General features: G+C 51.1%; 2 protein-coding genes across 2 annotated transcripts; one reads left to right on the forward strand and one right to left on the reverse strand.

Annotated features, from left to right (window-relative positions):
- Positions 1 to 21617: 21617 nt before the first annotated feature.
- On the forward strand, positions 21618 to 29960 carry TENT5B (terminal nucleotidyltransferase 5B). The gene is made up of 2 exons (XM_072827612.1): positions 21618 to 23003; positions 28054 to 29960. The coding sequence occupies exons 1-2, from the start codon at positions 22740 to 22742 to the stop codon at positions 29071 to 29073; spliced, it is 1284 nt and encodes a 427-aa protein (XP_072683713.1). The 5' UTR covers positions 21618 to 22739; the 3' UTR covers positions 29074 to 29960.
- Positions 29961 to 33317: 3357 nt separating this feature from the next.
- On the reverse strand, positions 33318 to 39741 carry TRNP1 (TMF1 regulated nuclear protein 1). The gene is made up of 2 exons (XM_072827613.1): positions 38806 to 39741; positions 33318 to 34093 (listed from the first exon to the last, which is right to left on the reverse strand). Exon 1 carries the CDS (start codon positions 39611 to 39613, stop codon positions 38948 to 38950), a length of 666 nt encoding a protein of 221 aa, XP_072683714.1. The 5' UTR covers positions 39614 to 39741; the 3' UTR covers positions 33318 to 34093; positions 38806 to 38947.
- Positions 39742 to 61219: the final 21478 nt, after the last annotated feature.

The raw sequence follows: 61219 nt of genomic DNA on the forward strand, positions 1-61219 counted from the left end.
CCTTCTTGAGCGTCCAGCTCCCACCTAGACTGTGGGGGAGGGAGAGCAGGGACCTATAGTCTGTTCTCTTAGCTGCTGCGTCTCCAGAGCTCAGATTTGATCTCAGAACATAGAATAGGTGCTCCATAAACCTTTGTGAACAACCTAACAGATCAGTGAATGAATACAAGATTTATTTAAAAAAAAAAAAACAGGGACGCCTAGGTGATTCAGGCATTGAGCGTCTGGTTGGGTTTCTGCCTTCGGCTCAGGTTGCGATCCCTGGTCCTGGGATCAAGTCTCGCATCAGGCTCCCCACAGGGAGCCTGCTTCTCCCTCTGCTTATGTCTTGGCCTCTGAGTCTCCCATGAATAAATAAATAAATAATCTTTAAAAAATTAACTAAAACAAAAGAAAACCCACAAACTAGCCTCCTACTCTCAAGGCACCGACAGTCTAGTGAGGAAGGCAGATTGATAAAGGGCAGATGTGGTTCCTAAACTGCTTCCCTCACACACACCTGCCTTCCCTCAAGGCTTTCCCAGAGGGAAGCACAGAGTTTCCAGATCGCAGAGGAGGCTCCTCACCTTGCCCTGCCTTGAGGCCCTAAAGCAACCACGCAGAGATGAGACCCATAAGGGCAGGAAGGGGAAAATGTGGAGGCCACCTCAGGAGCAAGGTCCGGGATGGGAGAAGCTGCATGGCCTTCATCGCAGACTCAGCCTCCAGCAGGAATGTCAAGGGAAGAGGAGAGGTCTGCCGGGAATTCATCCAGGGAGCCACTGCAAACAAATCCCTCCTTTGACTCCACCACAAAATGGGAATGAGATGGGCCACCTGGGTGGCTCAGTGGTTGAGTGTCTTTGGCTCAGGGTGTAATCCCGGGGTCCTGGGATCAAGTCCTGTATCGGGCTCCCCATGGGGAGCCTGCTTCTCCCTCTGCTTCTGTCTCTGCCTCTCTCTGTGTCTCATGAATAAATAAATAAAATCTTTTTTAAAAATGAGAATGAGATGAGGGTAAAATGAGACACAGGGTCTGGCACATGGAAATTAACCTTAGGCATCCCCAGATGGTTGCCCCATCACCCCAGATGCACTTCAGGGGCATGGCCTCGGGGAGCTAGTCGCTGGCCGCACCCCCTCTCCTGGAGGCCACCAAGGAAGTAGCCTGAGACTCCCAACTGGAGGGGGCCCGGCACCACCTGGTTTAAATCAGCACCTCAGAGGGACATCTGGCTGGCTCAGCGGTTAGGCGTCTGTCTTTGGCTCAGGTTGTGATTCTGGGGTCCTGGGATCGAGTCCTGAATCAGGCTCCCCCTACTTTTCCCTCTGCCTATGTCTCTGCCTCTCTCTGTGTGTCTCTCATGAATAAGTAAATAAAAATCTTTAAAAAAAAAAAATCAGTGCCTCAGAGATAGCAGCACCAGGAGATCCCTGGGTCCGAGCAGCCAACCCCACAAGACAGCAGATCCACCCTATAATGAGTGCATGGGCACCGGATTAGGGACCAGGGTGGACACCAGTTGAGGGACTGCCCTCGCAGAGAAGGCACTAGAGAGAGATCCTTGGTGGAACCAATAATTCATTCTTATTTACTAAGTACCTTCTATGTGCCAGCTGGTGGAAGCCGTGGTGGTGCAGCGAACAGTAAGCCAATGTGTGCGTGTGGCATGGAAAATTTCTTGGAGGGAGAAAAACAAAGACAGGAACAGCGACTGTGGGAATGGCTTGCAATTTTAAATAGGGTGGTGCAGGAGAGCCTCCAGGGAAGAGACGTTCAAATAGAGACCAAAGGGATGTCTGAGTGGCTCAGTTGTTGAGCGTCTGCTTTTAGCTCAGGGTGTGATCCTGGAGTCCCGGGATCGAGTCCCACATGCTCCCTGCATGGAGCCTGCTTCTCCCTCTGCCTGTGTCTCTGCCTCTGTGTGTGTGTGTGTGTCTCTCATGAGTAAATAAGTAAAATATTTTTAAAAAAATAGAGACCAGAAGATGTGCTGTGAGAGTAAGCCACAAGGAATAGGGAATAGGGCCCCGGGCAGAGGGCAAAGCAAGTGCAAATGCCCTGGGGCAACCTTGGGCCTGCTGCGGTTCAAGGAGCAGTAAAGAAGCCAGAGAGGGGGCTGAGTGGGGAGAGGTGGGGCCGACAGAGTAGGGCCTTATAAGCCACTGAGATGCCCAAAGGAGGATGTAACATGTAGCGACGGAGGTACACCATGGGAGAGAAGCACAGAGCCGCTCATTAGGCAACTCTAAACTTGTGTCTCATTACCCAGCCACACCTCCCGCAGTGCGCTATGAATTAATATTTTCTATAAATCCTGTAATTATCCTGTGAATAGCACAATTATATTGCATTGTATTTTGTGTGTTAAAAGCATTCATTTGTTAAATGTAAACATTTAAAATATACCATGTATTATGCAGCTCTTTTTACTTTTTTTATTTAATCAACTGGAAGCCTTAAATTAGAAGCAGAGGGGGCTTTTCTTGACCTCCAAGAGCTCCCAGGAGGCAGGCCTAGTGCCACACTCACCCACACCCTCACCTACACACTCATACTCACTCGCCCGCCGTGCGCAGCCACAGAGCTGGGAGAGGGCCCTGCTCATCGGCCCCTCTTGGTGGCCTCGGACGGGACCCTGCAGTGGCTTCCACTCCCTCGGTGCCAGCTCGCCCAGCCCTTGTCTGACAGAAAGAGTCCCCATCCTCACGGACCTTCACTACAAAACAGGCAGGGGTTAGTGTGTCCATTTTACAGATGGATAAACAGAGGCCTGAGAGGCGCCTGAGGACAGAGCAGAGTCTGGAGGAGGCCAGATGTGGATGGGGGAGGCTGAGAAGTTTAAAGGTGAGGAGAGGAGCAGAAGGGTGCCATGGCTAACCCTCTGGTGGACCTGACCTCAGACAGACCTGGGTTTGAATCCCAGCCCCACCATTTATTTACCTTGGATAAATTCCTTAAACTCCCTGAGCCTCGGTTTCCAAATCTTCACAATGGGACTAACGGTAGTCCTCACCTCGTGATTTTGTTGCACAGACTCAGGGATGGATGGAAAGGCTGTTATTACTGTTATTTAAGTGCTGGGGTGTAGAAGTGGGGGGGGTGGGGGGAGGCCACTCAGCTTACACTGACCCCCACCCCAGCCACAGCCATGGGCTGGTGGCCTCCTGCTGTGTTGCCCCCTCGGCCTGTGGACAGAACAGTTACTGTTCCACCCTCATGACCCAAACTTTCCCATCACTCCTGCTCTCTAGCTTGCTAAGCGCTTTCAGCCATTCATTCAACATTTACTGGGTGCCTCCTGCGAAAACCAGCCCAGGCTGGGGGCTGGGTATCTCCTGGTGAAGGCGCTTCCTGGCACCCAGAGAGCTGACACCAGGTAGTTCATCACACAAATGAATGTCTAGGTAGCAAGTGGATTAAGGGCTTGGGGAGAACAATACAGGGGTCAGGAGAGAGAATCACAAAGGATTCGGTCTCCACAAAGCCGCCCAGCAGTGGCCAAGGATGACTCTTACTCCCAGGGCCTCGGTGGAGACCCCAAATCTCAGGACAGGGCAGGCAGCTGCCCTAGGGCACCAATGAGGTGGGGTGAAGGAACCGGGGGGGCAGTGCATCCCGCTGACCCCTTCTCCCACCCAAGCTGGCCCAGGGGAAGGAGAGGTCTCCCAGAGGAGCCTCCCTGGGGCGAGGCCTGGGGGAGCGAGCCTGTGGGGAGGCCTACGTTCTCTTCACATCTGCTCCACATCTCCTGAAGGGGGTGGGGGGCTGGCTTAGGCCCCTGGGGTCCGAAGAGCAGAGTATACCGGCCCCTCCCCTGGGCATCAGCCTGGGCACCTGTGTACTCTTTGGGCAGAGCTGCTCCGAGCGTGGGCTCCAGGGGCTGTGAGTAGGGGCAGGATTGCTCCCCAGGGGAGGCTGGCCAGGCTGGCTTAGTGGGGTGCCCACCCTGCAGGCAGCACAGGCTGTAGCCTGTGCTGGGCTCTGAGGCGAGTCTGTTGAGCTACTGTTTGGTAAATGGCCCCAGAGCCACCAGCTTGTGGGCTCTGTTTTGCCACTTGCAACCCCCTTGCGCAACTCCTATCTCTTTGATCCTCATCAAAACCCTGGTGGGAGAGAAAAGGCGCTGGTCACGGAGCCGAAAGATCAGGGTTCAAGTCCTAGCAAATGCCATATCTCCATCATTCAGTCATTCAACAAACACTCACGAAGCATCTACAGTGTACTGGAGTCTAGGCTAAGTGCAGTGAGCAAAACAGAGCAGACAAAGTCCCTGCTCTCTTGGACGAAAAAGATAGAAAGTAACCAAGTAGTCACATAAAAACCAGGGGTTCAAAGCGCAGGTGTCATCCTGTGATGTCTCCGTCATGTCAGGCAACCCGCAGGGGCATCCGTCAGCTCTCCGCCTGCTCCATCCCGTGTCCACCCCTGTCGCCCGGCCCCGCCGGGCCAGCACCATCCCCGCTCAGGACAGCGGCCCTCTCCTGCGAACAAGGCCTCCGGCTTCCCCTCTGCAGAAAGTTCTCCACCAGCCGGGCAGTGCCGACAGCCTCCTAACCGCCGCCCCTGAGCCTCCCATCAGCTTCCCACTCGGAATAAAATCCAAACTCTTTCCTCGGCCTCACAAGCCCCGCGTGACCAGCATCCTCTCACCTCTGCTGCCTTGTCGCCTGTCACTCTGGCCCTTGTTCTTTCCATTCTGAGTCTACTGGCTTCCTTGTCCCTCAAATTCTTTGGCCTCAGGGCCCCTTGCACTTGCTGTTCCCCCTGTCTGGAATGTTCCACACCCAGACTTTTCTGTGGCTTCTTCTCACCTCATACAGCTCTCAGAACAGATGGCATCTTCCCTCCTTCTACCCTTTGTCCTTCACTTTCTTCCAGAGCACCGCCTCGTATTATGTGTGTCATGTATGTGCTATGGCCCGTCTCCTCATTTAGCGCAGGCCTGGTACGTAGGAGGTACTGGACAAAAGAGTGAAGACAGTTACAAAATGGAATAAGGGCTTGGAATGAAAAGTATGAGGGACTAGGAGGCCTCACCTAATTGGTGGCAGGGTGTCAGAAATGGCCCCCCGGGGAGCTGGGGCAGCCCTTCAGGGTTAATCCAAACTGAGGCAGGGAGGGCAGGCCTTTGAACCTCCCTGTTGACCAGTCACGGGCTATCCCTGGAGAAAGCACCTTGTCCCAGGGTCCTGAGCAGAAATCTGAAGTGCAGAACAGAGCACTCAGGGCAGAGGGAAGAGTTTGTGTGAAAGCCAAGAGGCCAAGGTCCCAGTCCCAGCCATGGCGGTGGCTGGCAGGAGAGTGAGGGGAGCCGGTGGGAGGTGAGTCTGGCCACTGGCATCAGGAGCCTTTTGTCCTAGAAACAGGTAGCCTGGGGGAGCTTGATGCCACGGAGTTTCCTGGAGACTCTCCGGCTGCCCTGCATAGGAGAGGCAGGAAAGGAGAGGGAACCAACTGGGAATCTTTGGTGATTCTGACTCGAACGGACACCAGGCCTCAGGTGGTGGCTCCGGAGATGGAGAGAAGGAGGCAGGAAGTCCAGCCCGTGGGGAGCCTCACCCATGGCTGGATGTCTGTCTCGGGGGCCACCTCATCTGGGTTCAGGATCCTTGAAGTAGACACGGAGACAAGGTGTTTATGCGGGAGGCCTACTGAGGGCTGCTTGCAGGAGCGACTCCTGTAAAAAAGTGAGGAGAACAGCAGGTGGTGGCCTCTGTGCAGCCACAACAGAGGCCCCAGCCTGTCCCAAGAGGAACTTGGGAGCTGGGAGGGCCCTTCAGAGCTGGCCCAGACTGAGAGAAAGAAGCCAGGCCTTGAGCCTCCCCAGTGACCTGAGTACAGGCTGCCCCCAGGGAGGGGACGTAACCTTGTATCAGGCAGCTTCTGGGGGAATGAGTGCATCAGTCCCGAAGGGGGTCTGGGTGGTGCCCCTGGCCTCCATGAGCAGCTCTTCATACGACCCCCCAGAGGGGCTCTCCTGACCCCAGCTTAACTGTGGAAAATTTAGACCTCTTACAAAACTCTTCCCTGTTCCCCATATTTGTGGGAACTTCAGGGGTGGTTCGTATATGTCCAGAACCCACCTCACCCAGCCCCAACTGTGGGTGCTACTCAGCCCGGTATGCAGTAAGCACTCATTAAGTGATAGACCACCAGACCATTATGTGGAGGGAGGAGAAAGGGGCAAGTCTAGGGGGACTCCCAACTTTCTTTCTGGTTTGGGCCCCTGGCCGACCGGAGGCCAAACTGGGGAGAGAAGGTGTGGTAGGTTTGGGACATGACAAGGCCGTAACATGACTGGGACGCCCAAGCCCTGGGGTCCAGTGCCAGCTCCCCGGGGAGCCCCACCAACACAGGTAAGAGGGAGAGGAGACCAGGCAGTCATAGGCGGTAGGGGAGCCGGGACAGGATGGAGTCTCAGAACCCAGGGGTCTGTGATGCTGTCAGGTACAGAGAGGACAGAGAAGGGTGGCTCGTCGTCAGGAACACAGCTGGCCTGGGTGAGGCCTGTGAGAGCCTGGGAGGGGGGCTTGGTCAGGGGCCTGGAGCTCAGTGAGGCATAAGACATCCCTGGTGCACTTAGGGGAAGAGGTGGGGGAAACAAGGCCCTATGGAGAGCCGCTAACAAGGAGGCCTGCCCCAGGGCTCTGTCCCCTCTCAAGCACCCAGAAGCTCCCAATTCCACTCTCTCAGTGGCCAAGGTCAATACCCCTCCCTCCTCTATCACCTCTTCTGAGGCCCCCCTGACAAGCATCCCAGCTAAAGACGTTTCCCCCAAGGAACTGTTGCCTCAACCCAAACTCAAGTCAGACAAACAGGAAGGACTTCCTGGCTGGGAGGGATGGGAGGTCCTGGACAAGGTGAATGGAGGCATTTGTCCCAGGATGAGGCTTCGGATGCAGTGACTTCTGGAGGCCCCTTTCTAATTGCTCGACAAAAAAAGCAGAGGGTTCTCCAACCTGGACTAGAAGGGGAGGAGGAAAGGCAACTTTTCAGAACAAAGAGCAACAGCTTCAAGAGCTCAGACTTGAGCAGGACTCCTTGTGTAAAATCCCAGCTAGTCGCCAACCAGCTGTGTAACCTTGGGTAAGCCACTCAACCTGTCTCTCTGTGCCTTGGTTTCATCTGTAAAATGGGAGCAAAAGTAGTACCTATCTCTTAGGGCTTCTTTTAAAGGTTTTATTTGTTTATTTTAAAGATTTTATTTATTTATTCATGAAAGATGCAGAGAGAGAGAGAGAGAGTGTCAGAGACACAGGCAGAGGAAGAAGACATGGGACTCGATCCGGGGTCTCCGGGATCACATCCTCGGCTGAAGGCAGCGCTAAACCACCAAGTCACCAGGGCTGCCCAGGTTTTATTTATTTATTTAAGAGAGAGAGCACAAGCAGGGGGAGAGGGAGAAGGAGACTCCCCTCTGAGCAGGAGCCCACATGGGGCTCAATCCCAGGACCCTGGGATCATGACCTGAGCCGAAGGCAGCCACTTAACTGAGCCACCCAGGACCCCCTCTCTTAGGGCTCTTATGAAGTTTGAATTAATAAACTGGAAGGGCACCTGGCTGGCTCAGTTGGTAGATCATGAGACTGGATCTCAGGGTTGTGAGTTCGAACCCCACACTGGGCATGAAGCCTACTTAAAAAATAAATAAATAAGCTGAAATTTGTAAGGTGCTCAGAACAGTGCCTGGAACAAAGTGAGCACTGTATAAATATTTTACAAATGAAAGATATTGGCGACTTCCATTTCTGAGCCTCCTGGGCGCTGGGCACTCTACCAGTTTCTTTATTTATATTACCTCTACTCCCCATATTCTTCTATAGGATAGTCCTTTTTTTTTTTTTTTTTTTTAGATTATTTATTTGAGAGAGAAAGAGAAAGAGAGAGCATAGTGGAGGGGGGAGGCAGAGGAAGAGGGAGAAGCAGACTCCCGGCTGAGCAGAGAGCCCACATGGGGCTTGATCCCAAGACCCCAGGATCATGACCTGAGCTGAAGGCAGACCCTTAACTGACTGAGCCACCCAGGCACCCCTCTATAAGATAATTCTTATAATTCCCATTTCACAGCTGAAGACACTGAGCCCCAGAAAGGTGAAATCACTCGCTTAAGTTGACCTAGGCTGATTCTACTCTTTTTTTTTTTTTTTTTTTAAGATTTTTAGCAACCTGGGATCCCTGGGTGGCGCAGCGGTTTGGCACCTGTCTTTGGCCCAGGGCGTGATCCTGGAGACCCGGGATCGAATCCCACGTGGGGCTCCCAGTGCATGGAGCCTGCTTCTCCCTCTGCCTGTGTCTCTGCCTCTCACTCTCTCTCTGTGTGTTACTATCATAAATAAATAAAAATTAAAAAAAAAAAAAAAGATTTTTAGCAACCTCTCCACCCAACACGGGGCTCGAATCCACAACCCTGAGGTCAAGAGTCACAAGCTCCACTGACTGAGCCAGCCCGGCCCCCCTCTAGCAGCACTCTTAGCTACTGCACTGTCGCTTTTCTCTACCGCACAGGCAGGGGAATGGAGGAAATGGTCCCCCGGAGGCCTGTCCCGGACGCTCCCAGCCGCAGATCCCTCCAGTTATAAACCAACCTCAGCCTCCTCAGAGCCCAAGAGGATTTCCTAGTTCTGCAGGGTAACTACTGGCTCAGAGCAGCCATGAGCTAATCTCATTAGGCAATTACGTCTGTGAACACCAAGGCCAGGAAGTGACCTCACTGGTCACCCAACGACACCGCCCTGCCGCTGGGGAGGGAGGTAATGAGGGTAATCGCCGCAGTGGTGACAGTGACACTAATGGTGACGTTGTCAAGTGATGGAAAAGCCGATGGCTATGTCAGATCTTGATGTTGGTGGAGGGGGCGAGGAGGCCGGTAATTGACTTGATGGCGTTTAAGGTGGTGCCTAATGGTGGTGGCGGATCCTAGCGTGGATTCGGAACGTTAAGAGAGGCACGATCCTGTGTTTTCTCATTTGTAAAAGAGGAACAATAATAGAACAGTGCGTGGCACATGACAAGTGCTATGGAAGAGTTAGCTGTCATTGTTGGTGTTTGAGGGTGGAGGTGGCGGCGGGGGGGCGGGGGGTGTTGTTTGTATGTGGTTTTTATTTCCTGCCACTTCTAGGCTGTTCCTGCGGGCCGGCGATATCACAGTAACACGAGGGTTTTCTGCAGCAATATTCTGCTGCTGGGTCTCCAGCATTCCAGAATGGACACAAAGCCCGAGAGCTGGGTCAGATGAAGGGCAGGGAGCAAGGAAGTGATTGTATTGGACAGACCGGGCCCCACTGCAAGACACTCGGATATGATGGTCACCATCAGACACCACATTGACCACTGCCACCAAAGGCTGCCTTCTGAGCAAATTCTCAGCCCTCCTGGCTTTGCATCAGCTGACATTCAAAGTTCTGGGCTGGAGCATCCATGTGGCTGAGCCCAGGTTATGTGCCCCTATCCTACCTGCCTGGGGTGCAGGGAGGGGTCTGCGGTCCCCCTCAGCTTCAGTAGTGGGTGAGGGGGTCTCACACAGTGGGGCCTTCCCCCTAATGGCAACGGGGTGCGGAGGCAGGGCAGCCAAAAAACAATGAACATCCACTCGGTGAGGAGGCCTGGTGGTTATGATGGGATAAAGAAGCTGAGAGGAGACACTGTCCTCTTTATTAAAAACGAACCGAAAAAGAAGGTGACTAGACCTTTCGACCCTGGCCAGACCCAAAGCCCCTTGAGATCACCCACCAACTTCTACTGCCACCACCACAGGTGCTTCTGTGGGACACTGGTCCATCTTTTATACTCTGGCCAAGTGCAGATGGGACACTTTGCCCCTTCCTTTTACAGTCCGGTTTAGAGCAGAAACCAGGCGTAGACATCCAAACAAGATGTTACCAATGACCCAAGGAGAACAGAAAGGAAAGAAACATGGTCATCTATTCATTGATTCCACATCCATGTATTTGGCACCAACCAGGTACCCATACAGCAGAGAATGAAGTCCCTACTCTAAGGGGCTTACAATCTAGGGGGGGGAAGACAGTCAAAGTAGTAACACTTAAGTAGACGAGGCCACTGTGGGGCCTGAAACACAAGAAGGATGAAACAGAGAAAAACCAGGGAGCCGTTCAGAGGGAGAGGCGAGGGGAGGCCTCCTCAAGCTGCGGCTGGACAGATGAGCACCAGATGTGCAGAGATCTGGGGCAGTTGTGAGCTCCAACACCCTGAGGCAGGAACAAGCTTCCAGAACAGAATCGGGGCCAGTGTAGCTGAAGTGTATAAGAAGCCAGATAGGGGGATCCCTGGGTGGCTCAGCGGTTTGGTGCCTGCCTTTGGCCCAGGGCACGATCCTGGAGTCCCGGGATCGAGTCCCGCATCGGACTCCTGGCATGGGGCCTGCTTCTCCCTCTGCCTCTTTCTCTCTCTCTCTCTCTCTCTCTCTCTCTGTGTCTATCATAAATAAATAAATAAATAAATAAATAAATAAATAAATAAATAAATAAATAAATAAATAAATAAAAAAGAAGAAGAAGCCAGATAGGAGGAGGAAATGAGGTAAAGGTCAGCTGGATAAAGAGCTGGCATTTATTCCAGTCAATGGGAAGCCACTGAGAGCTGGTTTTGTTTTTTAAGGTTTATTTATTTATTTTGGGGGTGGGCAGAGGGAGAAAATCTTCAAGCAGACTCCCCACAGAGTGCAGAGCCACGGTCGATATCACAGCCTGTGAGATCATGACCTGAGCCGAAACCAAGGATTGGACACTTAACTGACTGAGCCACCCAGGTGCTCCAGAGCTGTTCGTTCTTTCTTTCTTTTCTTTCTTTCTCTTTCTTTTTTCTTTCTTTCTTTCTTTCTTTCTTTCTTTCTTTCTTTCTTTCTTTCTTCTTCTTCTTTCTTTCTTTTTTCTCTTTCTTTTTTCTTTCTTTCTTTTTTCTTTCTTTCTTTCTTTCTTTCTTCTTCTTTCTTTCTTTTTTCTCTTTCTTTCTTTTTTCTTTCTTTCTTTCTTTTTCTTTCTTTCTTTCTTTCTTCTTTCTTTTCATTTCTTTCTCCCTTTCCTCCTTCCTTCCTTCCTTTCTTTCTTCTTTCTTTCTTTCTTTCTTTCTTTCTTTCTTTCTTTCTTCCTTTCCTCAAGCATGAATCAGGAAGAAATTATTTGTCTTCAAGCATGAATCAGGAAGAAAGAGCAGATGGGCACAGTCCAGGTAGGTATATAGATTTAGTAGTGGTAAGGTGAGGGCTTCCCCCTTATGCTGGGCTCCTGTTTCCTCAGTGACATAGATGCTAGGTCATCACTGTGTAGGAGGAGGAGGACAGTGGCAAGACATGTGTCCATTAGGCCATGTCAAGTTTCCAGGGTCCCGGGTAGAGTCAATATCCAGCCTTTAAGGAAGCCAGGGTCTAGTCAGCCCTCGAGCTCCCCAGGCATCTCTTAGCGGCTTCCCCAGGGAGATGATGGAGGCACTTCCTCGGTTGGCCCTTCCCCTGTCACTGAGAAGAGGCCACTGGTAGCAACTGAAGTCTCAATCATCACAAGCACAATGTCAACAACAGCCGCTGTCACCTTCACAAGGACAGGATAGGGACCCCTGACCCTGTGAGTTAACAGGACCCTGTAAGTCACCTCCTGGGACCTGTGAAAGGCACAGGCCTGGGACAGAGCCAGAGGTAAACTAGAACTGGCTCCTACTGGCTCGTGAGAGCCAATTCTTCCCAATTCTGCATGTAGTATCATCACATGGGTGCTGAAATCAAGCACAGAGGAGGACTTTTTTTTTAATATATTTTTTTAATTTTTATTTATTTATGATAGTCACACACACAGAGAGAGAGAGAGGCAGAGACACAGGCAGAGGGAGAAGCAGGCTCCATGCACCGGGAGCCCGATATGGGATTGGATCCCGGGTCTCCAGGGTCGCGCCCTGGGCCAAAGGCAGGCGCCAAACCGCTGCGCCACCCAGGGATCCCCAGAGGAGGACTTTTAACAGCCAGTTCACCAGCATACCTCTGGACAGAGCCTGGAGGTTAGTGAGAGACACTGACCCTACCACTTGCCATGTAAACTCCAGATTCTGGAGCAGAATCAGTGGGAGGAGGCAGCCAACCATGTCCATAGAGTCTAGAGGGAGCCTGTTTGGTGGGGGGATTTGGGTGGAGATGGGAGGTCACCTGCCCCCAAGATACATCTGAGAGGGGACCAGAGAGACCCTGGGCATTAGCTCTGGGACAGCACCTTCACCAGAGCCTCTGCTCGGGCCCAGGAGCCTAAAAGCCTATGGGCTCCCAGCTAGGCTACTTGACTCACTGTCCTAGAGTTGGGATCCTAGGCTGGGTCTGTCCCTGAAAGGCTGCTTCTCCCTGTTCCCTGATCTCAGGATGAGCCCCGACGCTGGTCACAAACTGGGCCTGAGCCCGGTGACAAAGATCCCCACCCAGGCCCGGACAGAGCCCCACCCTGGTTCTAGGTTGGGCTCTGATGGGCCGCAGAAAACAACTCTCACCTCCATCTGCACACAGGCCTAGAATCATGGGCCCTGAGCCCAAAGAGGAGTAGACCTGATGAGGGGGTGGCTCAGCACCGTTCACCTCTGCAGTCCTCTGCTTGGGGAAGCAACCTGTGAAAAACAAAACAAAATTAAAACTCACCACCAGCTCCTCCTTGCTTTAGTGACACATCTTTGTCTTAGGAAATAAGGCCTGAAGGCAAAACACATTTTCTAAGGCCTAACCCTTCCCCACCTGCCAGGTTCCCTCTGATTTAGAGGATTCTTGCCTTAAACTGTCCCTCCCCACTGTCCCCAGAACAAAGGGTTCTCTGTTGCCAGCTGTGAAAGTCCCAGGAACTTCATCCAAGAGCCTAGGGGGTGGAGGCCAGGATCCTATCTGGCTTATGGACTCCAGCAAGATTCTTTCCCTCCCCAGATCTGTTTTCCCATCTGCACAGTGAGAGATTTCGCCCGCTAGCTCTAATACGCAAAGTTAGTCAACTTGACAGAAATTTAGGGCCCCATGTTCAAACATTTGAAGGGTTGTAATTTCTGGATAATTCAGACCCAGGAGACTCAGGAGACCCAGGAGACCCAGGAAACCTTTCCTAAAACGTGTACGGGATACTGGGTCCAAGTCCTGGCAAATCCTTTTAACTCTGGTACCTCATGCTAGTGACTTGGCTTCCCTGGGCCTCAGTTTTCTCATCTGTCAACTGGCAATAATACCAAGTTTGTGAGGATCAAATGAGAGGGTGGCAAGAAAAGTGCTTTGTAAATTGTAGAGTATGGTGCTCCCAGGAGAGAGGAGCATTTATTATTGTTGTTCGTACAGGTTAATGTTTTGCCTTCCAGCAGAGCCCAGAAAGTGGATCAATCTGGCCTAGCTCTCAGGTGGGAGACCTCCTCAAAGTCTCTCCAGGACCTACTACTTCACCCCTGCCCAGAACCAGCTTGAGCCCAGCAGAAGCCTTCTACCTGGCCTTCCCACCTCAGGATTGGACAAATCTTCCTCACTGGCCCCCACGGATCGTAGGCTTTAGAGCTGGACCAGCCTTGGGGATCCTCAGATCCCATTGCTTTATAGCAGCCCAGATAGAAGAGAGGCTGCCCAGGAGGCCCACAGCATGCTAGTGGCAAAGTGGGGCTCAAACCCAGGCCTCTCCTTCCTACAAGACCCTTTCCTCTGATCCTGGCCCCCCCAAAAAAACAGTGTCCCCTGGAATCTTTTTTTTAAATTTTTTTTAAATTTTTATTTATTTATGATAGTCACAGAGAGAGAGAGGCACAGAGACACAGGCAGAGGGAGAAGCAGGCTCCATGCACCCGGAGCCTGACTTGTGTCCCCTGGAATCTTGACGGCAGCAATGGTCCTGCAGGTGTCCCAAGTCAGCAGGCAAGGGAGTCTGAGAGACGGCCTGTCCAGAGCATCCCTCCAGAGCCTTCGCACTCTGCTGGTCTCCTGCCTCCTCCAGAAAGCCCTCCGTGACTGGCACCCAGAAAGCTGAAAGAGTTTCCTCCCACCCCGTTCCTTTGACAGAAAACTGGGCTTCAAGAGGAACAGAGCCTGCCTGCCTGCCAGCCCCTACGTGGAGTTTCCTCCGGGTAGGAAACAGCTAGATGCGTCTGGGCTCCCCAGGGCAGGCGCCTCCCCAAACTGAGGGCGAAGGGAGTAGGAGAAGAGGAGAAGCAAGGGATCAGCGCCCTGGGATTTGGGGATCCCAGCTGCGGCAGGGAAGGGGGCGGGACTGGCAGGACGGGGGACACGGAAGCTCCGCCCCCTCGAAAGTCAATTCCCGGGGCCCCCTCCCTCCCCGCGGCCCATTCCCCGGGCGGGCTCCTCCCGTGGGAACTGCTGTCTCGGCAGCGGGCGCCGGGCCACGGGGCTGCCGGGAATGAGGCTGGGCAGGGGCGGGGCGGCCCGGACGCGGCTGCCCCCCCGCTCGGCCCGGAGGGGGCGGCTCGGGGCGGAGGCCCGCAGGGAGGGCAGCTGCGTGGGATCCTTCTGGGTCCCTCTCGTGCCCGGGAGCAGCGGCCCGGACGCCACCTGGGAGCTGGTTGGCGACGCAGACTCTCAGGGCCTCCCCCAGACCTGCTGATTCAGAATCTGCATTCTAATAAGATCGCCAGGTGACTCCCAGGCACATTCCAATTTGAGAAGTCCTGTTCTAACAGGAGTCTGGCTGCAGATGTACAGGCTAAAGAAAAGACACCTGCAAACTTCTAGTTATAAAATAAATAGGTCACATAAGGGAGGTAATGTGCAGCATGGTGGCTGGAATTAAGAATATTGTATCTTTAAGCGTTGCTGAGCGTAGATCTTAAAAATTCTCAGAAGAAAAAATAAGTGTGACTCTGTTTGGTGAGGTTAACTAAACTTGCTGTGGCGATCATTTTGCAATGAAACACAAATATCGAATCGTTATGTTGTACACCTGATGTTTATATGTTACATGTTGATTATATCTCAATTTTAAAAATTAAATCATGAGGGGTCCCTGGGTGGCTCAGTCTGCCTTCAGCTCAAGTTATGACCCTGGAGTCCTGGGATGGACCCCAGGTTGGGTTCCCTGCTCCGTGGGGAGCCTGCTTCTCCCTCTACCACCCACCCTGCTCCTTTTTTCTGTCTCTCTCAAATAAATAAAGTCTTTTAAAAAATTAAAGCTTGGGGAAAAAAAGACAGAGATTGCCTTCCTTTTATTTCTTTTTATGTTTCAGAGAGGGCATTATCTTGGGTTTTTTTTTTTTCCATATTAGAATGTGTATGTAGGATATATCACCTATGAATTGTATTCCATTACAGGAAAGAGGTACTGCAGAATAGTTGTTATAAAAAGGAGCATGGGGTCTGCTGGGGCTGGGAACCCACTGATGAGAACTCATTCCTGTTTGTCAGCAACATCAGTCCTGACAAGACAGAAATGGGAACAAGGAGCCCTTGAACCTGAGAAGCTCCTCCTCTAGCAGAGGAGATGAGACAGACTCATATCACTCTTTTCCTGAGTCTGTTTCCTTACCCATGAAATGGGCATAATTAATCATCAGTCATTGTCACTACTCAGACTCCAATGAACTTGGGGACAGGGAGGGACTCTGTGAGCAGCCTGGAACCTGAGGGAAGAGAAGTCCCAGGGTGCCGTGCTCGCACCTCTGCCTTCTGGTGCCTCTTCCTGTCCTTCAGGATCCAGCCCCCAGTCTTCCTGGTTCTCCTCTAGAGCCTCGTCCTCATCTATGGTCTCACCCTTCTTCCTTTCTCCTTGACACCCCCCCCCCCAAAAAAACACCTGTCCCAACCTTGCTCCCATTTAGCAAATTAGCACTGTTTCTGGGAGGAGCAATCATTCATTGAGTGCTGACTACATGCCAGCCACCACTCACACACCGTTTTTTTTTTCACGCTGGGTCTTTTATGCCCAAGTTACAATTCAAGTTTTTGGCTCCCATTAGAGCAGGCTTCCTTGGCTGGAAAACGGGAACCAACTTTCAGTGACCTTGGGGAGGACCCACAGCTCTGGCTGTGGCCATGATGCACCACGCCCTGCAAGATCTGCTTCTAGAAGAGTGCTCCTTCCTTCTTTCCTCAAGCACCCCTTCACTCATTCCATGAAGATTTATTGAGTGCTGAATAACTCGCAACACAGTTCCAGGAGCTGAAGTAAACAGAAAACTAAACAAGCAAACTCTCTGCCCTCCTGGAGCTTCTGTTCCAACAGGGAAAAGAGTAATAAACAAACAAACAAATAAACAAATAAAATAAGTAAAAATGCAGCGTGATGTGCAGATGGTGTTGGGGGCAGTGGAAACCCTAAAGCAGAGAAGAGGACAGCTGGGGTGGGAGGTGGCCATGCTCATTGGTTAGTGAGCGAGGCTGCAGTGAGGAAAGGAACCTGGAGAAACAGGGGAGAAGCCAGGTGGCTCTCCAGAGTGAGTCTGCACAGGTGCTAGAGCAATCAGAAAGGCCCTGAGGTGGGACAGGAACATTCAGGAGCCCGGTGCACCCACAACAGAGGAATGAGGGGAGAGGAGGAGACGAAGTTGAGGGTGTCCTGTAGAGCGTTGTGATTGGAGGGACTTTGGCTTTCTTCCAAGTGAGATGGAGGCATTAAAATGGCATGCTCTGGGGCTCATGGGAAGCTCAGTCAGTTAAGCATCTGACTCACAATTTCAGCTCAAGTCCTAATCTCAAGGTCATGGGGTCCGACCCCACATGGCACTCCATTCTGGAGTCTGCTTCTCCCTCTCCCTCTGCTCCTACCGCCACCCCTCTGCCCCCCGCCCCTCGTGCTCACATGTTCTCTCTCTCTAAAATAAATAAGTGGGTTAGACCTTTGGGGAAAATTTTTTTAAAAATAAAAGGATCACTCAGGCTGCGGGGTTGAAAACAGACTGTGGGAGACCAGTGCAATAGTAGAGGGGCGTAGGGAGGCTAACCCAGCAGAAGGGCGATGGCCATGAGGACGCGGAAAGTTGCGGCCAGAGTGAGATGGGCTGGAATTCTGTCTGTATTCTGAAGGTGAAGCCAACTGGACTTCCTGACACACTTGATGTGGGATGTGAGAGAAAAAAGGAGTAAAAAAAAAAAAAGGGGGGGGGGGTTTCAGGGCAGCTCAGGTGGTTCAGCAGTTTAGCGCCGCCTTCAGCCCAGGGCTTGATCCTGGAGACCCGGGATCCAGTCCCACATCGGGCTCCCTGCATGGAGCCTGCTTCTCCCTCTGCCTGTGTCTCTGCCTCTCTCTCTCTCTCTGTGTCTCTCATGAATAAATAAATAAAATATTTTTAACAAAAGGGGGGGTGGTGTTTCAGATTTTCAGCCCAAGAACTGGAAATCGCCATGTGCTGCAAGAGGAGCAGTTCAGCTCAAGAATTTATCTCTGGATGTGTGAAGTTTGAAAAGATGATAAACATACAAGTACAGACGGTAAAGGGTACAGGGTTTCTTTTAGGAGTAATTAAAATGTTCTAAAATTGAGTGGTACTGGTTGAACAACTGTGAGTGCACAAAAATCCACTAAGTTGTATACTTTATATGGGTGAAGTGTTTGCTATGCAAATTGTATCTCAATGAAGCTATTACTAAAAGACATTGATGATTGGACTTAGCGATGTGATTTTTGTTTCTTGGGCTTTGGTTTTTGTTTTATGTTTTTTAGATGCAAGGAATTATGTTTTAATAGGAATGATCCAGTAGAGAAGGGGAAGTCGCCAGAGTGAAGTCCTTAAGCAGGTGAAAGGCAGGTGGTCTGGTATAGAAGCAGAGGAGTAGCTGCAGGGAGGAACAAGCAGGGTTCCCCCTGAGGCAGCAGGAGGGAAGCTAAAAATGAGGCACAGACCCAGTGATTGGGTAGGCATTGAGAGTCTCTGGAAATTCTCCTTTGATTGCTTCTATTTTCTCAGGAAAATGTAGGAAGCAAAGTCCTCCACTGAGAGGGAGTGAGGGAGGAGCTGTCCACGATGGAGGTGAGGAGGAGAGGCATGGAACTGTCTCTAGGGAGAAGGAGAGGTATGGAATTGTTTCTAGGACCGCAGGGGAACGAAAACACCAGGTCACACGGTAGGCCTGCCAGCTGGTGCTAAGGGACCCTAGAGAGGATGAAGGCCGTGACCAGATGAGTGAGACCTGTCAGCAGGGCCGTGTGTCTTTCTCCAGCTTCAGTCAACTGTAGGGTACAAACCCACAGCTGGATTAACCAGGGTGTGGTTTTGCCAGATGAGTGCAGTTTAACGTGAGAGGAGCAAGGGGGGTGAGGGTGTGTGCGAGGAAGTAATTATAATGATGGTCCATGGGATCAAAGCTGGTTAAGGAGGCAAGAAACAGTGGGGGGAAAGGTGGGAGGATCAATGGATTGAAGGGTCTGGGGAGTCAGGACCCAGTGCAGCCAGGGTTCTAGAGGTAGTGAGCAAGAAAGACAGGAGGTGGTGTTAGGAGGATGAGACACTTGCTATTGAAAGTTTACGGGGCACTGGCAAGGTCGAGAAAAGTACCTCGGCCGTGAGAGGCTGAGGCACGGTGGAGGACAAGAACCGTAGATGAGAGGACAGGTGATTCTCCAGAGGGGAGGACCATCTCTGTGCAACCGAACAAACCAAGCCATCCTCAGAGCAGGGCCCTGGGTAGGGCATGGGCCTTGGGCTCAGCCAGACCTGGGTGTGAAGCCTGTCCTTCCAGCTGTGGGGCCCTGCACAAATTAACTGGTTTCTCTGAGCCTTAATTTCCTCTCACATAAAGTGAGAGAGCACTCCTCTGTCAAAATTTGTGTGTTCTGGGAGTGCCTGTGTGGCTCAGCCGGTTAAGCATCTAACCCTTGATATCAGCTCAAATCATGATCTCAGGGTTGTGAGATCAAGCCCCAGGTCAGCTCTGTGCTCAGCATGGGAGTCTGCTGGAGATTCTCTCTCTCCTCTGACCCTCCCCCTGCCCACACTCGCTCTCTCTCTAAAGAAAGAAATAAAATCTTAAAAAGTAAAAAAGATTGTATTCTGAAAATTGAATAGGAAACTATGGAAGTTGCCTCGTGTGGTTCCAGGCACAGAGTGCTCAGTCATGTGGGCAGATCCCAGAATGCTCTTGTCTGCGGTCCCAGAGCAGAGGAGGGACCAGTGTGGAGGCCAGCACTCCCCGCAGGACCCCTTCTCCTTCCCATCACTTCAAATCACAGGTGAGTGGAAAAACCTGACTCCTACTTTGCTGCCATTTTACAGAATAGGAAACTGAGGCCCAGAAAGGGAAAGTGACTTACCTATGTCACTACAACTCAGTTATCACAGAGAGTACATTTCCCCCCTAAAATCAGAGTCAGGATTGGGATGGGAAGTATGTATGGGAGGGAAAAGGCTCATATATAACATTTGAAAGCCAGATGAACTCTTCGGAAGGTACCCCAGTCATTGATTCCCTCCATTCACGAGGACAATTTTTTGACAGAGCACAAACAGGGGGAGTGGCAGAGGGAGAGGGAGAAGCAGGCTCCTTGTGGAGCAGAGAGCCCAACGTGGGGCTCGATCCCAGGACCCTGGGATCATAACCTGAGCCAAAGGCAGATGCTTAACCGACTGAGCCACCCAGGTGCTCTCACTAGGACAATTATAAGTTGGTCTTGGTGAAGGTGAAAACCCTCCGGAGTATACCCCTGCTCTCTCGCCTTCCCTCTCCTTCTTCCTACATTCCCAGATCACCCACACTCTCAGGGCAGTGATGTTCAGGTACTATGATCCAGCAAAGATTGGACCGATTAGCTTTGGAATAGAAGTGTCAACAGAAGGGTGATTCACAGCGCATGAATTTGCTAATTGCTCTTCCTAGCCCAGGCAGCAGGAAGGTGACAGGAAAAGAGATCTCTAAGTTTCCTTTCTTAGAGAACTTGATTCAAGCCTGCGGAGTGGGCACAGCACCAGGCCCCGCCCCCAGGGCGCCTACCCCTGTGTAGTTCCAGCCCTAGCCAGTCTCCCTGGGCAAATTCCCTCTGGCTTCCTGTACCCCAGTTTACTCATATATAAAGTGGGAAGAGAGTGAACAAAAGGATTGTCAAAAACCCCCTCCTCATTCCCCCCAGCTCAGGGCTTCAGGGTTGTAGGAATGTGTGGCTGGCACCTTCTCTGCTGCCCTGGCTATCTGGGGACAAGCACAAGGAGATAGGTAGAAGCAGATTCAGCAGTTGCAGTAGAAATGTAACCTCCTTGGGCAGGATCTGTGATCACACCAACAAAGGACATCAGTCTCTTCAGTTCTCTCTCTCTCCCATACCCTGTTTTATTTTCTTCTTAGCACTCTCTAAAATGTCTTATTTATTTCTTTACTTAAGTATTGTCTTTCTATACCAGAATGTCAGTTCTAGGGCAGGGACCTTGCCTATCACATCTCAGGGCCTAGCCCAGCACCTACTGGGTGCTTAGTATATATGTGTTGGTTGATGAATGAATGAATGGATACATCTTGAGGGTGGTACCAAGGCTGTGCCAAGCACAATACTGTGATCCGTGCCAACTCTTCCACGAGGAGCAATTGGAAAATAGGGCTCTGGAGTCAGGAGATTTGGATTCAAGTCCCACCCTGCCAATTAGTGGTTGTATGACCACGTCACTTGACCTAAGCATTGGTTTCTTCATCTGTAAATTGAGGATAATGATCCCACATCTTGAGGCGTATTTTTAGAAATTAGAGGTCGTGTATGTAAAGTGACTTGGTACCTAGTAGGTCCTCGGTAAATGTTAGTTTCCTTTCTTTTACTTCCCCTGCTGGGGCATGGGGGTGGTAGGGCAAGGGTTTGGAGACTCTTGGCTCAGCAAAAGAGGTTTCTCATGTACGTTTTCTCTTTCAAAAGAACGTAAAACAAAATAGCAAGCAACTTCAGTGAGAACAGCACCTGAGACTTGCCCATAGTCACACAGCCGAGCTGGGGAGCAAGCAGCAGTTCCCCTTCCCGGGGGGCCAAAGGAAGCCCCTGATCCCAGACGGAATGGAGGGAGGGGCCATAGGCAGGATCTTGCTGGGGCTGGCCTTCAGAAAGAGGACGTGATCGCTCTAGTCTGAGGGTCAGGGTTCTACGTCCAGATCTGTCGGAGACAAGCTGGTGACCCTGGAATGTAGTTTACCGTGTGTAGGTCCCGGTTTCCTCTTCTATACATCGGGAATCTCACTCCTCACTCCGCCTGCCTTACAGAACCGGACAGTGTTAGAAGAATGATATTTAATCTAAAATAGGGGATCCCTGGGTGGCTCAGTGGTTTAGCGCCTGCCTTTGGCCCAGGGCGTGATCCTGGAGTCCCGGGATCGAGTCCCACGTCGGGATCCTTGCATGGAGCCTGCTTCTCCCTCTGCCTGTGTCTCTGCCTCTCTCTCTGTGTGTATCTCTTGTGAATAAATAAGTAAAATCTTTAAAAATAATAAAAAATTAAAAATAAAGATGGGTAAAAATAATAATAATAATAATCATCATCATCTAAAAGAAAATATTGTAGTGATACATCAAGCAGACTCAATTTCTGAAATTCTGCCCCAGGTACACATATTGAAAATCAGAAGAAAAAGTGAATTCAAAAGTAACACTGAGCCGCATCCCTCTAGACTCTGTAAAGTGGGAAAGAAAAACATGTAAGCATATCATTTCAATAGAACATTGGAAAACGTTTTCGCCGACTATGAATAATCAAATCAAAAATTTTAAAATATTTATTGAACATCTTCTCTGGGACAGAAAAGGAAACTGGCTCAGAGCGGTGAGTGACTTGCCTGGGGGCACACAGGACCTGCTAAGGCTGAGAAAAAGCTGGCAGGAAAGACTTCCACCAGCTGCTCAGGAAACCCCCACCAGAAGGGGTTGCCGAGGAGCCCAGGACGCTGGGTCAGGAAAACCAGCTCCCTACTTCCAGCTGCCCTCTATCCTCCAGCCCTTTAAAGGCCCTGCGTCTGCACAAATGTAACGGAAAGAGCATGCGCCGCAGATTCTAGAGCCCAGGTTCAGCACCCGGGCCCCGACTCGTCTGCTGTGTAACCTGAGGGAGTCACGCCCCCTCTCTGAACAGGTCTGCCCTCCCCTCAGTAGGAACTTAGACGCAGGTCAGGCTGTGGGCCAATCAGGAGCGCGTTAAATAGCCTCGACCTCGGTAGACAGTTTGTCACCTTTCCGCCACACTGAAAGCGGGAGGAGCGCCGTGTGGAGCTGAACGAGCAGCACGGTCTCTCTGGGCTTCTGGAAAGAACAGGTGACCAGGACCAGGCCAGGCGATTTCTAAATTCCTTCCAGCGCCAGAAAGAACCCTGGAACTTCTTCGTGGTCCAACTCCGCTCCGAACTCCCCAGGTCACCTCCCTCCCTCCTGCCCCTGGAGGGCGCCGTCCCTTTAAGTCTAGGTCGGCCGCAGCCCGGGCCAATCACGCAGAACCGAAGTTCTTTAAGGACCAAAGGAGGGAATTCAGCCGGAGCAGGAGGGCGGGGCAGGGGCGTGCCATCCAGCCAATCGGAATCTCCCTGGCGACTAGTGACTCACGTGTAAAGCTCCGCTGACCAATGGCAGGGCCGCCGGGAGGCGGGGCGCTCCCGCTGTGTGACAGCTGTCTGGACCAATGGGCATGTCGCCCGCGGCCTATAAGAGTCCGCTGGGCCCCTGGCTACGGGCTCTAGGGTCGGTTGGTCGTCGCCGTCGGAGGTGTGCCCCGAGTTTGCCTCGCCGTCGCTGCCACCCGGTCCCTGCAGCCGCGCCCCTCGCCTTGGCCCAGGCGCTCTCCCCGCCCGTCTCCCCTTGGTCACCCCCCACCCCCCGGTTTCTGCCGTCGGGGCCCCGGGGCTGGGCTAATGATGCCGTCGGAGAGTGGAGCTGAGAGCCGGGACCAGGCAGCCGCGCAGGTGGGGACGGCTGCGGCCTCGGCGGTGGCCACGGCCGCCCCGGCAGGCGGCGGCCCCGACCCGGAGGCCTCCTCGGCCTCCCTCGGACGGCACCTGAGTGGGCTGGGCTGGCCACAGGTGAAGCGACTGGACGCGCTCCTGAGCGAACCCATTCCCATTCACGGGCGCGGCAACTTCCCCACTCTGAGCGTGCAGCCCCGGCAGATTGTGCAGGTGAGAGGGCCCTGGGCGCGGGGTATCCTATCTCCGACCTGAGGCTGTCGTGCCGGGAGGCACCCAGAGTCTGTCCTGTTCTCTGGACTGCTAGGGAAAATGAGGCTTAGAGAGGGACAGGGATTGTAACGATCTCCCCGAGCATGGATAGCAGACCATGCGCCCTCCCCACTTAGCTTTCCCTTCCCCCGCCTCTGGAGAGCCCGATTCCTCTGGAACCATTCACCCTGGCCCTAGCTAGGAAATGGGAGGAGAGTGGGGAGGGACTTGGCTGTGCTGGGGGTGGGGGTGGGGGTAGCGGCGGCGGCGAGAGAACAGCCCTGGCTGCTAAGAAATAAGATACCAGGGAGCCCTGGATGGGTAGGTGTGCATGCTTGGGTTAAAATAGTTGTTGGGTGTTTTTTTTTTTTCATCTCCAAATCTTCATAGTTGGGCTTCACCCACCCACACACACACACCCATTCCCTCTCTCAAGGTCCTAGGGGCAGACTTTGTCCTGTTCTCCCACAGCCCTTGGCTCAAGAGCTCCGTAGCTAAGTGGAAAAGCCAAGAAATTCCTTTTTTTTTTTTTTTTTTTTTTTTTTTTTAGATTTTATTTATTCATAAGAGACAGAAAGAGGCAGAGGGAGAAGCAGGTTCAATGCAGGGAGCCCGATGCGGGACTCGATTCAGGGCCTTCCGGATCATGCGCTGAGCCAAAGGCAGATGCTCAACCACTGAGCCACCCAGGCTTCCCAAAAGCCAAGAAATTCCAATAAGGACTCCCTCTCAGCTCGAGTTGTGGCAGGAGGGGATTAACTAAGCACCAAGCCAGATCTGGTGCCTGCATGCTGGAGGTGTCCAGTTTAGGTGGTTCTCTCCTTCCCCAAAATTGGAAATGAAGGCTGGCCCTAGTGCCTCCTGAAGAGCAGGAAAAGAGAATTCTGATAGCCCTCTCCCCTTTTTTGGACTCCTTTTCCCATTTACCTAACTTTTAGCACCCCTAAAATTGCTCTTTCATCTGTATAACCTAGGTGCTGTCATACTCTGAAATGCCATAATATGGTAATTATTGTATCCATTTTCTGGCTGGGGAAGCTGAGGTTCCAAAAGGGGCAGAGAGCTGCCTAAGATTACCTAAAGAGGTGAAAATCAAACCTAAAGAATCGTGGGTCTTCCTGGGAGCCACCTGCTGGCAGGTTCAGTGTTTCCTACTCCATCCTCAGTTCCTTCTAAGGCTCAACTTCTAAGTCTTAGGAAAGTCTTCTGATAGAAACCAGAAAATCCAGCCATAATTCCTGTGTATTCCTGCCAGTAGATGGACTTTCTTTCTCGGGAGTTGTCCACAGAAGCAAGTGAAGCAGGCCATTCCCCTGCCTCCTACCATCTCAGCCTCCATTGAGGAGGAAGGGTGCCTGCTAGGGGATTACCTCGCCCTCCCTCCCAGGGAATGGGAGGGGGTGGGGGCAGATTCCCCAGGGCTGACTCACCTGCAGCCCCAGTGGTGCTCACTGAGGCATTCCTCAGTAGCTGCCCTGCTGTCATGGGGTAATTAGGAAACCAGTTGAAGCTTTTCTCCCCAGGACACTCAGGTCAGCCTTGGGGCCCCAGCTGCTGTATCTCCAGGACTGCTGTCCCAGACACAGGGGAAGGAGGAGTCCAGTGTGGAAACTCCCCTCTGCAGGGACAAAGGGTGCTCTGGAGGGGAAGTCCCTGCCAAACTGCCTTTACTGGTGTCCACTCTGTGTCAAGCCCTATTCTGGACACCAGAGCTACAGATGTGCCTGGGACCCCACCTCTCTGCCCTCAAGGTCCTCCCTTGAGAACAGTATTCTCCCGGACTACGGTCAAAGATGTCCCAGAGCAGGGAGCTGCTGGCTGTGGTGGAGAGAGGCAGGGGAGGCTTCAGAGCTGGCCTGGGAGGTTGGACATCTGGCTTCAGGGCCTGGACTATTCTCCGTTCCCTTTGCTGGGCCCAGTGTCCCCATCTGGTCAACACTGATGAGTTGAACTACTCTGGCACACCCTTTCAGGTTCCAAGATCCAAACAGAACAGGTACCTTCACCTGGCCTATACACTTGCACCCACAGGGAAGAAAGTCCATCTGCGGGTGGGAATCTACAGCTGGCAGCTTCACAAACTGTGTTGTGTGTGTGTGTGTGTGTGTGTGTGTGTGTGTGTGTGTGGTGGGGCAGAGGTGGTCCTGGGTGTGCATGGGGCATGGACAATGGTGCTTGGTGTATATGGGGATGAGGGTCATCATGCTGGCTGTGTGGAGGTGGGGGTGCTGGTGATAAAGGGAGGGATGTTAGCTATGTGTAGTGGGGGAGGCTGGTTGTCCATGGTTCAAGAATTAGAACCTTTCTCCCTCTGTCTCCCCACAAGACCTAGCCTACAGCAGCAATCTGAGCAGCTAGAGATGCTATTCTTGCATATACCTGAGCTAGAGGGATTCATTCTCCTGTAGGAGTCATCGTGTCGGACCCCCCCCCCCCCCCCCCCCCGCGTACAGCTCTGGGATGCCTGGTTCTAATTGAGCTCAGCCACACTTCTTGGCTGTGTGACCTTGGATAAGTCCTTTGCCCTCTATGGGCCCAGGGAATTGAATTAGACATTCAGATCTCTCTAGCTGCAGCCAGAGGGCCTGCATCAGGCAGCTCCAGATTTGAGTTTTGTAAGCCTGCTGGTGGACAGCACCTATAGCCCCCTGCAGGTCTTGGCAATGACCCAGGAACAGAGTTTCTGGGGAGGCCCTTGGCACAGGGGAAAGGAGGGTGCAGCCATGGCCCTCTCCACGGCTAGAAAGTCTGATTCAGGAGGCTCCAAGCTGCCCTGCAGTCTTTGGGAGTGGTGGCGGTATCTGGGGTCCGCCTGCCAAGCTGGCTGTAGTCACACCTGGGAGGGAGACACCAGCTGCAGGCTGGCTGACACAGCCGGCCCCATGGCCTGACGTAGGCGATTTAACGAGGATACTGCTACCTACTCACCAGGCCAGATGCCATGCCCTGGGGTGAGCATCAGCCTGGGAGCAGGAGCTGGCATTGAGTAAGGCTCAGTCAGCTCTACTGGGACCCGGGGAGGGGGCTGGTCTGCTCTCTTTGGCCTGCATGGGCGCAGCTGCCAGCTGCCCGAGTGTGGGTTACAAGTCCCACAGGCCGGACTGTGGCAACTGGCCCCTGACCTCCAGCTTCTCCAGCCTGTCTGGCCAAGGCATCTCCCTTTCCTAACTGCCTTGCCTCTGGGCTGCAGTGACTGGAGGGTCACCTCTTTGAAATTTTGAAAGTGAGGGAGGATTAGAACCCTAGTTTCTGGTCTCTACTCCTAAACCCTGGGATGGCAATGTGATGGAAGGAGAGTCCGCCCCACCTGGATTTGAAGGCACCTCTACATGATCTTGGGCAGATGACTATGCTCCTGTGAGCCTTGGTTTCCCCATCTATAACTCGGAGATCATAAAGAGCTGTCCCCAATAGGGGCGCCAGGCTGGCTCAGTTAGTGGAGCATGTAACTCTTGATCTCAGGGTTGTGAGTTCGAGCCCCATGTGGGGTGTAGGCATTACTTAAAAAGAAAATCTTTAAAACGAGGTATTAAAAAAAAAAAAAAAAAAAAAAAAAAAAAGCTCTATCCCCCATAGATTGTGGTGAGAAGGTCCAGGTATTCAATAGGTGGCAACTGGTATTCCTTTCCCACCCCCCATCCCCACAGCTCCTCCTCAGCATGTTCCTGATGGCCAGTTGCTGACCCCCGTAGCCATCACAATACCTTCCCTTAGTCGGGATCCTCCTCCCGGAAGCCTTCCTGGAGGGAGCCGCCCGCCTCAGATTGCCCCACTGCGGCTTGCCTCCTCAGCACTTAAGTGCATTCTTCGCAGTAATTCCTGAGAAGCGAGGAGGGCAGCCCAGCCCAGTGGTGCACGCTGACTTGGCAGCAAGGCGGGGTTGCAGAATCACTCAGGGCAGGAATGCTGCTTGGTCACTTTCAGGACTGTGTGTGAAGCACCCTGGGTTAGTGAGAAAACTGAATGTCCAGGCCCAGCTCCTTCTACCCACATGGTCCTAAGCCCAGAGAGATGCCTCTGGCCAAAGAAACAGACTCCAGATGCCTGGTAGGTTTGCCGGTCACGTTCCTGTGTCAGCAGACAAGGTCTGCTGCATCTCTTCCCACTTGGGCTGGGCGCTGAGCGCCTCCTGAGATGATCGTCCCAAGAGCAGAAAAGGTCTGGGTTTTCACCCCCAGCCTCGCCACTTCCGAATATGCTCCCCACTCGAACCTTAGAGGTCTCACCACTGCAAACCTCAGGTTCCTCGGCTCTAAAACAAGTGCTGTGTTTGCTTCACAGAGTCCTTGGAAAGATGAGTTAAGATGAATATATCATAGTCAAAAGAGCACGAAAGGGTTGGAGAATCCAACTGACCTGAGCTCCAAGCTCAGCCTGGCTACTCTCTGACCTTGGACGTGTTTCTTAACCTCTCTGTGCCTCTGGTCCCCCATCTGTAAATTGAGATAATAATTCCCAAATACAGGATTTTTATGAGGGTTAATGTAGTAAGGCATGTGAATCTCAATTACATTCCCAACACATTTGAGCAGTTAGCATCATGCCTGGCACAAAATGAAGTATTTTACTTGTAGCTTTAGAGAGGTAGAGTAGCCTAGTGGTTAAGACCTGAACTGAGTTTAATTCACCAGCTATGTGACCTTGGGCAAGTTACTTGGCCCCTCTGTGCTTCTATTTCTCCATCTGTAAAATGGGAATAATAGTACCTACCCTTTGAGGGAGGTACTAATTGTGAGAATTATACGAGTTTATATCCTAACGTATAAAGTACTTAGACAGGACCCGGCATTTAGTAAATTCTACATATGTGTTTGCTATCATTAGTGCTGTTCTTTCGGAGTCTTTGCTCCAAATGAGCCATTCTCCATGTTAGGAAATCAAAGCTGTAGAGGGTCAAAAGACTTTCTAAAGGCATGACAGCTGATAAGCGGTCAACGCGGTTAATGTTGGCGTGCTTATTACGGGGGGCCCAGGATCCTGACCCCTCTCTCTCCTGCTGTCTCTCCGGCAGGTGGTCCGCAGCAGCCTGGAGGAGCAGGGACTACGCGTGCATGGGGTGCGGTTACACGGCTCAGCTGCCAGCCATGTGCTGCACCCAGAGAGTGGCCTGGGCTACAAGGACCTGGACCTGGTGTTCCGTGTGGACCTGCATGGGGAGGCGTCTTTCCAGCTGGTCAAGGAGGTAGTGCTGGCCTGCCTGCTGGACTTCCTGCCAGCCGGTGTGAACCGAGCCAAGATCACTCCACTGACACTCAAGGAGGCATACGTGCAGAAGCTGGTGAAAGTGTGTACCGACACGGACCGCTGGAGCCTCATCTCGCTGTCCAACAAGAGTGGCAAGAACGTGGAGCTCAAGTTCGTGGACTCGGTCAGGCGCCAGTTTGAGTTCAGTGTAGACTCCTTCCAGATCATCCTGGACTCCCTGCTGCTGTTCGGCCAGTGCTCATCCACCCCCATGTCTGAGGCCTTCCACCCAACGGTGACAGGCGAGAGCTTGTATGGGGACTTTGCCGAGGCCCTGGACCACCTGCGGCACCGTGTCATCGCCACGCGCAGCCCCGAGGAGATTCGTGGCGGTGGCCTCCTCAAGTACTGCCACCTCCTGGTGCGGGGCTTCAGGCCAAGGCCCAGCACTGACGTACGTGCCCTGCAACGTTACATGTGCTCCCGCTTCTTCATCGACTTCCCGGACCTGGTAGAGCAGCAGCGCACACTGGAGCGCTACCTGGAGGCCCACTTCAGCGGGGCCGACTCAGCCCGCCGCTACGCCTGCCTGGTGACGCTACACCGCGTGGTCAATGAGAGCACCGTGTGCCTCATGAGCCATGAGCGTCGCCAGACGCTGGACCTCATCGCCACCCTGGCGCTCCAGGCGCTGGCTGAGCAGGGCCCGGCCACAGCGGCCGCCCTGGCCTGGCACCCCTCGGGTCCCGACGGGGTTGTGCCCACCACCGTGAGTTACTATGTGACTCCTGTGCAGCCCCTGCTGGCTCGGGCCCACTCCTACCCCACCTGGCTGCCTTGTAACTGACTCAGACCCTGGCCAGAAAGTACTGGGCCCACGCTGATGGAGCAGGGCCTCCAGGAGTGTGCAGAGGATGCCACCAGAAACAGGCAGCCTGTGCCGAGTGGCCCAGCACTGCTGCAAGGTTGGGCCTTTGACTGAACACACTGGACCCCACTCATCCCCAAGTGAGGCCCCCTGGGCTTAAGGCCAAGCTGAGGTTCTTGATTGGCCTTTGGGTTATTGCACCCCACTTTGGAGCAGCATAACTGTGGGGTGTGGGGGCTCTTTGTCTTGGGGGTCAATTGCCTTCAGGAGACAAAACCTGTTTGGGGTGATAGCCTCAATGCTCATCATCTTAGGTCAATTTCTGTGGCCTAGAAAGGGTCTTTTTGGGTAAAGCCAGCCCATAGTGATCCCAGCAGCCTCTGAAGACCTACAGCCCACACAATAGCTAAAATATGGTATGTTATACAAACTACTCACTTTGGATTGAGCCAGGCCCCTAAGAGGGCCTGGCGATCCAACCTGATTAATCACTGGGAGGAGGGAAACTGAGGCAGGAGGCAGCTACCTGGGTTTGCAGAGGGATAAGTTTAGCCCAGTTTGCAAACACCCCTACCCCAAGCTGTCAAGGTTTGTGGTGAGCAAGAGCCAAGCTGCCAGGGGTGGGACACAGCCCATGCCCCTTCTGGGCTGTTGCCCTCTTCGTCTGTGTTGTGAGGATCCCTCTGCCTAGAAGCTTGTTCTTCAAAGGGTGCTGGGCCCAGAATGGCCACAGTCAAGTGCTCCCACCCTACTGGCCTGGTTACAGGGTCTGCACTTGGAGGAAGGGAACCATGCCCCACCATCCCTCTGGATTTGTCACCATTTTGCACTCTTAACACCTGCCAATAAAGATTGTCTACACTAAACCTAGCACCTGATTTCTCCTGGGAGAAGGACTTTCCCTGGCAGTGGGGGCTCTGGCTGCCTCTCCCAGTCTGTGTCTGGCTTGTGTTGTGGGCAGGGACATTTAGGTGGGTTGTTGTCTGAATCCTGGGGTGTGGCTGAGGGTTTGCATTTGCTTCCCTCAACCCCAGCCCCGGCTGGAGGACTATGCCAGGAGCTCTCATCTAGAACATGTGACTTATACCTGCTAATTGCCTCAGCAAGTCTCTTGTTAAAGAGTAAATTTGTCAGTATTTCCTCCCTGGAGTCCTGATGACCCTGGATTTGGCCTCACACTCCAGGGCTAGGGCTGCTTGACTCCAGCTCTGCCCACCCAACCCTACTCCTTCTCAGGAGGCTGGTAGACAAGCTGAGTGAGTTTGAATTGGAGACCCCTTCAGACTGGGGGTCTTCTAACATCTTCCAGAATGAGAGCTCAGGTTTGGCCTCCCTACCTGAGAAAGGGGTTCCATCAGTTCTCTGGCTCCCTCTCTAACTGCCAAGCACTGATAGGCACACTCTGGCCTGCCCTAAACAGGTCTCCTAGAGGGACAGGGTCTCTCCTTTTCAAACCCAGCCAGGGCCCTGTCAGGCTCTCGGGGAGCTATTCCCTCAGGGCATCACCCAGTCACTGGCCTGGACGCTGCCCACTGTTTACCCAGCCCCTTTGATCCAGGGATTGCAAAGCCCTTAACATATTCAGCCTCATTAGTGGTTTCTGAAGTGGTGGCTTTGATGGTTTCAGCCAGGGTAAAAAAAAAAAAAAAAAAAAAAAAAAAAAAAAAACAAGGCCACAGAGGAGGCCCCAGGTGACTTGGGTGAGTCCAGCCACCTCACCTGCTCAATGAGTCCCTGCAGTGCTCGAAAGGGCTAGGACATTGCGTGGAAAGAGTTTCTTGGCTTGGTAACTGAAAGCAGCCTGCCATCCCACCCTATTTGTGCCCACCCAGCTCTGGGCCTGGGAGAGAATAAGTTTCTCCCAGCTCCCAATGGGGGCATGAGGGGGGTGTTCACCGGGTAAGAACACAGGTTTGGCTTGTTGGGGTGGGCAGTAGGGTTCACCTGGATATGGTTGTTTTAGTAAGAAAGCTAGACACCCACAGTATGTGTTTAGACACTGCATTCAGACCACCATGTGCCAGTGACCCAGGTAGGAGCAGAATACATCAGCAAACAAAAGATCAAGATTGGGGATCCCTGGGTGGCGCAGCGGTTTGGCGCCTGCCTTTGGCCCAGGGCGCGATCCTGGAGACCCAGGATCGAATCCCACGTCAGGCTCCCGGTGCATGGAGCCTGCTTCTCCCTCTGCCTGTGTCTCTGCCTCTCTCTCTGTGTGACTATCATAAATAAATAAAAAAAATTAAAAAATAAAATAAACAAAAGATCAAGATTCCCTACTCCCATGAAGATTACAGAAAATAAACTAAATTATATAGTCTGAGAAGGTCAATGATGCTTACAAGTATGTAGTAGGGCAAGGGTTTGGAAGTGCTGGAGTACTGATTTTTAAAGGTCAGGTTGGACCTCATCGAAAGGGTGACATTTAATCAAACAAAGACTTAAAGGCAGACTGGATGGCAAGTCATGCGGTGTCTGGAGAAAGAGCTTCTGGGCAGAGAGAATCTGTTAATGTGCACATGCTCCTGGCAGGCGTGTCTGGGGGAGGACACATGTGCCTGAGGGTGTCTGGCCGGCCTTGCTCAGGCATGTGTGCACACCGCTGCTGGTCTGCAACATGCATGGGTGTGAAATGTGGGAGAGCCTGAGCAGGAGTTCCTGGTAACAGCTGCTGTTTCTGGAGCCTCTCCTCTAGGCCAGGCACTGCTAAAGTCTTCACGGTCACTACCTCTCATTTCATCCTTGAGAGAAGAGTGATTGTTATTTCCACCTTTACAGACAAGGAAGCTGGTGTCAGAGGTCAAAATGTGGCTGGCTCCAGAGCTGTTGCTGTGAACCCCTGAACTCTCCTGCTCCTACACTGATTTCATGTGGATAAGCGAGACAGTGTGTCTTCTGTACATACGTGTGATGGAGCATGTTTGGTGTGTGACAGTTTGTACTGCTGTGCACTTACCATTTTATGTAGGACTAGGGCAGTGTAGCAGTGTGCTGAGATGTACAATTTCTTGATGTACATGACACCAGCCATAGCTTGCAGTGACCATGTCAGAGGCCCATGATGGCAGCAGGTGTGCCTGTGGGTGTGTTTGGGGGTGGTGCCATGTTTCTGGGTGTGAAAAAAACAATGACTCAGTGGCTGGCATTATTTGCTCATGGACAGTTCCTGCAGCCATCTAAGATGCCAGGACAGGTGGAAATCAAGAACTGGGAACCAGAGCCAGAGAGGGGAAGGCTGCAGGAGGAAAGCCCACACCCCAATCCCCTGCAGTGCTTGCCCAGCAACAGTCCACCCATCACCCCTCATGGACCGTGGTGGGTGGCAGCGCTTCAAAGGGGAAAGAGGCACTGCTATGAACTTTGGGGAACAGAAGACATGCCCTCAAGCAGTGATACGATGTGTGACCCCTCCAGTCCCACACTCTCCTCTCTTCTCCATGTTTTGAGCCCCGGGAGGCTGCCCTCTGTGGACTGTGTATCAATGGCTCTCTTGTTCTCAACCTTCCTGTTGAGTTCAGGCAATGAGAGGCCCCAGCAGGAGACTGAAAGGAGGAGAATGGGGTGTTTTGTCTGCCTGCTATCTCTCCTCACCCCACCCCCCTGCACCAGGCTGCCATAGTTGGCTGCATCTCTGTCAAAGACCACTGCTCCTGTCAGGGGTGCCCTCCACACAGCTACCCCCTCTGGTCCTGTGCCCTCCCTCCCCCTCCGCCTTCTCCTTCTCCCTGTAAAGGCTCCCCACTCTTGCTAGCCCCAGAGAGCTGCACCCATCCCTTGTTCTCTTTTTAAGCCCACCTGTTTGGAAATAATTTTTTTTAAATCTCTTCCCAGTTTGAGGGTGGCTCATCTGCTGCTGGGGCCCTGACTCACAAACAGGTCCCTATCATCACCAACACAGTCACACACAACCCCCCCCCCCCCCCCGCCAATCCTCATGCTGTCACATTATCACAGATATGCACCACCTTCTCCATGTGACACGGTCTCATGTATGCACCCCCCACCCCCTAGCTTCCTCATCCCACCCTTAACTGGGGCAGACTTCCTAGCCTGGAGCCAGATCAAGGGGAAAGCACTCTGCAAACCAGTCCACAGGGCCAGACTGCTGACCCAAGCTAAACCGAAGCTGCTCAAGGAACTGCCAACTTAAAGAGTCGTGAGAGACACCCACAAAGGAAGGGCAGTAGGGACACTTGGCAAAGTCAACCTCAAAACCACATGCCTTTGTCTCACGTCACTGAAATTTATTCTTCCTGAATGTATAAATCAGGGGACTGATTCAATATACATTCATTTTGCGGAATACAAGTTCTGGGTTGTATGTGAGTAAATGTGCCCCCCGCCCCTTCCCTATATTTTCAGGATATTTGAATAAATATGCTCCTTTTTTTTTTTCATTCAAAACTTTGTTTTGAATGTTTAGGTTGCCACCACCTCTCCCTGAGAATGAGGTGCCCCTCCCCTTGGAGCCAGCAGCGATCATCTTTCTGAGGGGCCCAAAGGCACACCCCTAGGCAGAGAGGGCAAGGACAGTGGAGGAGGGAAACAGATTTCTCAGACCAATATTTCCCCTCAAACAGGCCTCCCAGCATTGTCAGGGTGAGAAGCAATGACATCGACCACAATGGAGACCCCAGCTGCGCTGTGACTTAAGAATGACAACTCTATTTTAAAAGAAAGCCTTTTCATTTTCACACTGGAAATGTTCGCTGCTTTCTTAAATAATCTGATTGCAACTCAGAGGACCTGTTGTAACATTTCCAATCACACAGTGTCAGCCAAAGTCAAATGTGGCTTAGATTACAGGCACCTTCCCCAGAACCGAGCACCTGGCCGCCGTTGAGTGCAAGGCCCCTGTGATGAGAGGATGGTGCCAAGATCATACGGGATCAATTTGTTTAAGGTTGTGGGACGTCTTCCTGGAGGAGGTGCCCAGGAGCAGGAGCAGAATCCAGGAGTCCAGATCCATAGAGTGGAGGCTCTGAGGAGCTGGGAGGAGCTAGAAAGAATCATTTCAAGAGCTTTAATTACCTTCTTCCCGCAGCCACCCAACCCCACCCAAACTCTTCGACATTTGCGTCAAGAGGGACCATTGTGGATAGAAGGTACAGAGCAATATTATGGAACAGGGCTCCACTGGCTCCTGCTCTGGAAGGGATGGGGGCTCCTGGGGTAAGCAGAGGTTCCCTTGGGCCTTGTCCTTGGCTGGGATCCCCACTGGTCTGAGCAGCTGGAATGGAATGTTCCTGGGAAGAAAAGCCTGCCCCTCCACCACCTCTCCCCTTATGGAGTTCCCCAGAGCCCACAGTGGGGGGAGAAGGGGGATTGTTCCAGGGATTCCTGATATGGCGATGCTCTGGGGAAGCAAAGGCCCACACTGCCTGGGGGCTCTGTCCTGGCAGCCTCTACTGGGCTAGGTAGATTGGATCTATCAAACATTTATGAATCTCCACCATGTGCCATTCAATAGTCAGGAGTTATCTCCTCTCCAGCTCCCCAATAAAACATACACATACACATGAAACTGGGAAGTCATTTGCCCTAGGTCTTTCAGCTGAGAAATTACAGGCAAACACTGAACCCCAGATCTGTCTTATTCCAAACTAGGGGCGCTTCCTGCCCCCACCATGGAGCCTGTCATCCTCCTCCTCTGCCATCCCAGGCTGTTTGCTCTCCTGGGCACCCAACATTCTAACTAGGTGTACAGAGAGAGGAGGTAACCCTCCAAGGCAAGCCCAGGCCCTGAGCATCGTTGGCTGGCCCTTGCCTGAAGCAAAGTGTGCTGACTCAGCCTGACTCACCCCCTCCCCGAGCCCAGACAACCAGGGTGGGGAGCCAACTTCTAGGGGTGTGCCCAGACCTTGGTGGTGGTGATGGGGTGGGGGGGATGTACTTTCTGCCACCCTCCCAGCATCTCATCACATCCTTCCCAGATCTGAGGTTCAGGGGTCACGGTACTCAGACTTAAAGAGTAAGAGCCCAGAAACCCCCTCAAATGGAGCCCTTGTTAGCCTGATAAATGAAAAGCCACGTAGACTAATGTTTAAAGGACCTCTTATTTACAGGCTCTATATCCTTGAGCAAGTCATCTGCCCTCCCTGATCCTTAGTTTCCTCATCCATGAACATGAGGATAATAACCCCTACTTTGCAGAGTAGCTGGGAGGATTATAAGAGATAAAGGGTGTGAAGTGCTCAGCACAGTGCCTAGCGTGGAGGTGATTAATATATTTCAGAACCAAGGAACTTGGCCAGGGTTTGGACTAATGGAAGTTCCAGGACTAGTAGAGGAAGAAATAGGCTGGGGATCTCCCAGCTTTCCCAAATGCCTCCTCCCCCGGGCTGTAAAGCAGGGAGCCTCTCATTAATCTGAGAAGCCTGGCTATTGGGTTTTCTCTAGGGACCCAGCAGGTGGGAATAGGGGGGCAGGGAAGCCTCCTAGAGACTGCCTACTACAGGCTTGGAAGCACCTTGGTCATGATGACCTGTTGTTTAAGCCTAGTTTCTAGGAAGCCTCCCTGGTCCCCAGGTGGCTGAAGAATGGGATGTTCTGATCAATGATCGGTGTAACAAATCTGTGAGGAGCGAAAAAGACTACAGCCTTTCACTCAGACGGTGACTGCCAACCAGGGCGACCTTTTTCCAGGAAAGTCTTTCCTCGTGAACCTGTTTCTTGAGGTCCGAGCCCCGGCCCAACCACATGCCCAACCTTACGCCCCTTCTCCGAATGACCGCCATACCCGCTCGTTCTGACAGACCTTAAAACCCAAGACCTGCGTGAAGGAAGGCTCTGCGTGACGGGAGGGGGCTGGTCGGGGGAGGGGACCCTGGGGAACCTAGCTTGCTCCAGGCCACGCCCCCACTCCCCGGGAAGCAGCCCCACACTGCCCTCTGGTGGCGCCGCCCAGAGACGCCTTCGCTTGGTTAGGGCCCTCCAAAAGAGGAAAAGGCTTATCCAAGGGGAGGGGCAAGTTTAAATTAGAACCCTGAACTTTCTCCCAGCCCTAAGCACTGGCCTGAAGAAGGGCTCCTGTTCTTATCTCCCTTTGCTGAAATCCCAGATTCACTGCTGGCCATCGATATTCTCAAGATTCCCAGGGCTGTGGCCATCAACAAGGTGTTGAGGAAGGGCACCCAGGTGGCTCAGTTGAGCGTCTGCCTTCAGCTCAGGCTCAGGTCATGATCCCAGGGCCCTGAAATCGAGCTCCACAGCGAGATCCCTGCTCAGTGGGGAGCCTGCTTCTCCCGCTCCCTCTGCCCCTCCTCTCTGCTCATGCTCTCTGTCTCTCTCTCTCTCTCTCTCTCTCAAAATTTTTTTAAAGTGTTCAAGAAGCTGGGAAGGGGGTGGGGGATGCTGTGTCAGTCACCAGACCAGAGGCTATAGTTATTTGTGAAGGCTTCCAACAACACAAATTGCCCAGTCCCAGAGGGACCCCTGGGATAGTTACCACCAGGGATGGTTGCCTCGAGGAGAGCTGGGAGACACCAACCCTTAAAAGCAGAGACCCTCCGAATCAGTGTTCCTTCTTGAGCCCCTGGACTGATTACACTGAGGAAAAAATGGAGCCTCCCAGACGGGGTTGGGTGGGCCAGACAGGGGTGGGGAAGTGGCTTTTATTAGCTGGCTGGGGAATAGTGGGCAGAGCACTGAATCATGAGTTCAAGTCACTGAACACTGTATGCCTGGGCCAAGGCCCTTGGTGAGAGGCAGTGGGACATCTGGCAGGGGGGAGGGGGACAGAGCTGCCTGTGACACTAGGACCAATCACCATCTCCCACAGACATGCATCACTTTCTCAGCAAGAGCCATCTCTAATTCCTCCCTCCCCACCTCCTCCAAATCGGGACAAAGCTGATGACCAATAAATCCCAGAGAAAGGCAACATCGTCATGGCACAGAGCACTTTACACCATTAGCTAAAAGCTTCTCTGGACCAAATGCCTCTCTCCTGTACAACACAGAAAATGAACAGTGCTGGCTGCAGCCCAGTGCTGCAGCTTGAGCTCCTCACTGTCACCTCCAAGAAGTCCTTGTCCTCTCTGGGCCTCTAGACCCCAAATGAACTAAGTAGCTTCAGAAGGTTCTACTTTTCCACGGAGGCCAGAGGATCCCAGGGACCCTCACTGCTCTCCTGGCTCCCACACTAAGACTCCCTGAGACTGCCTCCTGGACTTCCCTTCCCTATAAGAATGGGTTTGGAAAGGCCTGGTTGTCAGAAAGCAGCCCTAAAGTTTGGTACCTGAGGAGAGAGAGAGGAAGTGCTGATGAGACTTCAGGTTAGGGCCCCTGGGGCTCTGCCTTTCAGAACAATGCACCTGACCCTCAAGACTCTAGGATTAAACCAGATTCCTGTGACTCTGAAGTTCTCATTCTACCCTCTCTTCCCTATTCCCAAGCCCTGACATGAGGAAGGACAGCTGTGTACAGAGAGGGACTGAGGAAACCGGCCCAAAGAGGAGGCAGAGTTGTTCTAGGTCACACAGCAGACGGGCTGCACACCAGCTCTCTGGAGCCCCTGCCCCTGGGCAGGGAGGAGACACTATGGGAAGGACACACACAGGCCTAGGACCTAGTTCTGTCCAGTCGTGACATGTGACCTTGCCACTCCATAAAATGAGTACTTTAAAAAGTAGCTCCTAGCTCCACCAGCAACAGCACTGCCTGTTTCTAGGTGTGATTTTAAAAAAATAAAGCATTCCTCCATCACTTGAGGTGGGGGAGAAGAAAGACCTCTGCCCTGTGTTAACCTCACTACAGCCCTTCCCAGAGGTGAGGATAAGCACTTCACAGACGGAAAAGGGAGGTTGAAGTCCAATCAGCCGATGAGCAGCAAAGCAGCAGCCTGGCCATTTAAGGCTGGGAGGATGGGGAGGGGGTCGAGTAGGGGCCGGTGGTTCCTGAAGGGCATGTGGACAGGAAGAGAAGTCAATCTCATTTCAGGTCTGGCCCTTTAAGGCCCCCCTTTCTAGAAGCAGATGACATACCTGCCCCCTTGGGGCCTGTTAAAGGATGGAACCTGGCTCCATTCCTGGCAGAGCCATCTTAGAGACAGGTTAGGAGCGGGCCCCTAGGAGAGCAGGTGCAGCGTCAGGCAGTTACCAAACACCCTACCCTGGTTATCTACGTCAGGAGGTACGCTCGGCAAAACTGCTTGAGAGCGTGAGAAAAGATCTGCCTCCTAGAAGTGGAAGGGCCTAAGTATGATGGAAACAAATCCTCAACTTCTCTGGGATTCCATCCCCTCAAATGGGAAACAGGGGCTTAGGGAGAGAACTCGGGGGTACGTCGCTGGCCCAACCCCTACCCCATCCCGGGACCTCATTATTCTGTCCTCCCCAAGGTGTGGAGCTGGGCAGTTCCAGAAAGCAGCAGTCTCAAGGGCAAGACTCTCCTGACAGCCACAAGGGACCCAGGAAAGGCAACGCGGGCGGGGGGCTGGGGGCGGGGGGGGGGGGGAGGCCTGCGTCAGTGCCGCAGGCTCCAACTGGGAAAAAGTTTGCCGGCAAGCCCCTCCCGGAACCTGAGCATCTTCAGTTTATCCAGCTCTACAATGGGGACGTTCTGCAACCACCTCACTCCCCGGGAGGGCTGGGAGAGGCAGAAACAAAGTGGCCGGCTCCATCGGGGACCCGGAGGCCTCCAGAGGCCCCAGGGAAGGGGGACTCGCCGCCCCGCCCGCCCCCTCAGACGCGCCCGCCGCTGAGACCGCACCTCAGCCTCCTTCACTGGGCCCCCGGCCCCCGACTGTCTCTTCCCGGGGTCTGTCAGCTCGTCCTCGCCGGCGACGCCGTCCATCCGTCGGTCGGCACCTCCGCGACGGCCTGTCGGGGGGCCTGGGGTCCCGGCGCCGAGGTCAGCGCTGGGGGGAGGCGGGGCCGCGGGGCGGGCTGCGGCGGAAGGGCGAGTCGGGTTCCGGGCCGTGGCCCCGCCGCAGGCGCCCGGCGCCCCAGGGCACGCAGCCACCCAGGCCCAGGGCCGAGGCGAGCAGCGCGGGCGGGCGGCCGCGGCGGCCGCGGCGCTGGCCCTTCTTGAGGCGCGAGCCGTGCGCCGCCAGGTAGAGCTCGGCCTGCGCCACGCCGCCGCTGAGGCGGCCCAGGCTCTCGGCGCGGTGCGCGAGGCGCAGCTCGGCCGCCAGGAAGACGCGGTGCAGCTGCAGCACCCGGCTCTCCAGCTCCGACACCAGGCGCCGGCGGCCCTCCACCTCCAGCAGTCGCCGCCGCGCTTCGGCCAGCTCCAGCGCGCGGCCCCCCGCCCCCGCCGCCGCCGCCGCGCCCCCTGCCGGCCCGGTGCCCCCGGCGCCCCCGTTAGCGCCCTGGCGCCAGCGCTGCAGCTCCTGCCCGTCCGCCGGGGCCGCGTCGGCCGGCGACGAGACCTGAGCCGGGGTCGGAGTCAAGGTCGGAGTTGGGGGCGGGGGCTGAGGGGACGACAGGAGCTCCCGGGGCGGCGGCGGCGGGGACCCGGGTTCCGCGGTCCCTTCCTGGGCCCCCGGGCCGCAGGCGCTGATGCGGCAGCCCGGCATCCCCCGCCCCCCGGCGGCCTGCAGCGGTCGGTCCGCGGGTCTGGCCAGCTGCCCCCCGCGAGGGGGAAGACCGACGCCGCGCGCGCGAGAGAGATGCCGCGGCAGCCCCCGCGCCGGCCGCGGGCGAGTTTTATAGCGCACGGGGCGGGGCGATGGGCGGAACAGCCAATCAGAGACTGGCATCCCCGAACCCGCCTCCCCGGCCCCGCCTGCTCAGGACCCTGCCCAAACCCCTCGGGCCCTGGTCCTACGTCCGGCTCTGCCCTGCTGGGGCATCCGATCCCCATCCACCTCCCCCAAAATTTGGGGTGAAAGAGGACCGCATCTTCTCTGCTCTGGTCCCTGAGGCATAAGCTCTGGTAACTGGTGCTTAGAAATCATGGACTCCAGTCCGCTCGCGGCGAAGGGTGAGGCCGAGGGCGGGGATTCTTGAGGCCACACCGTGTGCGGGTGAGAGTCTGGACTAGAACTCAGGAGACTTGACTCCTTGCGCAGTGCTCCTTCCCGTACCGCACCGCCTAATGCGTTCTGCCTGGTCTGGACCACCAGTCTCGCCAGGACCCCTTCTCTAATCTCCCTGGTCAGTGGCGAGGTAAATGTAGAGGAGTGGCTGGCGTCCTGGTGGGGATCTGGCCCTGTTGGTTCCCCGCCAAGGAAGTCCTTGGCTTGCAGAACAACCTACAGCGCACCCGCTGAGCCTGGCATGGCTTTCACAAAGGAGCCCCAGGCCCCATGGTGTGCAAAATTCTTTCTGTGTCCTTGCTCCTGTTTGCTCCTCCCAAAATATAGATATCCCCACACCTAGAAACAGAGGAGGAAACAGACCCAGAAGGTGCAGTGGTACCTTGCCCAAGGTTCTGTTGCAGGTCAGTGGCTGAATCTGGACCACTGAATGAGACCAGGTGGGCCATTCATGCCCTCTGGGAGCTCAGATACCTGGGTCTCTCGTCATTGAGGGACCCTCCTTAAATGTGACTTTAGTCATCTTGGCAAAATGATAAGACTGAGCCCCACTGGGCAGCCCCGGTGGCGCAGCGGTTTAGCGCCGCCTGCAGCCCAGGGCGAGATCCTGGAGACTCTGGATCGAGTCCCACGTTGGGCTCCCTGCATGGAGCCTGCTTCTCCCTCTGCCTGTCTCTGCCTCTCTCTCTCTGTCTCTATGAATAAATAAATGATATCTTTTAAAAAAATGTTAAAAAAAAAAAAGAAAAAGAAAAAGACTGAGCCCTGCCCATTTTTCCTTGGAGAAGAAGTGACCCTGCTTTATTGCCTCCAAACACTCAGACACCATGGCCCTGCCTCAGTTTCCATACATTTGAAGGTGCCATGAGAGATGAGAGATATCTGTTGTGGGCGGGGGCAGGGACTGGAGGCCAGAGACCAGTTCTAAAACTGATTGGGAAGAAACCCAGCAAATCCATCTCAGGAGGACTTGCCAAAAATGTGTAGCCAGTGTGCCAACTGCCTCAGCCTGAAGAGGAGGCTGATGGGGAAGCTGCACTCACTTGGTGAGGAGGAGGGCTTCATGGGGAGGAGGACTAGGGAGGATTGCCCCCCACCATGTTCTCTAAGTGCTCTCAGGTACCTTAGACTGATTGATGGGGACTCATGGGTGAGAAAGTTTGGCTCAAAGGGGCTAAACTTTGAGAGGGGAGTGGTCCATGACGGTGTACCAGGCTCATGAGGAAGAGGGAGGAGGAGTTGGAAGGAGTGAGGAGGGTGTTCAGTGACCCGGCTCAGTGGAGGCGGAGGCAAGGGCTCAGTGAGGGCAAGAAAAAGGGTCCAGTGAACATGATGGGCTCAATGGTGGGAGAGGACTAGTGGGTGCACTGGTGCCAGAAGAGGCTCACAGAGTGAGAAGGGAGCATGAGTGAGGGGGATGGGGGCTCAGGGAGTCAGAGGAGCTCCATGGGGTTGATGGAGGCTCAACAAGGAGGAATGTCCTGCTAAAAGGTGTCCTTACTTGGAATTGAAAAATCATGGTCGAGCTTGTTTAGAATGTAGGAGCCCCTTTCTCCTTCCTTGCTTCCTTGCTTCCTTCCTTCTTTCTCCCATTCAATAAATTTGAGGGGCATCTGGGTGGTTCAGTGGATTAAGCGTCTGCCTTTCAGCTCACGTCATGATCCCAGAGTCCTGGGATCATCCCCTTCAGGCTCCTCGCTTAGCAGGAAGTCTGTTTCTCCCTCTACCCACCCCCACCCCACTTTGAGCTCTCTCTCACTCTCTCTCGTAAATAAATAAATCTTTTAAAAAATTTGATCATTATCTCCTTGTTGGGCTCGCTGGTGCAGGTACCGCAATGATCAGCTGGGGCTCTGCCCTTAGGGTCTAGTGGGGGGGACATAGCCAGATGATGGCATTTCAGTGCGATATCTACTGGGATGGAGGGAACACTGAGGCTATGAGGACCTAGAACAGACACGGAGCCCAGCTGGGTGGGAAAGGGTTCAGGAGAGTTCCCTGCAGGAGATGATATTTAAACTGAGACCTGAAGGATGAATCAAATTGAGTGATGCACAGATGGGGGTGGGGAGGACAGGAAGGGAAGACTACTCAGGATGGGAACACTATGTGCACAGGACCAGATGTGAGAGACGTTTGGCATCTACTATCTTCCGTCCCAGCTTCCCTTTTTTTGCCCCCCCTCCCGGCTTCCTTAATTGGCCTGCACTCCCATTCCTGGGAGTGGACAGGGGCCACTGCTAACCACCTCTAAGGACACAGCCAGCCTGGCAAACACAACATTTGGAATTACGGAATTTTTTTTTTTTTTTGAGAAAGTGAAAGCAAGAGAGAACACAGAGGGAGGCAGGAAAGCAGGAGCCCGATGATGATGATGATGATGATGATGATGATGATGATGATGTGATTCGGGGCTTGATCCCAGGACCCTAGGATCATGACCTGAGACAAAGGCAGACGCTCAACTTACTGAGCCACCCAGGCACCTGGAACACATTTATAAATTGTAATGATTATTGGCATTTCTGATCTTTATAAAAGTTATACATTCCTTTTGTAGACGAGATGAGAAACAAAGAACACATTAAAATATTTTGAAGCAATAGGGAGGGAGGGGAAAGGCATCCGAAATTAGAGAGACTGCAGTCTGAATCAAAGCTCAGTCCATTCCTAGCTGTGCAACCCTAACAAAAGCACTTTTTCTCTGTGAACTTCAGTGTCTAGGGAATGGAATTACCAATACCCACAGCACAGACAAGGACACAGATGCAAGGGTTTGTCCAAGGTCCCACGAGCTGGTTGTATCTGTCTGTGGTCTGAGTCAGAGACCAGAAAGAGAAGAGGCAGCCCGGGGAATACAGAGTCCTATCCATTATATGCATGCTTCTCCCAGGACAGAAGCCAGTGGAGAAAGACAGAGCCTGACAGAGGCTATGGCCCAAAGCAGGATCCCCCTCCATCAGCTGAGAATGGGGTGGGGCAGGAGGTCAAGGCCAGAGAAGTCTGCTTCCCTCCCAGCCTAAAAGATTCCAGGCCTTGCCAAGAAATGTAACCCCTCCTTTTCAGTCTCTTCCTGGCAACCTGGCCTGGATGTGATATCAGTTTAATAATTTAGCAGATGCAGACAAAGATAGCAGCTCTGAAAATAACCCAGCTAGGCCCCAGCCTCCATCTCCTCTTTCCTCAAACTCCCCTGCCCTCCCCACAAGGTTTCCGGTTGCCCCATACCTGTCAGTGCCGCTGCCTGCCAGTGAGCACGTGAATCTACACCTCCTCCTCCACCTCCTCCCTCCTCCTCACCTCTTTCTCTCCATCCTCATGTTAAGAGCTTTCATATTAATTAGAGCTTACAGGAATCTTGGGTGTAAGTCCCATCATTCCTAGTCTCTGTTCCCATAATGATAAAATGAGGCCTTTGAATTCCTAGATGTAGCATGAACAAAATGTTTGGAGGGTGGCAATTATTTAGAGAGAGGACTGGACATCTTTCTCAGGAAGTCACAACTTGCAGGGTCAGTTCTGCTTAAGCCAACTGCACCGCAACCCACCAAGCCGCTCCATCTGGAGAGCTCACAGATATCCTTGTTTTTTATTTCTCTCATGACGAGAATTTTGCCCCAGTTTGTATTTCTAGAATAAAAGGCTATGACTTGTGTTCACAGTGGATGCAGCAGGTCCACATGCATTTGGTGCTCCATCACGTTTCCTTTTTTTTTTTTTTTAAGAGACTTTATTTATTTATTCATGAGAAGACACACAGAGAGAGGCAGAGACACAGGCAGAGGGAAAAGCAGGCTCCCCATGAGGAGCCTGATGTGAGACTTGATTCCAGGACCCCGGGATCACGACCTGAGCCAAAGGCAGATGCTCAACCACTGAGCCACCCAGGAATCCCACCCATCACATTTCTGCAAGTAGAAATGTTACTTCCCTGTGGGAAGAGCAATACCTCTCTCTCCTTGAAATTTTGCTCAAATCACTCCATTTTTATGGGTCTCAATTTCCACATCTCTAAAGTGGCCAGGTGTCAAAGGGTGAGTAGAACAAAGACTCCATGATGTCTATCTAGATCGTAAGCTCCAAGAGGAGTGAGAGTGCATCTGTTTTCATGCATTCATTCAACAGCATCATCAAGCACTCACTATGGACCAGCCACTGTGCAAGGTACATGGCAGTAAATAAAAGAAGCACAATCCCCGTTCCCCCAAAGTTTATGTTTCAGAATCAAATAATTGAGCCCTCCCAAAAAATAAAAAATAAAAAAAATAATTGAGCCCTAAGAAGTGTGCCATGAAGAAAATACCTGCTAATATTTATTTAGTGGTTACTCTGCCAGGTACAGATCCTGTGAGGCACTATTATTAGCACACTCCATTTTACAGATGAAGAAACTGAAGAACAGACTGAGTAAATGTGACTGAGATCACATGGCCAAGGAATAACCAAGCGAGGATTCAACCCAGACAGTTGCCCTGCAGAATCTATTTTCAACCATGATGCTATCTATAGTGCTTCCCTAGAAATCATGAACAAGGAATCACCTGGTGACATGATAGAGGAGTCAGGGAGGTGACAGTTAAAATGAGACCTGAGAGATGATCAGGAGTCAGTCATGTGGAATCAGGGAGAGAGATTTCCTAGCAGAAAAAAAGTACTATGTGCAAAGGTCCTGAGACAGAAAGATCAGTGTGCTTGGTGCCTGATAAGCCAATAGGAGAATGGGGAGAGGTGAGATCAGAAGAGCAGGTTGGACCTGGAGGTCTGGGCAAGGATTAGGATTTTACTCTAGGTTCAGGGGAAGCCTGTGAAAGGTTTAAGTGGGGATCAACATGATCTGATTGGTTTTTAAAAGATTGTGCTGTTTGCTGTATTGAGAGTGACCTGCAAGGGAGCAAGAGTTGGATGAGGGAGATCAGTTAGGAGATTACTGCAGTAATCCAGCTGAGAGGATGTGGCTAGGCCAGGAGTAATGGCAGGAGGGGGAGGTGCGGGTGGATATGAGCTTTATTTGGAGGTGAACTGAGAGCCCTCATGGATGGATTAGTGGGGGTGGGAGAGGGCGGGGGCAGGGAATGCCCTCCGGGTTTGTGGGTAGGGCACCAGCATGGATTCTGATGCCCTTGATGAGATGGAAAAGATGGGTTTCAAGGAGAAATCAAGGCCAAAGGGTCTTTTTCTTTTTCTCCCCCCTAAATGTTCATTTGCTTTGGTACAAAAATAAGAACAAAAGGGGTCTATGGTAATAGCCCATTATATCTTCCCATTTTTTAGTCCAGTTAAGAAATATATTTTACAGGAGATATGCACACAGTTTCAAAGGTGAAATATTATTTGAAATAAGTGACATTGACATAGCATTCAGAGAATATGGTTTGAGTTACTGTGCACTGGAAAGTGGAAATACAACTTGTAAAATCGTGTTCATTAAGTATCAATCTAATGTAGAAAGGGAAAACTCAAAAAAAATACAGAGAGGAAAAATATATTTCTAGTAAAGGTCTACACACATAGGGGATAGGTATACATTTGGAAAGAAGTTTGGTTTGGACACATTTTGGAAATTATTTTCTGATTTTCTTTTTTTTTTTTTTAAGATTTTTTATTTATTTATTCCTAGAGGCAGAGAGAGAGAGAGAGAGGCAGAGACACAGGCAGAGGGAGAAGCAGGCACCATACAGAGAGCCTGGTGTGGGACTCCATCCCGGGTCTCCAGGATCACCCTCTGGGCTGCAGGCGACGCTAAACCGCTGAGCCACCGGAGCTGCCCTATTTTCTGATTTTCTTCTCTATTCTCAATACCCTAGTCACAGAATACTTCACTTCTGACACTTTTGGTCACCAAATGTGTGTGTGTGTGTGTGTGTGTGTGTGTGTGTGTTTCCCACACCAACCAATCCGGCAACACCAGCTGGGTATCCTACATTTCAATTCAATTCTGGCATTAGCTGGAGTTAATGAAGACTGCACAGGACAGGGCTCATTCCCACAAGACTGCTCTCCACTTCAGACCCTACTTGCAAGTTGTAGGCCCTTAAGTTACCCAAAACTTCTGTCTGACTTGGCAAATCAGAGTTTCCCAGGAGCCATTCCTTGGATTCAGTCATTTGCTAGAATAGCTCACAGAACTAAGGGTAACGTTTATCTTTACCAATTCATTATATAATAAAAGATGTGATAAAAGATACAAATGAAGGGTGCCGGGTGGCTCATTTGGTTAAGTGTCTGCCTTCAGCTCAGGTCATGAATACAAGATCCTGAGATCGAGCCCCATGTCAGGCACCCTGCTCAGTGGGGAGCCTGCTTCTTCCTCTCTTCCCCACTCATGCTCTCTCTTGCTCTCTCGTTTACTATCTCTGTCTCTCTCAATAATAAATAAAATCTTTTTTAAAAAAAGATATAAATGAACAATCAGAAGAAGAGATACATAGGGCGAGATCCAAAGGGCTCCAAGCACAGGAGCTTCTGTCTCCAGGGAATTAGGGTGTACCACCCTCCAAGCATGTATATGTTTTCACCAATCCAAAGGCTCTCCAAAACTAATACTTGGTAAATTTTTATGGAGGCTTCATGACATAGGCATGATCAATTCTTTTTATTTATTTATTTATTTATTTATTTTTTTATCAATTCTTTTTAAAAGATTTTATTTATTTACATGAAGGGGAAAAGCATGTCCAGGGAGAGGGGCAGAAAGAAAGGGAGAGGGACAAGCAGACTCCCCGCTGAGCACAGAGCCTGACGCTCCATTCCAGGACCTGAGATCATGACCTGAGCTGAAGTCAGATGCTTAACTGACTGAGCCATCCAGGCGCCCTGGGCATAATCAATTATTAATTCAATCTCCTATTAATTCAATCTCCAGTTTCTCTCCCCTTTCCAGAGGATGGGGCTGAAAGTTTCAAGCTTCTAATCATGGCTTGATCTTTCTGGTGACCAGCCCCCATTCTGAAGATATCCAGGAGCCCATTAAGAGTCACCTCATTAAAGCAAAAGATGCTCCTATGACCCAGGAAACTCCAAGGGATCTACGAGATCTGTGTCAGGAACTGGGGTCAAAGACTGAATATTGGAGGAAAAGAATGCTCCTTATGCTTTTATCACTTGGGAAATTACAAGGATTTTAGGACCCCTGTACCAGGAACCAGTGGCAGAGACCTATATATTTTTTTTCTATTATTTCATAACACCCAAACTGGATATCCATGGTAGGTAGGCAGGTGTATAGATGCATCTGGAAGTCAGCACTGGAGAGTCAGGGCTGGAGACTTAAATTTGCCATCAACATATAGATGGCACTTAAAGACATGGGGCAGGATGAATGGTCTTGGGAGAAAGTGCTGATAGAGAGGAGAAGCAGAGGCCTGAGTCAGGATAATGGTGAGGAGTGAGCCATGGAGCCTGAGCAGGAGCGGCTGGTGATAAAAAGGGAAAATAAAAAAGTGGCTGAATAAATTGAGAGTGAGGAAGTACTCACAGCAAATGTAGACCACTTTTCTGCTCTTCTGTGAAGTTTTGTTTTGAAAGCAAACAGAGAAGTGGGGTGGTAGCAGGCAAGAAACTGGGGTTGAACAGGAGTTCTGTAAGCTACAAGGAGCACCTTGATACGCTGATGGGATTGATCCAGTGGAGAAGGGAATCTAGCTGCCTGGCATCAACCCCAGGTGGGAGATGCTTAAGAAAGTAAGAGAAGATGGCTTTCTCACAAGCTCATTCCTGCCCAAAGCCTTTATTAGGCGCTTAACTCTGTGCTCTACACGCTAGAACATAGCAGTGATCGAGAGGTGCCAGGTCCCTGCTCTCTGAGCACTCTCAGTGCAGAAGGAAAGAAGGAGGCCACAAGGAATCAATACAAATATTTCAGATTGGGTTACCTGTGTGCTTTGAAGGAAGTAAACAGGGTGATGGACCGGAAGTAACCAAGAAGACGTACTGTAGATCAAGAAGTCAAGGATGATGGATTAGGGAGCTATGGTTTTTGCCTTCCCATCATTCATCTATCCTACTTTTGACAATAACACCTTTATGTTTCGGGGGGCACCACTTCTCCGACAAGCTCAATGCATGTTTTTTGTGGGATTGACCCCAGCCTATCTCCAGAATGGACCTGTGATTCTGGCCTGGCCAACAAAATTCAATCCTAGGACATTTGTTAGAACTCCTGGGAAAGAGAGACTTTTTTTACCTGGGAATTCTTGGCTACATAGATTATGAACTGGGAGCTGCAGGCAGTCCTCTTGCTAACCACAAAGGAAGTACCTGCCTGGTGCCTGGCAGGAGACCCCAGAAACAGAGACCTCATGAGTGGAAAAATCACATGAGCCCCTGATTCTAGCTATACCTGAAGGTGGTACTCCCCTTGGACTCTTCAGTTAAGTGATTTTTTTTTTCTTTTCCCTGAAGCTGTTTTGAGCTGGGTTTTCTTTCATTTATAATTGAACAAATCCTGATTGATGAAGAAGGCTTAAAAGATGGAAAGGGGGGAAAAATGAAAAATTTAAAAAAATTAAAAAGATGGAAAGGAGCCAGGCTTAGAAGTGCTGGGGAGAAAAAATCCAGGTGGAAGGAGCAGAAAGTGTGAGATTCTCTGCAGAAGAGAGTTTGGCACATTTGAGGAATACAAAGGAGGCAAGTGAAGCTGGGTGTGGAATAATGAGCTGTGGTGTGGAATGAAATGGGATAGAACCACTGGAAGAAAGTTCCATTTCTAGCAAAATGACAGAAAGGGGAGCAGAGAAACACTTCCCCATGTACAGTATTTAAAAAACAATGGATACATTTTTAAAATTATTTTTTGTAAAGCATTGATGAACTGACCACAAAGTAAGGGAAATAACAGAGGCCAGAAATGACAAGAAAGGACAGTTCCTCAGGAATAAAAGAGTCTTGTAGCTGGTGTTTGCCCTAAAGGCATCTATTGAACCCCAAGGCCTGGTCTAAATGTTTTACTTCAACACGTAAGACATTTTACAATAGGATTCAGTATGCAGACAAGAGATTCATAAGCAGTACTCACCCTAATTACATGTGAGACACATTTCTTTTTCCTAGACTAGTTTATTCTGTGTTAATCTATTTCTTTTCTTTTCTTTTCTTTTCTTTTCTTTTCTTTTCTTTTTTTTTTTTTTTTAAGTGCTGGTTGGAGTGCCTGGCTGGCTCAGTCGGGGAAGCATGTGACTCTCAATCTCAGGGTTGTGAGTTTGAGCCCAATTGTATGTAGAGATTACTTAAAAACAAAATCTTAAAAAAATATATAAGAGCTAGTTGAGTTCCATTAAATGATGTAGTGCCAGGAGCTGCAGAGCCTTCTATCTGGAAAGGGAGAGTGAAGTTGTAATCAAATTCCAAGTTGCAATCAGGAAGCATTCAAAGAAAAAGACCCTTTGAGGCCCCAGCATGTTATTGGATTTTTCTTTTCTAGGGAGTTAAAATTTGGTCCTACGGAGTTTTAAATGCCTATTAGACAGAGATATTCAAGTGGAAATTTTGAGCAAATGCATTGAATTTGCATGTCTGGAGCTCAAGAGAGAGAGGAGTAGGCTACAGATGTGAATTCCAAATTCACAGGACATAGGCAATATTTATTGGGACCATGGGATGAAGAAGGGAGAGAGGCCTAAGGACTGAGTCTATGCACTCAGTTGGCAAGCAACCGTTTCTCCTTTCCCATCCTGTTGCCAGAAATGGGGATGTGATGGGTGTCATCCAGGACCTTATGACAAGGACCTGACTCTGGGGATAGTAGAACAGTGGGTGGGTCAACTTCCAGCTGAATCTAATTCTGAACTGATACAGGAACAAAAACTGAAACATTCCTGGGAAGACTGATTGAGAAAGAAAAGGAAGGTGGCACAATTAAACAGTGTTGGGCTTGAAAAACAGACTACAGAACTACAGCAGTAGACGAAATTTAAAGGATAACAGAACATTACAGACAATTTGATGACAACCAACTTAAAGGTAAAATCAGCAAATTCCTGGGAAAATAAAAATTTATTTCAAAAACAGTCAAGGACAGGGCGCCTGGGTGGCTCAGTCAGTGGAGTGTCTGGCTCTTGATTTTGGCTCAGGTCACAATCTCAGGATCCTAGGATAGAGCACCACGCTCGGTGGGGAGTCTGCTTAAGATTTTCTCTCCCATTCCCTCTGCCCCTCCCCCTGCTCTGCTCCTTCTCTTTCTCTCTCTCTCTCTAAAAATAATAAATCTTTTTTTAAAACAGTCAAGGGGGCAGCCTGGGTGGCTCAGCGGTTTAGCGCCACCTTCGGCCTGGGGTGTGATCCTAGAGACCTGGGATCCAGTCCCATGTCGGGCTCCCTGCATGGAGCCTGCTTCTCCCTCTGCCTGTGTCTGTGCCTCTCTCTCTCTCTCTCTCTCTCTCTCATGAATAAATAAAGAAATCTTTTAAAATAATAATAATAAATAAATAAAAATAAATAAAACAGTCAAGGACGAAGGAAAAATTACAGAGCAATGTTACTTAAGAATATAGATGTTAATGCCCACAATGAAATATCAGCAAACTCAATCTAGCAATGTATTCAAAAGGTAATAAATACATCATGACCAAGTTGAGCTTATTCTAGGATTCAACATTAGAAAATCTACTGGTGGAATTAATCATATTAGCATGCTAGTTGAGAAAAACCACTAGTAAATATTTCAATTTATACAGAAAATGTATTGATAATTCAACAATACTTATGTTAAAAATTCTTAGCCAATTAAGTATAAAGCACTGTTAACCCATTCATTCAATTATCTCTGATTTTAAAAGAAATTAAAACATTTTTATGGGCTTCTAGAAGTATCATGGGTCCTAGGTGCTGTGCCCAATGGGTCAATCAGCCCAAATGATTAACACCAGGGTGCCTGGGTGGCTCAGTGGTTGAGCATCTGCCTTTGGCTTAGGTCGTGCACGATCCTGGGGTTCTGGGATCAAGTTCTGCATCAGTCTCCCTGTTTCTCCTCTGCCTATGTCTCTGCCTCTCTGTGTCTCTCATAAATAAATAAATAAAATCTTTTTTAAAAAAAAGTTTGACACCATTTTCAAGATGGTAGTTTTCTCTGGGAGGATGAGAAAGGAGAGACAACAGAAGAAGGCCATACATGGGCTTCAAAGGTACTGACATGTCCCATTAAACTAGCCATGGGTGCCTGGATGTTCCTTTTATCTTTATTCTTTAAACAGTATATATACTTCTATATAGATACATATATAAATATATATATATACAGTTGACCCTTGAACAACGTGGGAGTCAGAGTACTGACCCCATATACAGTCAAAAATCCGTGTATAAAAAAAAAATCCATGTATAACTTTTGACTCTCCCAAAACTTAACTATTAATAGCCTGCTGTTCGCTGGAAGACTTACTGATAACATAAACAGTCAATTAACACATATTTTGTGTTACTTGTCTCATATACTGTATTCTCACAATAAAGTAAGCTAGAAAAAAGAAAATATTAGGAAAATCATGAGGAAGAAAAAAATACATTTATAGTGCCATGCTGTACTTACCTGCATGTAAGTGGACCTGCACAGTTCAAACCTGTGAGTTCAAGGGTCACCTGTATTATTTTATATCTATGTATATATACACATATATTATTCTACAAATTATTCACAATAAATTTTTTTTATAATACAATGTGTAAGAACCAGGTCATGTGGGGCCTTGTTGACCAGCGTAGGGCCTGGCCCACTGTGAAGATCACAATAATGGTGGCCAGTGGAGTTTCTGGGGATCCTCCCCCAGGCTCTCTGGGCTGGGTCGAAAGCTTCCAGGCCCCAGTGGGTTTGCTGGGCTGACCCTGGCTGCTCAGTTGTGGGATGCTGAGGAACAGGGACTCTGCTACGGGAGAAAGCCCCAGACTCAGGGGCCAGAGGGACAGACAATAGCCTAGAGTTTCTAGGGACCAGAATGGGAGGATCTTCCCCAACCTTTTATATGGGGGTGGGAGTGGCAATTCAGGCTCCCCAGTCCCAGGGAATGGATGGATGTAGGCCCCAGGTTCAAGGGGACCAGTGGCATTCAGATGACTGGATCCTATGTTGACTAGAGCCACTTGAGTGACTCCCCAGATCACCAAAGATTTCATGCCCCAAGCATGCCTGGCACTGAATGGCACACAGTACCTGACCTAATGGGGTCATGCCAGCCAGGTGACCAGATAGAAGGACCTTGTCCACGCCTAGTTCTATAATACCTTAACTCTAGGGCTGTCATAGGTTGAGAGAGCCCAACAATAACGGAGACTTGATTTCCCATTCACCAGATGGAATGAGGACTCTGAGTAAGTTTTTGTTATGTTTTATTTTTTAAGTAGGCCCCGTGTCCAATATGGGGCTTGAACTCACAACCCTGAGATCAATACCTGAGTTGAGATCAAGAGTTGGACACCCACCCAACTGACTATGAGGGCTGTGAGTAAGTTTTTAAAAATAGCCTATTTTGGGGCACGTGGGTGGCTCAGTCAACTGAGCGTCTGACTCTTGATTTTGGCTCAGGTCAAAGTTTCAGGTAGTGAAATTAAGATGGGTTCAGCCTGGAGTCCACATGTCCCTCTCCCTCCCCCTCTGCTCCTCCGCTGCTCACTTACATGCTAGCTGTCTCTCTCTATCTAAAATAAGTAAATAAATTCTTAAGAAAATAATATAAATAAACATGGCCTATTTTCTTGCCTACCTGAATGCGTGCATGCATATTCATACCCGCTACACCTACTTCTGCCTTTTTTCTCCCTTCTCTCTCTTTCAGATTCCCTGGGTCTGGCTTCCAGCTCAACTACAGAGCTCTCTGGGTCTGAGGAAAAGAGGCTTTGGCTGTGAGTGCATCAGATGCCAGGACCTGCCCTCCCCCTCCCTCTGTCTCCTTCCACTCCTATTCCACGCCTCAGGTATCTGAGGCCTGAACCCAGCAGCCCCCTCCACTGCTGCCTCCAGACAAGCTGGGAGGAAGGAGCAACATGGCTCCAGCTAGGGTCAGCTGTGGGGCCACCAGAGCTCAGCAGGCTTTTGTGTTATTGAGCTCCTGTGCTGGTGGCCTCACTGGGCAGAGCTCTGGAGACTCTGGGCACCAGCCTAGAAGAGTGGGACAAACTCCAGGTCACTCAGGCTGAGGCTGAGCTAGACCAGCCTCTAAGCTCCCAGCCTCCCTCCTTCCTCACACCCGAGAGGCCAGGGCTAAACCTGGCAACCCCCTGCCCTTCCGCATGTGATAGGGAACCAGAGAACCAGATGTACCCTATGCCCTCCCTGGCCCTGACCTCTGACCCCCAACTTCCACACAGTCCCTCTCCATCCTTCATCCTTCAGACCATGTTCTCCACCCCCTTCGACAGGGTGCCCTGAGGGCTGGACTCCACAGGAGGGTCCTGAGGGAAAGAGTGGGGTTGTCTGCTCTGACTGGGGGCTCCAAGTCTGGGTTTGCCCACATCCAGTCATGTCACCACCTCCCTATATGTCTCCTCACAGGACTCTGCCTGCCTTAGGGGAGATGGCACAAATCTGGGACACGGTGGGGAGGGGCCCCCCACAGCAGCTCCCACACCAGCCTCTACGGGCATTCCTGCAAGCTCAGGAGAGAGCCATCCTTTCCCCCACCGTCCCTACGATTTTGGCAAGAATCAAACATAGTTGAAAAAAGCACGAGATGTGAGGAGCCAGATTGATTGGGTAGAATGATTTCCCCACTCTGAACCTCAGTTTGCTCATCCATAAAATGGGAAGAATATCTGCAGATGGTCTTCCCAGAGCTCACTTGTGGGTCCACTTTCACCCCTTCACTGCCAGGACGGGGAGGCAGTTGGCCCAGGCTGGGGCCCAGGCTGGACTCCCTGCTCCAGCTCCCAAATCTTGTCTGACCAACTATTTATTCTTTCAGTACTTCTCTGTTGGGAACCACTCTGGAACCCCTCCCCTGGGACCTTGGACCAGCTTCCACTGTAGCACTAAGCTGTCACCTCTCACATTGTGTTGGCACCTCGGAGTGTGGTCTGTCTCCCCCACACACTGTGGGTTCCCCAAGGTCACAAGCCAAGTCTCACTTCTCTCTGTGTCCACAGTGCTCAGGCCAGAGTAAGGCACAGAGTAGGTGCTTCGGTGATGCCTGTTGAGTGAGGCATCTACCTCGATTACCACACCCTCCCTATCTCCACCCTGAGCCTCACCATACCTGCCAGGGACTTTGTGTCCCTACTGCTGCCGGTCTCTCGAGCCCACTGTCTTCCTCAGCGTCTTGCCTGGGAGGTCCTGGGGCAGGACACAATACCACCCCAGGACCTCTGGTAAGCCCTGGCTTTTCCTTCTACCCTTGAATCTCACTCAGTTCCTCAGGCCACAAACCCAAGGGAGTGTGCTAAACAGTTACATTGGTGGCCTCCATGCACTGGGCTCCCAGGTCTGGATGCTCTTGTGTGTGTACCCTCCCATGTTGACTCTGGGCTTGGCTTTATGACTTGCTTTGGCCAATGGGACATCAAGAAGCGTAAAGCAGAGACTCAATAGACACTTGCACATTGGGGCCTGTCCTCTTGGAAGCCAGTTGCCTCGCTGGAAGGCGGTCAGCTAGACATCTGAATGATGAGAGGTCAGGTGAAGACAGGTACTGGGTGACAGGAAGCCATTTGGTAATCCAGCCGCAGCTGCCCCCAGCTGAATGCAACCACGTGGCAACCCCAGGCTAAACCAGCAGCGCTGGCCAGCTGGCCCTGGCCAAACCACAGAATTTTTAGAAATGATGTATCAGGGGGACACCTGAGTGGCTCAGAGGTTGAGCATCTGCCTTCAGCTCAGGGCATGATCCCAGGGTCCAAGATCGAGTCCCACATCGAGGTCCCCGCAAGGAGCCTGCTTCTCCCTCTGTCTATGTCTCTGCCTCTCTCTCTGTGTGTCTCTCATGAATAAATAAATAAAATCTTAAAAAAAAAAAGAATATATCATTGTTTAAGCTACTAAGTTTTGGGATGGTTTCTCTCCCAGCAGTAGATAACTGAAGCAAGGCCCAATCCTGCACCTTCTCCAGTCCAGTGGAATCCACCCCCAGAATATGTCATACATCTCATCACTTCTCACCACATCTCCAGGCACCCCCTAGTCCAGGCCTCTGTCATCTCTCACCTGGACCATTGCCACGGCCTCCTCACTGGGCTCCCTGCCTCCAGTCTTCTCCTCCTACAGTCACCGTCCAGCAACAGGTTTTGGGGTTTTGGTCAGATCAAGCCGCACCCCTGCCCAAGACCCTCCAGTAAGTTCCCTGTCATTAAGACTAAAACACAGACTCCTCCATGGCCTTCAGAGCCCTGTGTAGTACAGCACCTGCCACGTCTCCATCCCCATCTCCAGCGGTTCTCCCCTTGCTCACTGTACCCCAGCATCACTGGCATCCTTTCTGTTTCTTGAACATGCCAAGCATATTCCCCCTGTCAGGGCCTTCACACCAGTCTGTCCAGAAGACTTCCTGTAGGTCTTTCCATCTAGGTCTTTCTGTTCTCAACTTACATGTCCCCTCAGGAAGGCTAAGCATAGAAGAGGGAACTGAGGTTCGGAGTAGTGAGGTCATTTCTCACATTCACATGATTAGGAAGAGGCCAGGCTGATGTTCCATCCTAGGTCCATGTGACTCCCCCCCCACCCCCACCTTGCAGGGCTCCTCCTGCCACATCGGCAGTTGGGGAGGATGATAGTGGTGGTCGCAGACACCTGAGAAAGGAGAGAGGTCAGAGGGGCCTCCTTCACTTAATCCTACAAACACTCCCGGCTATAGCCTTTGGACCCTGCCCTGGGCTGGGTGTTGAGGACTCAGAGATGAATCAGACCAGACTTTGCCCTCTGAGAGCTCCCATCTGGGAACAAAGAAAGCAGTAGAGGATGTCAAGGATAACAGAGGAGCTCAGGAAGGCAGCCTTCAAGCTGAGAGCTCTCCAGGAAGGCCTAGCAAGGGACTTGAGATGGACTGGAGGGGAGAGCCAGAAAGTAGGAGTGGGGGTGGTGTTCAGTGGCCAGAGCTGCCTATTGTTTACTGCGAGTGACCAGGACTCAGTGTTGGCCATGCCTGTCCTGTCCATGTCCCGCTGTGTGTGTGCATGTGTGTGTGTGTGTGTGTGTGTGTGTGTGTGTGTGTAAGACAGTGAGGGAGCAGTACCGGGGGTGAGGTAGAGGATAGACAAGAAAAGAGTTGAATGAATAAGTGGGTTTTACTGATGTGCAAACAAGTCCAGAGAGGCTGAGTCACTTGCACCAGCTCACAAAGCCACTAGGTGATAAAGGCAGGATCGGAACCCAGGCCTATCCTGCCACCACACAGAGCACAGGGTAGGAGCAGAGGTCCACCTCCTCCAGGGCCTGCTGCATATTCACTATATCATCCCAGGTAAGGTCATTCCCCTCATGGACTTCATTTCCTCATCAGTAAATTGAGGGAATTGGATGAAGGTTCTTTAAGCACAAGGACTCTGAAGAAAATACTTCTATTGGAACCAAATTCAGGACAAAAGGAATAGCCTTTGTGCCTCAACCTGGTACAGGATGGCTCCATAGCCTGTGGCTCCCTCCAGGCCCAGCAACTGGGTGCTATGCTAGCTGAATCCAGGGAGCTCCAAGAATCCCCCAGTGTCAAGTGGACCTGGGATTTTCCACCCAACAGTCTAACTGAGAGTTCCAGAAGCCGCTACCACCAGCTCCTTAGAATCCCAGGGCTCTAACTGCACTTCTATGTACATCATCCTCCCAACCCAGACCCGAGCTCACTGGCCCTCATTCCCCAGCATAACTTCCAGACTTCTCGAGTTCTCTTCAGAGTGGGACACACCTTTGGCCAATGAAGGAAAGGGGAGAGGCAACTCACTGACCCACTGTCTGACCTGTGCAGACAGATCTGCTCAATCAGAGGAGACAAGATGGCCTCATTTCCCATATTCCAGTTCTGTTCATCCTCCACCATTCTGTTCCCTTCCATCCTGAAGGGTTCCCTTTTGCTGGTTCCATTCCATTTATTCCATTCAGAATTTCAGGAAATTCTACCTGGGAGAGAGGGACATGGTGAGCAGATCTGGAGCTGATTACAGAAGGAAATTGGTTGTTGTGGTTTTTTTTTTTAAGATTTTATTTATTCATTTGAGAGGGGGAGAGAGAGAGAGAGCATGAGCAGGGGGTGGGGAATAGCAGAGTGAGAGGGAGAAGGAGAAACAGGCTCCCTGATGAACAGGGAGCCTGGCATGGGGCTCGATCCCAGGACCCTGAGATCATGACCTGAGCCAAAGGCAGATGCTCAACCAACTGAGCCACCCAGGTGCCTCCAGAAGGGAATTGTTGAGGGAGGATTCCCACACTCTGCTGGGGCCTAGAACAATCTCCAGGACCCTGTTTCTGGGGTACCCAGAGGAGCCACTGCATTGGCTCAGGCTCTCCGTACAGAATGAACTCTGGGATCTACCACTTACTAATTGTGTGACCTTAAGCAAGTGGCTTAAATCTCTGAGCCTTTGTTCTCTCAGCTATAAAAAATGGGGATTTGGGACCTACTCACTGAGCTTTTTGGCAGTTGTATGGAATAAGGCATAGAATATACCTAACGCAAAAGGGTAGTCAAGGCAGCAGCAATAATTTTTTTTATCTGCTTATTGTCAGAGGTGGTGGCCTTACCTCAGAGTGCTGGCCCAGAACGGCTGGGGAGGCAGAGACGGAAGAAGGGGTTAAAATAATACAGATATCATCTATTTAGCACTTAATGTGCCAGCCTCTGTCATAATCACCACATGAAACTATTGCTACTTTCACTTTATAGATAAGGTGTCTGAAGCACACAGACGTTCAATAACTTGGCCAAAGTCACACAGCTAGTAAGTGCCAGAACTGGGGCACATTCAGGCTCTCTGACTGCAGAATTCACACTCTTAACCACCGTACTCTCCTACCTTGCATGAAACCCATTTTCAGGGCAGCCCCGGTGGCTCAGCGGTTTAGCGCCGCCTTCAGCCCAGGGCGTGATCCTGGAGAGCCAGGATCGAGTCCCACATCAGGCTCCCTGCATGGAGCCTGCTTCTCCCTCTGCCTGTGTCTCTGCCTCTCTCTCTCTCTCTGGTCTATCATGAATAAATAAATAAAATATTTAAGAAAGTAAAAGAAACCCATTTCCAGATGAGAAATGCTGGGGTTCAAAGAGCTTAAATCCACACTGCAGCAAAACAGGAGCAAGTCCTGACTCAGAGCCGGTCTCGGAAGTTCTGGCAATTTCCACTGTGGCATGCTGCCCCCTAGTGCCCTCTATGGGAGACACACACCAGAGGCAAGCAGCCAACACCCATGCAGCCTGATGCACACTCCCGACCCACTGTTCCTGCCCGTGACCAAAGCTGCCCATCTTACAGTTTCTAGATGGCACTCTGCATGTCATCTACATATACAATTGTGATGATTTTTGGCTATCTCACAAATCCTCAAATTCAACAAATCTAACTCAAACTTTTACACCCCAAACTTGGCCTTCCTCATTCGTGTCCGGCCAGCCAGCAGCACAAGCCAGAACTCCAGTTGTCTTGACATGTCCTTCTTCCCTCCAGGCTGTCAGTAGCCAAGGAGCCCAAATGGTGGCTAAGGAAGGAGACGAGAGGAGTAGACATCAAACAGGGTAAAGCAACAGTGGTGGCTGCAGATCAGCACGATGGCCCCTGGTCATGGCCAAGAGGCAAAACTGAGCTCTGGTGGCTCTGGCTAGAAAGGCAGGCCTTTCTGCTTAGAAAGGGGCCCAAACACAGCTCTAAGGGCTGGGAGGAGGTCACAGTGAGGAGCACTATACTGGGAGCCAGAAGGGCTGGGTACTACTCCATCACAGTATGGCCTTGGGAACCTTGATGAGTCTCAGTTTCGCCATCTGTAAAATGAATATGACAATGCCTACCTTGGACTGTTGTAAGGATTAAATTTAAGTCTTCGCTTTGTAAACTGTAAAGGGAAGTGCGCAGGAGAGGTTGGTTGTTATCTGGAAAACTCACTCCAGTAGACTTCTTTCTTTTGTCTTACTGAATACTGAATCCATAAGGTATGTTGTTTTGTTTTCATTTTTTTTTAAATATTTTATTTTTTTATTCATAGACACAGAGAGAAAGAGGCAGAGACACAGGCAGAGGGAGAAGCAGGCTCCACGCAGGGAGCCCGATGTGGGACTCGATCCCGGGTCTCCAGGATCACACCCCAGGCTGCAGGCGGCGTCAAACCGCTGCGCCACCGTGGCTGCCCCATTGTTTTGTTTTCAAAGAGGGTCATCAGGGCACCTGGGGGGCTCAGTCAGGTAAGTGTGACTCTCTTATTTCTGCTCAGATCATGATCTCAGGATCCTGGGATGGAGCCCCACAGTGGGCTCTGCACTCAGCGGGGAGTCTGCTTGAGATTCTCTCTCCCTCTGTCCCTTCCCCAGCTTGCATGCATGTTCTCTCTCTCTCTCCCAAATAAATAAATCTCTAATAAAGGTCATCAATTTGGTTTTTTTTAAGTTATGGTAAAAGATATAAAAACATAAAATTTGGAGATCCCTGGGTGGCTCAGCGGTTTAGCATCTGCCTTCAGCCCAGGGCATGATCCTGGAGTCCTGGGATCGAGTCCCGCGTCAGGCTCCCTGCATGGAGCGAGCCTGCTTCTCCCTCTGCCTGTGTCTGCCTCTCTCTCTGTGTGTGTGTCTCTTGTGAATAAATAAATTAAACCTTAAAAAAAAAACATAAAATTTGCCATTTTAACCACTTTAAGTGCAGAATTCAGTGGCATTAATTACATTCACACTGTTGTGTAACCATTGCCATGGTCTATTTCCAAAATTTTTCATCATCCCAAATAGAAACTCTGTACCCATTAAGCAATAACTTCCCATTCCGCCCCCCCTCCAGCCCCTGGTAACCTCTAATCTCTGTCTTTATAAATGACTTTGTTCCAAACATTTAATATTAAGTGGAATCACAATATTTGTCCTTTTGTGTCTGGCTTATTTCACTTAGGATGATGTCTTCAAGATTCATCTATGCTGGGGCATCTGGCTGACTCAGTCAGCGGAGTACACAACTCTTGATCTCAGCATTGTAGGTTCAGGCCCCATGCTGGGTGTAGAGATTACTTAAAAATAAAACCTTAAAAAATATTCATCTATACTGTAACATGTATCAAAACTTCATTCTTTTAAGATTTTATTTTTAAGTAATCTCTACATCCAACATGGAGCTTGAACTTACAACCCCAAGGTCAAGAGTCTCATGCTCTACCAACTGAGCCAGCCAGGTGCCCCAGAACTTCATTCTATAAAGAATGAATAATATTCCATGGTGTGTATTTACCATATTTGGTTGATCTATTCATCTGTTGACGGACATTTGAGTTTTTTCCACTTTTCAGCTAATGTGAATAATGCTGCAATGAACATTGGCATAGAAGTGTTTTTTTCTGAGTCCTTGTTTTCAACCCTTTTGGAGATATATATATATAATCGAGTTTTTTATGGAGTTTTCCAGTATGTACTGTGGTAGGGGGAAGGGCCCTGGGAACAGGGCCCAGTGTGTTAAAGTGTGGCAGAGCAAGGGCCAGAGAAAAGAGGTTTCAGTGTGACCATCATGAGAATAACAGCTAACTTGTGCTTTTTGCAAAACATTCCACACAACTCTAGAGGGGGAAGTATTTTCATCCCCGTTTTACAGATGGAGAGAAAGCCAGTGGCTTCTCCAAAGCCACAGAGTTGGTGAGGGCTCATATTTTCTTTCCTTCCATTTTTTTTTTTTCTAAGTAAAGAAAGTAGTTCTGAGATGCTTCAGTCATCATGTTCTTACATGTTAATCTACAGCATTTTAGGCAGCACAGAATTAGAATTTTGTAGTGCAGCTCTGCCCTTTTACAACTAAACACATCCTAGAAAAAGCGAAACTATGGAGACAGGAAAAAGATGAGCGGTTCCTAAGGGCTGGGATTGAATGGAGGGACTCACCACAGAGAGGTTTAGGGAAATTTTGAGGGGTGATAGAACTGATCTATATTGAGATTGTGGTGGTAACCATGCAACTGCATGCATTTTTAGAGATTCACAGAACTGTATCCCTAAAAGGTGAATTACAAGTTGAAATGTACCTTACCTTTTAAAAAAGAACGAATAAATGAATGGGGGACAAACT

Source organism: Canis lupus, chromosome 5 (genome assembly GCF_048164855.1).
Source record: "Canis lupus baileyi chromosome 5, mCanLup2.hap1, whole genome shotgun sequence".
Lineage (NCBI taxonomy): Eukaryota > Metazoa > Chordata > Mammalia > Carnivora > Canidae > Canis > Canis lupus.

Excerpts from the sequence above, each read along its gene's own strand:
- TENT5B (XM_072827612.1), top strand. The coding sequence starts at position 22,740 with ATGATGCCGTCGGAGAGTGGAGCTGAGAGCCGGGACCAGGCAGCCGCG. Across the intron at positions 23,004-28,053 it reads AGCCCCGGCAGATTGTGCAG|GTGGTCCGCAGCAGCCTGGA; the intron begins GTGAGAGGGCCC and ends TCTCTCCGGCAG.
- TRNP1 (XM_072827613.1), bottom strand. The coding sequence starts at position 39,613 with ATGCCGGGCTGCCGCATCAGCGCCTGCGGCCCGGGGGCCCAGGAAGGG.